This window comes from Durio zibethinus, chromosome 9, assembly GCF_047325235.1.
Source record: "Durio zibethinus cultivar Kanyao isolate XHJ-2024 chromosome 9, ASM4732523v1, whole genome shotgun sequence".
Taxonomy (NCBI): domain Eukaryota; kingdom Viridiplantae; phylum Streptophyta; class Magnoliopsida; order Malvales; family Malvaceae; genus Durio; species Durio zibethinus.
The window spans coordinates 23,147,158-23,219,246 of record NC_143170.1 but is presented as its reverse complement, the minus strand read 5'-3'; the positions used below and the strand labels follow the sequence as shown (position 1 = coordinate 23,219,246).

General features: G+C 29.0%; 2 protein-coding genes across 2 annotated transcripts; one reads left to right on the top strand and one right to left on the bottom strand.

Annotated features, from left to right (window-relative positions):
- The first annotated feature begins 27,256 nt into the window (after window positions 1-27,256).
- On the top strand, window positions 27,257-30,195 carry LOC111317164 (dof zinc finger protein DOF5.6-like). The gene is made up of 2 exons (XM_022919556.2): window positions 27,257-27,821; window positions 28,511-30,195. Exons 1-2 carry the CDS (start codon window positions 27,771-27,773, stop codon window positions 29,366-29,368), a joined length of 909 nt encoding a protein of 302 aa, XP_022775291.2. The 5' UTR covers window positions 27,257-27,770; the 3' UTR covers window positions 29,369-30,195.
- A 29,765-nt stretch (window positions 30,196-59,960) lies between these two features.
- On the bottom strand, window positions 59,961-67,738 carry LOC111311708 (protein argonaute 1-like). The gene is given in 22 exon segments (XM_089765899.1): window positions 59,961-60,361; window positions 60,527-60,558; window positions 61,015-61,078; window positions 61,081-61,140; window positions 61,220-61,355; window positions 61,473-61,536; window positions 61,627-61,689; window positions 61,791-61,933; window positions 62,041-62,300; window positions 62,376-62,541; window positions 62,668-62,790; window positions 63,458-63,529; window positions 63,621-63,728; window positions 64,127-64,243; window positions 64,323-64,461; window positions 64,759-64,865; window positions 65,174-65,283; window positions 65,428-65,561; window positions 65,639-65,788; window positions 66,177-66,385; window positions 66,470-67,128; window positions 67,687-67,738. Coding segments are annotated over 21 exon segments (3,132 nt in total). The 5' UTR covers window positions 67,121-67,128; window positions 67,687-67,738; the 3' UTR covers window positions 59,961-60,137.
- Between the last annotated feature and the right edge of the window lie 4,351 nt (window positions 67,739-72,089).

The following is a 72,089-nucleotide window of genomic DNA, read 5'->3' as shown; positions in this document are numbered from 1 at the left end:
TTTTAGAATAAAAAGAAGTTGGTCAAGGAAAAAAAACCTAAATTTATTTTTAAATAGTGTAAAGTGTAAATTAAAATTTAAAAAGTTAAATTAAGTTTTCTTCTAATTCACATGATGACAAACCAATTAATTTTAAGCATTTATGAATAATGATTGGTAGGTAAAATATATAGATAAATTTTAATTTTTTAACTTAGGGAGGTAATTTAAATTTATTTAGTATATATAATATATAAATATAAAAGTGTAAAAGGGATTTTGAAAAATCTTGTAGGGCCTTACCCACTACCCTTATTTCCAAGTTTACTCTAGACTACCTTTTTGTAAGGTTTTTATCCTAGAGTCACATTTATTTTTCCTTTATCTCTAGGGTGATTAAACCCTTTTAGAAGTTTTTCACCTTAGAGTCATATTCATTTCTTTTTATTTTATTTTGTTCTTTTTACTTTTTTTTATTGTATATACCCCTACCATCATTTGAAAAAGGTGTTTTATTTTGAAAAACCACCCTAATGCAAGTTAATGTGAAAAAATAAGTCATGTGGAACAAACTTGCTTAAGGTGTCAAATAGTTTATGTCATTCCATAAGAAGAACAAATTGATCATAATATAAGTTATCTTAAGGGCAATAAGGTCTTTCTTTTTGGTCAATGTGCACCAAGACACTATACAAGGATAAATTTAGGGTAGAGAATTAGGTGGCAGTTATGTTTAGGGTCTTTTTAAATGATTTGGGTGGTTTTGATTTTTTAAAAATTTTTTAGAGCTATAGCATAGCCTTGACACCTTAAATTATTACATCTAAATTCTTAAAAAAAATTGTGTTTGCCTAATTTTTTAAGAATCCTAATTTTTTTTATTTGTTTTGAAATTGGTTGTCTCATTGTTTATTGCCTAAGAAAAGAATATCACCATTTTATATCATAATATTATTAAACGAAGGTTAGGTTTGCAATTTTCAGTTAATGTCTTTTAGGGGGTTATGTTGATGATTGGAATCATTTGAGTTATTGAAAAATGATGTGAAGGCATTTGGCGACTTTATTTCTAGTAAAGATCACTAACTTTTTCAAGACTCTTTCTATCTTTTATTACGAAAGAGAAATTTTTTGCTTTTTTTTTCTTTTTATTTTTTCTTTCATTTTTCTTTTCAAGGCATTTCTCTTTTTACAAGTTTGGAAATTAATTATATAGGGTTTTATTTTTCAATTGAAACATTTTTATTTTTGTTGAAAAATAATAGGAGTTAAAAGTTCATACTTAAGTGAATGGAAAAAATTTAGATCACAATTCTATAAAGTAGCATGTGAAAGTTTATCCATTTAAAATATCCTAGCCAAACCAAATTTGATATTATCAAATTGAGACTACAAATTACTTTTAAACTACAGGTCACCTTTTGTAACCTAAAAGCCAATCATTTTTTAAAATTTTTAGATAGCTATTAGTCTTGGATCTTATAAAACCTCATCAATTCAGATAGATTCTTCATCTGACTCTTTGTTCACCCTAAAGTCTAATAATCTAGCTTTGATAAGATATTTGACTTTGTATTTCAGCTTAAGGTAATTTTTCGTTAAATGTAATTGATTATTGTTATAGTAACATAATGCACATTAGCGTCATACCATTTTGGTAAAGAGGCTTGAAAGGTTTTAGTTTCATAGGTTTCAAAAGGTTTCTTTAGGCAGTTGAGGTAACAATTCAGTATAAGTTATGAGAATCAGTTTAATCCAACTTTTTTACTTTTTTACTTTCTTATTTCTTGTTTTTTTTTGGATTATTTATCTTTTAGCTGAGCTTTGCAACTGGTTTGATAGTGGATGTAGTGAGGTGAAGTGTTTGAGGAATAGTCATGGGCTAAAAAATTGTTGTTGGTGTTAGCTGATAAGGATAATGTGTTGATGCTACATGGGCTTAATGCATTGGGTAATTATAAAATAAAGTGAAATCTCCAAATTGTTACCCTTTATGGCCCACAACTTAAGCTACATTTTTAACATTCTTTTTTGTATTAGTGCTTTTCCATCCCCCAAGCTTACCACTCATAATAGCATTTTTTATTATCTCTACGGTAAGCATCACATTAGCAAAGTTTTTCATGACTTGAATGATAAGCTTATCAAAGTATGGGGCTCGAAAGGTATTGACAAACAAGATAGTTATTTCTCTTTTGGTTAGTAGTGGTTGTACTTGGGTCACAAGATCCCTTTATCTATCGGTATACACTTTGAAAGTCTCAATAGCCCTTTTCTCTATATTTTATAGGGTTAACCTATCTAATGCCATGTCTGACACATGTTTATATTATACTATAAAAGCCCTGACCAAATCTTTTCGATAAGGAATCTTACTTTAGTCCAACTAAATACTACAGATCTCATGAGATTATCCTTGAAGCAATGGATTAGTAACTTATCATTATGAGTATAGCTTGTTATTTTTTAGCGGTACATAGTGATGTGTGTTGAAAGGCTTTTTGTTTTGTCATATTTCTTGAAATCTAGGATCTTAAACTTTGACAGAACAAGCACCAAGCTTAATTCACTAGCATTGACACTACTATACACGTCATGCCTTTCTGTTTAGTTTAACCTCTTTTTCAACAAGTTGTACTTATCTCTGTATTTTTTATCGATTTTGACAACCTTTTCAAATTTTCCTTTTCGTTAAGCTCATTCAAGTTAGGTGTAATACTAGGGTCAAAAGAAGTGGTCTAAAAATTGAGATTTATCTGAACCAGTAATGGCTTGGCAGAAGCACTAGCATGTTATTGATAAATTACAGGTGGTGCTTAAGAAACATAAGGATTCTGAACATAGGGATATGTGAACCCCTTATATATTGGTTTTTTAATAGTTGTTTCCTGCCTTGCCACATGTGTTTTAATAATCTTTTTTTCTTTCACAAGTCCTACCAGTATCTATTTCAATTTTATGAACTACCTATCCAAGTTTTGCTATATCTCTTCAACTATTTCCTTTTTTATGCCCCTTTTACCCTTCCAATCTGGTTAGCATTCTCATTTATTTTTAATATGTGCTATCCTTGAACCTTTTATTAATTACCCAAAGTTAGAAGTGCATGGTGTAAATTTTATTATTGACTTAAGAGATAATTTAAAAATCCTTTAATATTTAGGTTAGATTTTTAAAGATATCTATTTATTTCTAAGGTTTGATGAAAGTATACTTACAGTCACCACTCTTTGTCTTTAGGTGGCATGAAAAATGTGTTCAAACAAATGATGTATGTTATGCATGTCAAGTTTTATTATTGTTGTTGAAAAATAGCTTAAATTCCCTTCCTTTATGCAAGCGAGTTTTTTAAAGACATTCCTTTCAACTTAAAAATTTGATGAAAGAATATTTACAATCATCATTCTTTTTCATAAACACCTTTAAGCATATTATTAAATATAAACAAGGGTATTCATTTCTTAGATAATTTAAATTAAAAGAAAATTTTATTTATTGCAAAAACTCCAAGTCTATACATCATTCACCATCCTAGAACTAAGATCGTAAAAGTGTCAAACTTGCTCATTTGCCTCTTCACCCCATTTAAGAAATCCAAAAGAGGTTGATTTAGACTGCTAATAGGGGTGGCTCTGTACCTTAGAGCTTTTAGTTTTTTATTAATTACTTGGCTGGCTTGATTGTCTTACAGATATGAGATTTAGGGGTCAATGTATGCCTGTGTTTATTAGCTCTTAGCTTTCCCTTGCTTGTGGGCTTTTATTAACCAAAGGGCCCGTTTGTAACTCATGAATGCCTTGAAAATTTCTCTTGATAAATTGTGTAAAATGGATATTTCGAATGCCTTATGTCAAATAATAATGCATGAAACAAATAAAACAAAATGAAACATAGAAAATGGAAAAACTAGTAAAAGGGTATGAAATGTAATGCAAGTTTTAAAACATAACCACTCATGAATCTATATGCATAAAATGCAATGACATATTGTACGAGTGCAAGAAATATAAAGTCTTGTTATATGGGTGGTGAGATATGTTCACATGAAGTGCAATTTAGACAATGTATGCTTTAAAGATCCCACTATTCATGAATCTATATACATGAAATGTAATGGGATACTATATTAGTAAATAGATGTATACCTATGACTGATGCAACATATTTATATAAAATACACTAACATATTATATGTATGAGATATGTCTATATGAAATGCAATGCTTGTGTTATGCAAATATAATGAGGTTGACATTACCATTAAGATGTGTATGAGATGGAATGCATGTATTATTTTATTAAAATGTGTATGAAATGAAATGTATATACTATCTTATTATTTCTAACTCCAAAAATATGAGAAGTACGCAAACAAGATCAAATGAAATGCAACGAATGAAACAACATTGACACTCTTTTTTTTTTCTAGAAAGGGAAAATTTCAAGAACACATATTTTTTTACTCCATGCAAGATAACTAAGATTCAAAGGTTTTTTTTTTTCATTTTTTCATTTTTATTTTTTGTCGGCCAACAAAGAATTTAAGAAAAACTTTTTTTGAAATTTTTCTGAAAAATTTTGTTTGTTTGTTTTTTTTAAATTTTTTTGGATTTTTTGGAATTATTATTTTGTTTTGTTGGATGCTAAAAAAATTTATTTTAAAATATTTCTTGAAGATGCACATTTTGAACAAATATCAAACGAATCAAATAATATGTCAAAATTCTTTTGAAAGAATTTTTTTTTCAAAATTTTAGTTTTATTCACACCATTATTACCTCTCAATATAAAAATGTTCCTTTATGTGACTTATTTAGGGTAATTACTATAGATGAGGTGGACCTGGCTTTACCTAAGGCTAGCGCCCTAAAGTTCACTATATACTGGGTTGAAAATTGACACGTCTAAAGGTTACTAACACATTATCATCAATTACAGGTTAGTATGGCACTCTGATCCTCACCCATTCATGCTATGAGCAAAAAATGTTCAATTTGAGTAGGAGTGTTTCATTAGCCATTATCACTATAAAACATTTTCTATATATTGATGCTTGGTCACACTAATGGTCAAATTCCATTAGTATAAGAGACTTTTATTGACAGATTTTTTATACTATTAGAATATACCATACTTATACTAACACTTTATTTAACCGTCAGTATAAATAAACTTTTTTTGATGGTATATGACTGCCCATCAATATAAATATATTATATTGACAGTTATTAACGTAACCATCAATATAGGCTTAAAACAAAAAAACTATTAGCTTACAAAAAATTGAATAGGATTATTGAAGGTATTTTTGGCCAAAATCGCCTTCAATAATCCATTCAAAGGCATTTTTGGTAAAAAACGCCTTCAATAATCCATTTAAAAAATTTTGGAGAGGGATTATTAAAGGCGTTTTCAATCAAAAATACCTTTAATAATCTATACAAAAAAATTTTAAGAGATTATTGAAAGTGTTTTTGAAAATAAATGCCTTGAATAATCTTTTACGAAAAATTGAATAGGATTATTCAAGGCATTTTTGCCTAAAAATACCTTGAATAATCCCAAAAACACCTTCAATAATCCTTTGAAAAACCTTCAAATGCAAGAGAGAGGGATCGAACCTACGGCCTTATGGTAATAGCCATACACTTTAATGCCTTGAATAATCCCAAAAACACCTTCAATAATCCTTTGGAAAACCTTCAAATGCAAGAGAGAGGGATCGAACCTACGGCCTTATGGTAATAGCCATACACTTTAATAACTGAATTACTCTAGTGTTTTTGATAAAGAATTATTCAAGGCATTTTTGGCCAAAAAAGCCTTGAATAATCCTATTCAATTTTTTGTAAAGGATTATTCAAGGTTTTTTTTGGCAAAAAATACTTTGAATAATCTCCTCATAAAAATTAAATGGGGCACCTTATAAAAATTAAATGGGATTATTTAAGGCGTTTTTAGCCAAAAATGCCTTGAATAATCTTAAAAAAAATGGTGGGGGATTATTCAAGGTGTTTTTTTGCTAGAAACGCCTTAAATAACCTCATTAAATTTTTTTGTAAAGGATTCTTGAAGCCGTTTTCTAGCCAAAAACATCTTGAATAATCTAAAAAAAAATAGACCTATGAAATTAAATCATTTTTTTTACCTTTACCTCCCACGAACTCTACATACCTAATCTCCACCTTCCACCAACTCTTTCCACCCATCAGTACCCATAGCTTAATCTTGACCTTCCACTAACTCTACAAACTTAAACCCATTGGCACTCATTTTGTTTTAGATCTAAATTAAAATTGAAGCATCAAGACTTTCATTATTTCTCAAAGGTATTTTTCATTTTCTGCATTTCAATTTTGTGTCATCAACCATGCTTTTTTTTTTTTTTTGTATTTTTGGCTATATTGGATGAATTTGGCTTAAAATATATATAGAGGATTTCAAGTTCAATCATTAGTAATAGCATCAGGAGGATTCTTTGATACAACTGGTTCATACAATTTGTACAAAAAACACCAAAATCTCTACAAGTAGTGACTTAACACATTTACAACCTTTGTGAAGTACAATAAAATAGTAAATTGCATTGTTTAAAAAATATTTCCTGGAATTCAATTATTAAATTACATATTTTTCTTATATGTAGGTAATGATAAACAACTTAAGAACAAAATCCTAGATCCATCTTGTCTAGATGGTGGGCAGTAGCCTTTTAGAGACCCTCAAATAATTTTAAAGAATTCAACAACTTTAGCAGTTGCTTAGGTTGTTGAAGTAGGGAAAGTCTATAACAATAGACAAAATCTTGTCAGCAATTCATTTGTTTATAGTTTTTGGTATGCTTAACTTGACCTTGGGAACATCTCCTATGTTAATTGACTGGTAAAAACTTAATTTGACATGGAATTCTTTATTGGGTTTTACTAATTAAACAAGTATTCAGACCAACTTGGGATGGCAAATCTTACTTTAGGGAGTTGTTTTTTTACTTCGAGCCCCATGTTTATAGACATTCAAGTATAGATATTAATGTTTTTTTTTTTGGATTTGGTACAATGATGTTAGTTCTTGACTTATTTTAAATTTGTGGATTATAAAACAATTTGGTTGTTGTTTTATTTTATATGTTATAAATATTTTTACTTTATATGGAACTATATCATATTATAATTATAAATAAATTAATATTAATAATTGAAAATATAATTAAAAAAAAGTTTTTACCAACACCTTAATATTTATACCAATACGTTTTACTATTAAAATATTTTAGGCTATGCTGACAGGCATTGACCGTTGGTAAAAGATATACTAACGAAGACATCATCAGTGTAAGTTGAAAAAATTAAAACATACGGTCTATATTGATGAGATAATCGTCGATAAAAGATATAATGTGAAACACACAATAGTTGTTATACCAATAGCTATACATATTGTGACGAATTAAAACTATCAATATATCTCTATTACATATTCCGACAGCTTAAAAACCATTAGTATAGGTCTATATCGACAAGTGATATATTGACGGTTATAAATTTATCGAAATAAATATTTTGACCGTCAGTAAAGGGTTTATTGTGCTATACCGATAGATTTTAAGTTTTACTAATGATTTTTAAATGTCAATATAAAACAGTTTTCTTGTAATGAGTGAAGATTTATACCTCACAAGAGCGTAGTTACTTTACTTCCTCATAAAAAGGGTTAAAGGCCAGGTATAAAGTTTATACATGCAACGCAATATGTATGTGTCTGAAGGAATATACAAACCTTTCACATTTTCCTAAAATACCCCTATTTTAAATGCCTCACAATTATTAATAACAAAATAAATAAAAGCAAAAATAAATGACATAATTAAAATATACATGAAATGTAATGCATATACACACACATTTTTTTTCTTTTTTCTTGAATTTTTTTGAAAACAAGGAAATAGAAACATTTTTTCATTTTTTTCAAATTTTAATATTTTTTTTTTAGTTTTTTTCATTTTTTTTGGGAAAACAAGAAAATCAAAATCAAGGAATTAAGATTAAACACTAATTAGGACTATTAAACCAAAATTTAGGATAATATACAATCAATCTTTTGCCTGACTCTCTAAAAATGTGTCTTTAATGCAGTCCCCAAACTGTCACAACTTTTCAGGATTGCCACCTGAGCACCGAACGAATTGGGAATGATAAAAAAAAAGGGGGTTGAAAAAAACATTTTCGAAAAAAACCAAAATTAAGAGTCATTACAAATATTTTTTAAGGTGTGATTGGCTGACATAATGTTTTAGGACCGGGGATAGAACCCGAGCATCAACAATAAGGGATTTGAAAAGCAGGGGGCTAAAATGTATTTTTGATAAAAACAAAAAAAAAAGTTACCACCAATATTTTTTATGATATGATTGACCACAAAAAAATTATCTTTTTTTAAAAAATGTTTAAAATATTTAAAGGTTTTATAAAAAAAATCAATTGAGATCTACAAAATCAGATCGACCTCTACAGCACCCATCGAAGATGATACCAATTAATTGCAAGTCATCTTCAAATTTTGATAAATATGATTTTTTTTAATGTTTAAAATTGATTCTTTTTTTAAAACAAATCAAAATTTAAAAACATGACATTTTTATTTTTGGATCAAAGTGAAAACATGTTAAGTATTGAAACACTTCTTTCACTTTGCTATAATTAGGTAGAGCTTAAAAAATATTTCTAATTTAAGGGTTTTCAAATTGTCCCACAAAAACTAGATAACATCTCGCATAAATATTAATCACCGAGAGTCCCTTTATATTTAAGCTAAATCTTAATGACTATATTTACTTGAGATATTATCTTATTTAAAAATATTTTATTTTTAAAAAATTGATTTTGAAAAAATATATGTGATATGCATGGACATAATAACATGAATGAATGCATGAATGATATGATATGAATGCATGTCAATTTAAAAATGCATGTAACAATGTAAAATGTGATGTAAATGCATGAGTGAGGTTAAATGTTGGTTTTCGGGTTTGGAGTATGTTTTAGGATTTAGATTTTAGGGTTTAAGATTTAGGGTTTAGGTTGTAGACATCTTATTTAGTTAGAGGCTTCAACCAGTTAGACTCAAACTTAATTCAAACCCCATTTGTTGAGTTTTGGTTTTTTATTCTTTTATTTTTATTGTTTATTTGTGTACATATATAATTCTTTAAAATTTTATTTATCCTTTATTTTTCTTTTTTATTTTACTTCGTTATCATTTTTTTTTATCTATTTTGCTTATCCCATGGTTCAAGCATTTATCTAATTATTTTGAAAAAAAAAAGAGAATGGAAAAGGTTATCTCAGTGTTGATTTTCATCAAAATTTGGAATCACAATTCAGGATAATCTTTCCTTTTGTTTAAAACGAATCTAGATTGAGTTGGGACTTTGCCAATCTCCCCTATAAATAAACTTGAATTCACAGTACGTCAATGCACAGTAATAAGGAGAAAAGCTCAGAGAAATCAAAGGAAAAACATAAAAAACACAAGAATAAATAGAGAAAAAACCTAGTAAAACCTAACAACTTCTGGCAATTCTCGATCAACACCTTTACCCTATCATAGCTCAACCATATCCTCACCATCCCATGGCCATCTCACCACATTTGCCAAAACACCATTTTGCCACCTCCATCACCATTCATTTGCCAAAACACAATCGTAGTATTGAATTCAACTTGAGCTACAATCTCAATTCAATCGAGAGCACAGTGCCAACACATAAAATCTTGAACCTAAAAAATTTAAAACTTAACACAATTAATCCAACATATATCATAATGAATAGGAAACCATTCCTTCCTAGAACAATTATCCACAATTGAGACTGATAAGCAGCACCCAAATTCTTTTTACCACCATTATCAACTTTCCACCAGTCATCCATTGTTAATAAACTGCACACAAAGAAAAAGCAAAGTCAAAAGCAAAAGAAAACCAAAATCAAAAAGATTTTTTTTCTTTCCTTCCTTTTAGGTTTCAATTTGGGCTTTCTTCAGAGGGTTTCAAGTCCCCAAATTTGGTGAAATAATAGCTAATAGCAAGAAAGGAAAAGAACATACCTTAGAATAGTAGCCATAAGCGTAGTAGAAAAAAGAATCCTAGAGTTTGAATTCATGGCCTTTAGGGTTTGATCTATGAATTTAGAGACATTTTCATGGAAAACTAATGGCACCACATGAAAGAAGAGGCTAAAAAAAGGCTCTAGGTGAAATTTTGGTGTTAATGAAGGATGGACAATAATGGTTGACGATGACCAGCGATAGCAATAGCGATGGGCAGTCACCAGTTTCCGGGTCACACAGAGGCTATTTATCCTATTGTAGAGAGAAAACAAAGAATCATAAAGTGAAGAAAAAGAAAAATGAAGTGGAAATAGGACAAAAACAATAGAAATGGGGTTTTATACAATATCTAAAATGGTATTGTTTTAGGATAAAGGAATGGAGTTCCTTTTGACCTAGTTCAAGGCTTCGTGTGTTGACCCATGGGTGACCCATTCCAGCCTTCAAGTTGGTTTTATTCATTTCAAACTTTTGGGACTTTGGTATTTTTAAGTATTTTAAAAGGTCTTGGTTGTCTTTGGTCAGTATCAAAAATGGCTTTAAGGGTTTCAAGATTTGCTTCACATTGTCCTTTTAGAAATTTTCACCCCAGAGTCACATTTATCATCTTTCTTTTTTTTTCCTTTTTGTCTTCTTTTTTTTTTATTATACCATACATTCAAGAATTCAAACTTATACATAATGAGATAATAATCCAAATGAATACATAAGGAATAAAGGAAGATAAAAAGGGTTCATAGGTTTTATAGCCATTTTTCAAAGATAAACTCTTCAATTTTAGGTAGCCATGCTTAATCCAATATGGACTTTCCTAAAGACGTAACGTAGGCTAATGTTTGGGGTTTTAAAAGAAAGAGATAGATAGGCCTAAAACAAGTGTTTGTGGGATTAAACTAAGGATTTTTTTTCATTTAAAGATTCACCTTAGGGTATTTTTTTAATTTTTCCATGCTTCATACTAAATCATTCATTTCATTTCTTTTCCTTTTCTTTCTTTCTTTTCTTTTGTCCTTCTTTTCATTTTTGTTTTTTCTTTCATTTTTTTCCCTTTTCTTATTTTCTCCATTCCTTCACCCTATTTTTTTCTTTTCTTTTGAATGGATTCAAAACTTCAAAACCTTTTATTGAACATTTTGCCCCCTAACATATAAGGTTCATTCTTGGACATTAACATATTTAACCCTTTAAATGCATTTTTTTTTACCCCCTAGTGTGGATGGTAATCTTTAGTTAGATTTGTTTTGAAAGAATTTTATCAAGCTCAAAGGAATAGTAAGGGATAAATTTCTATATTTGTAAAGGGATGATGAAAGATGGCCATTTATCATCTGAAGCATAATTACTAAAATTTGAAGAACAATTCTTTTCGCAAGAAAATATTTGAAGAATTTTTTTTTTTTTTTTTGGGATTTCTTTAGACTTGAACTCTCTTTAAACACTTTGGTTTTCTCTCTTTAGTTTTTTTCATAAATTTATTGAGATCTTTTAATTTTTGGATTCATTGAAAGCCTCGAGTGCATGATATCATAATCAAAATTTTAATTTTATTTCTTTTTGTTCTTTTTTTTTTATGACCCTTACCACAATCCGAGAAAGATGCTTAATTTTAACAAAACCATTCCTAATGAAAGTTAATGTGAAAAAATAGGTCATGTGGAACAAACTTGCTTAAGGTGTCAAATGGTTTATGTAATTCCACAAAAAGAATAGATTAATCATAGCTCGAGTTGTCTAAAAGGCAATGGGATCTTTCTTTTTTGATCAATATGCCCTAAGACACTGGATAAAGACAATTTTATGATGGAGAATTAGGAGGCTGGAATGTTTATGATCATTTAAAAGGATTTGAATGGCTTTGATTTTGGAAACTTTTGGAGTTACAGTATAGCCTTTCACACATTGAATTACCACATTCAAATTCTTTAAAAAGATGTCACATTTGCTTGATTTTCTAGGAATCCTAAAGAATATTTTTTTGAAATTAGCTGTCTCATTTTTCATTACATAAGAAAAGAATACCACTATTTTATATCACAATATTATTAGGCAAAGGCAAGTTCATGAATTCAAGTTCATGCCTCTTAAACGGTTATGGTTGATGAGTTAAACAAGATGATTTGAAAAAGGTGTTGAGGTATATGATAAGTTTGTTTCTAATAGTGATCACAAACTTTTTCTTTTCCTCTCTTTTATTCTTTTTTTATTTGCTTTTCTTATATTCTTTTTTCTTTCTCCCCATTTTTCAATGTGCTTTCTTTTCTTTTTATTATTTTGGAAATTAATTATGTGGGGCTTTATTCTCCAATAATCAAAATCTTCTAAGAATTAATTAAACCATTTAATCATTTGAAAAGGAATACAAAGATAATATTCAAAGGGGTGAATGTAACGAAAATAACTATTCAAGTGGATGAAAATGGAAATATCATGAAAATGCAACATGTAAAAAGAAATCAAGTAACCTTCAACAGAAATTCAAAAAAGTCATTTCCAACCAACTTTGGCCTATCTCATCACTTTAAGAATTACACCTCTATACAATTCAATTTGACATCCAACCTCCATTGCCTATCAAAATTTATTGACCCTGCTCTAATTAGACTTTAAACCTTGTGCTTGAACATAGGGCAACTCTCTATGGAATGACCCATGTTTCCATTATAGTAATCACATGTAGCATTAGCATCACACCATTTGGGATAAAGAGGTTTCAATGGTTCCAAATGAACAAATGATACCAAATGATTCTAAAAAAGTTTCAAAAATAACTCAGCATATGACATAGGAATTGGGTCAATGTGACTTTTTATTTGATGAAATCGCATTTTCTTAAAACCATTTGTTTCGTTATTGGGCCTTAAGACTGGTGTAGTGATGGGTGGAGTAATAAGGCCTTGAGACATAGGATGAAAAGTCTGAGTGAAAGGCTTCCAACAATAACTACATGGGTCTTTAACTCTTTTTTTTTTTTTGTTTTTTTGGGATTGGGGTTTCCTTGGCACTAGAGGCCTCTTGCCCGTCAATCTTGCCATTCTTGATTGCGTTTCCAATAATCTTCATGATATCACCATACTGGCAAAATTCTTGGTTGTATTGCTATTGCTACCCATTAGAAGTACTGCAAATGTATAGATCGCAAAAGTAATAAATATTATAAGTATTTCAGATTATCATCTCCTCAAGGATTAGGAATTCTAAACCTAGGGGTAAGTATCAATTTTGATACTTCGAATATATTTGGTCAAACTAAAAATCTTGCCTTTTTTTTTATTAATTAACCTACATGAAAATTAAACCTTACTAAATATTTAAAATCTAATTGTTACAAATTATAAAAAAGGTAACTACTTAAGAACTAAAGCTTACTAAATATAGAAAATACTAAAAAATGGAAAGTTGCTAAAAATAGAAAATTAAACAATTAAGAATAAATTAACTAAGGCATGAAAAATAATTTAAACACATTTAAACATAAAAGCTTAATAATTTAAATGCAGAAAATTAAACTAAAAATAGAAAATAAAACTTGCAAGTGAGCTAATCGAAATTTTTATATGACTTATGTGAGTAATTACCACCTAAACATGCATTAAATGTAAATAAAAAAAAAACTATTTTACATGGTTAATCTAGACCTAAAATGGAACCAAAAACCTATTAGAACCTTATGCAAAAACCAAACACAAATGGAAATAAAAATTTATGCAAACCTATATGCTAGAATGCATGAAAACTAAGACCTATGAATTGAAATGCTAGGAATATGCAACCCTAGCTAAGGAATCTGTAAAAACTATTTTACTAGCTTAAAATAGACATGAAAACAAGCCAAAAAGTTATGGGAAACCTTTGTCTAAAACTGACCAAAAATGCTTAAATAAAAATACACAAGTTGGAGAATAAAATATAACATAAACAATGGATCTAATGAGCTAAATGCATTAAATCTTAAAATAACTACATGATAACTAGAAATTAATGACACAATATCAAAATAGACTAAAAAATGAACAAAACATGTGTAGGAGACCTTGGGCAAAGTCAAATGAAACATGCTAAAAAAATTAAATTGAAAACCGGACATGGAAATGAAAGAAAAATGGCATGAATTGAAACATTTGTAATTAAACATTGCATCATACATGTAAGAAACTTTTAAGTGTGAAATAAGAACAATAATAAAAAATAAAAATAGTAAATAAACAAAAAAAAATGTATAGACTTGAAATAAAAAAATATGGGCTGAAACTTAAATTACATAACCATAAGGAACTAGAAACTATAGCACACAAAAATCAAGCTTTTAGAGCCTTATGATGTAATTATCACATTAGCATCTGAAGCCATCATTTCCAAGATTCAAAGAGTTCCAATTTTATACAAGGATTGTTGTAAAATAGATAAGACATAGAACTAAAATCTGGAAATAAAAATTGGTAGAATCAAATGTAAACTGAATTTGAAATCAAGGAAATACAAGAAAGTTTCAATGTTTGCAAGGAATGGAAATTAAACAAACTAAAAAAGAACTTAAAGGGTAACAAAAGTACTATAAAGTAAACTAGAAATAAGAAGAAAATTGTGTTACAATGAAGATCTGTTTGGCAAGCAAGTGTGCTGATAATAACCTTGGGAGAGATACCTAAACTAAAATAAAAAAATAAAAATTGAACAAACCTCCTACAATTGTCCTCCCCAAGCATAAGTCAAGCATTTATTAAATACATGCAAACAAGATGAAATCATTTCCCAAAAGTCATGATAAAATCAACAAAGGCTACTTGCTAGTCTTGTCGATGTAGAAAAATGTAAGAAAAAAAATCATGCTCCAAGTAATCAAGTTTGGCTCTCCCTTTTTGTCCTTTCAAATGTCCTATTATTCAAGCCATATCCTAGGTCTTTCTCAACCCATAAATGGTTTATTGAGGCATGCAAACTAGCAACCATGCTTGACTTTTATTTTTATTATGTTCCCACTTGTAATTTGACTTGCAATTTGTTCCCCCTGCTATCTCCTTCTTTGTCAATTCTTCGTAGTCAAATTGCTTGATTTTTTAGCTTTCTTTTTATCTCATTTCAGCTCTAAACTCATCTTGAAGCTCCTCCAAATTAGCTTGTACAGTAGCTTCTTCCAAGCAAGCCATTTTATGCAATAAAAGAAAGCTCTACATGCCTTTATTGGTAGCTCACGGCTTAGGGCTTCATGTTCATTGCTTGGCAAGTTTTTCTTCTTCTTCATGGCGTAATTTGAAGGAAATCAACTCTTCTCATCTTCTAAAGGCCCTTGAATTTCCTTGGAAAATTTTCCATTAAATTTGGCAGTTGCTTGCATGATGACATTAGGTGCAGGCATGGTGTTTTGATTTTTCTTACATATGAAATTTGGAGAATTTAGGTGGATAATGAAGCAAAATTAAATCAAGTAAGTTAAAATTTAACCAATTACATACATGATAATTCTAAAAAAATAGAATTATCAATTGCCTACTAACTTGTCATAATAAGGGGCTCTCAAAGTTCTAACGAAGTGTAACGTGGTCTCTTTTTCTATAAGTGGTGGTCAGACCTGTATAGCCATATCTCTTCATCTATAAGTGTATTCTTTGAAGGTTTTGGTGGCCTTTTTTTCCATGTTTTGTAAAGACAACCTAGTCGATGCTATATCTTTTACATGTTTGTACTATGTTATAAAGGCCCTAGCCAAATCCTTTCATAAGTGTATTTTATTATGATCTAGTTTGCATACCATATTGTATTTGACTTAGTGAAACTATCTTAAAAGCAGTGAATTAGCAACTTGTCATTATGTGTATGGCCCTTTATCTTTTGGTCGTACATGGTGATATGTCGATGGGTATTTTATTCTATCATACTTCTTAAAATTTGAGACTTTAAATTTAAATGGAATAACAAGATCAGTCACTAGGCTTAGCTCTTGGGCATCAACATTTCCATACAAATCATGCCTTTCTATTGCTTTCAACCTTTCTTTTAACATATCATAGCTGTATTTGATTTCATACTTTTTGTAGAATCAGACACATTAAATTACCACATCTATCTTTGGCATGATGTGATTTTTTATTATTGGCCTTAGAGATAATTTAAAAGGCCTCCAATATTTTGGTAAGACTTTTAACGATATCTCTTTGCTTCGAAGGTTTTATGATAGTGTATCTACAATAATCATTCCTTATCTTTAGCTGGCATGAAACATATGTTCAAAGAAATAATGCATGACATGCAAGTAAGATTTTATTATTTTTGTTTAAAAGGAAACCCTTTAAATTTTTTCCTATATTTAGTTAGGGTTATTTAAAGGTATTCCCTTGAGTGATCCATAGCTTCATCTCTTGAAACTTATGCCTAAACTCTTCTTGATTTAATTATAATGCGTTGATCCTTACCTCCAATTGATCTCCCATTTTTGCTTTTCTGATGTCTATTTCAAGATATTTTATTTTAAAGGCTTTGGTCATAAGTCTATGGTTTTATTCTTATAAATGAATATCACAAATCAATTTCCTACTTGACACACCAAATATTTTTATGAATGCATGAATATGACAATGATGCAAGAGGATGTTATGAAATGTAAAGATATCTAAGATAAATGAATTTTTATATGTACGAGGCCCTAAATGATAAAAATTTCATCATCGCTGAATGTGTCTGCAAGAAAGGTAATGCTCTATTGCAAGGGTGGTGGGATATGTTTTCATGAAATATAATTCATGTTTTATAAAACCCTATCATTCATGAATCCACATGCATTAAATGTAATGGCATACTTTATGAGTAATAAGATGTATGCCTATGACTGATGCAACATATTTATATGAGGTGCACTGACATATTATATGCATGAGATATGTCTACATGAAACATAATGCGTGTGTTATGCAAACATAATGAGGTCAACATTACCATTAAGATATACATGAGATGCAATATATATACTATCTATTAAGATGTGCATGAAATAAAATGTATGTATTATCTATTGAGATATGTATGAGATGAAATGCATGTACTATCTACTAAGAAGTGCATGAGATTAAATACATGCACTTTTCTACTAAAATGTGCATAAGATAGAATGCTACACTATTTTATTACTTTCAACTTCAAAATCATGATAAAAATGCATGTAAGAAGGATTAAATGAAATGCAAAGGATAAAACAATATTTAGACTTAAAACTTCTCTTTTTCTTTTTCTAAAGGGAGGAAAAATATTCAAAGACACATTTTTATTAGTAAAAAAGAATGACTAGGATTCAAAGATTTTTTTATTATTATTACTTAGCCAATAAACAAAGAATCTAGGCAAAACTATTTTTGCTTTTTTTGTGGTTTTTTTTTTTTTTCATTTTTGGTTTTGTTAGATAGTAAAAACAATTTTATTTTAAAAAATTTCTTGAAAATGCATATTTTGAACAGGCAACAAATGAATCAAATGTATGTCAAAAGAAAGAAAATTTTTTTTTAAAGAATGTTTTCTTTTTTTATTGTTATTTTTTTTCTTTTTCAAAATTTTAGTCGTATTCACACCAGTATTACTCCTAAATACAGAGTGTTCTTTAATGTGTCCTAATTTAGGTTAATTTTTACAAAGGATGTGGCATGACTCTACCTACGACTATTTTTCTAAAGTTTATTATATGTTGGGCTGGGAACTGAGTATCTAAAGATTCTTAAATTGTTCATCACATCATCATTCATCATAGACTAATGAAGTACTTTGATTCTCACCCATTATAGGTTTCGAGTAAAAAAAGTTCAATTTGAGTGGGAGTATTTCACTAATTATTACAAAAAGGTTTATACCTAATGAGAGAATAACTACTTTACTTCTTCCTAAATAGGGTTAGAATCCAAGTATAGAGCTTATACAATGTAATGTGAATATGTGCAATGAAACATACAAACCTTTCACACTTTCCTAAAATAAACCTATTCTAAATGCTTATAATTATTAAAAACAAACAAATAACAAACAAATGATATAATTAAAATATGTATGAAATGTAAAACACACCTCTTTTTTTTAATTTTTTTATAAACAAGGAAATTAAAATCAAAACTTTTTTATTTTTTTTAAATTTTTTAAATTTTGTTTTTTTTTTCAAAATTTTTATTTTTTAAGAAAACAAAAAAATTAAAATCAAGAAATTAAGATTAAACACTAATTGGGACCATTAAACTAAAATTTAGATAACATGTAATCAATTTTTGGCCTAACTCTTTAAAAATGTGTCTCCAATGGAGTCATTAAGTTGTTGCAACATTTTGGGACTGAAGGTGAAACTCAAGCATTGGACGAATTAAGAATTTGAAAAGTGGGGCTTTAAAAAGCATTTTCGATAAAAATAAAAACAAGAGTCACCACCAATCTTTTTTAGGGTGTAATTGACCACAAAAAAAATTGTCCTTTTTGATAAAACATTTAAAAAATTTAAAGGTTTTATAAAAAGAACCAATTGAGGTCTACAAAATCATATTTAAGTTTGAGAATCAATTACGCATGAAGAAGGATTAAAACCCTTACAACATCCGTTGAAGATAATACTAATAGATTACAAGTCATCCTTAAATTTTGATAAAAATTTTCCTATATGTTTTTAATGTTTAAAATCAATTCCCTTTTTTCTTTCTTGGAAACAAATCAAAATTTAAAAATAAAACATTTTATTTTTAGATCAAAATGAACACACCTTAAGTATTGAAACATTTCTTTCACTCTTCTATAATTAGGTAGAGCTTAAAAAATATCTCTAATTTAAGGGTTTTCAAATTATCCCAAAAAAATGAGATAACACTTTGGATTAATATTAATCACTAAGAGTCCCCCTCTATTTAGGCCAGATCTAGATAAAATATATTTATTTGAGATATTATTTTATTTAAAAAAATTTTACTTCTAAAAAATTTATTTTGAAAACATACATCTAATATGCACAAACATAATAAAATGAATGAATGCATGAATGACATAATATGAATGCATGGCAATTTTAAAATGTACGTAACAAAGTAAAATGTGATGTAAATGCATGAATAGGGTCAAGGGTTGGTTTTAGGATTTGGGGTATATTTTGGGGTTTACGATTTAAGGTTTAGGTTTTTAAAGTTTAGGGTTTACGGTTTTAAGGTTTAGGGTTTAAAGTTTAATGAGAAATGTATATGGCTAGAGCAAATTATAAAAATGCCATTGAAAATGCATGTGACAAATGCATGACATGAGGATAAACTAATTTCAAACCTAGGTATTACAAAACTAAATACAAACAAGTTGTGCATGAGAAATCAAGAGAAAAATGGATCAAACACAACAATTTTTTTCAAACTTTAAAAAGATGTTCCACCATTTTTTTTTTGTTATTTAAAAACCAACTAAACAACATCAATATCATCCAAACAATTTACTAAAATAGACATTTTTTTTAATTGAAAATTTGATGCAACACCTTAAACACAAGAGAATCATAACAAAACATAATTATTTACTTGGAAATAAAGCAAAGTTTGTCACAAACTAAAGAACACTATTCAGCCAACATGAAACCCACCATGGCTGAATGGCCTATGGTACCTCCAACCAATATTCATCCTTTCATTTAAGCAACACATGCATTATTTACTTACCAAATCATCATGTAAGGGCATCTAAATCATAAAAAGAATTTTACCAAACATAAAGTAAACTATAAATAACAAAAAAACCACGAACAATTAGAACATGATCCAAACATAACCATGTGTCACTAACTAATAAAAAAAATGTAAAACATCAATAAATTCATCATATAACCATCATAAACCACATTTTTGAAGTAACAAATCATCAAGAAAGTAAAAAAGAGGTTCAACCATAGTAAAGTAGTGTTTGGCTTAACCTTTAACCTAATTAACGGTGGATTTTTTGTTTTTGACACTTCATTCTTTTGTTTTCAAATCTAACTATAATTTAGTTGGTTAAGTTTTGAATCAAGATTGAATAAAAAGGAATTGGAAACTTAAAAAAATAGAAAAATAAAAAACTAATATGAAAATGTCATGGATTATTAGATGCGAATGTGATTAAATGCAAGAAAAATGATAGAGATTCTACCTTTTTTTAAGCTTCCTTCAACTTTCTCTTTTCTTTTCTTTTTTTTTCATGTTTTCTTTCTTTTTTTTCCTCTTTTTTTTGAATTTCTTCCCAATAGCTCCCCTTTTTTCTTCAACATCTAAACAATCCCCAAATGATAATTAAAATATCCCCTTAAGATTGAATACTAGCCCTTAGATTATAAATGTATCCAACGGTCCAAAATTCACCCTTATTTTGTTTGAAAGAAGCTAGCTTTTACCATTGGATGAAGTTCTTTAAGGTGATCTAATGGTCTAGAATGCACATTGCCAAAGATGAAAATTTAATACTATTGGGTTCAAGTGAAAAGATCATTTCACCCTTTATTAAAAAGTTTTTGATTTTTAGGCCATTTTATTAGAAAATAATGCTCCATTGTTCATTTTTGTGATTTTAAAGCACAAAAAAATCATGAAATAATATGAAATCAAGATCTAAAAATTTTTATGAAAATCTGACCTCAAAAAGGTCAATTTACGAAATTACCCCTAAGAGGTATTTTAGTAATTTTACACTTTTCGAGGTGCTACCAAGGTTTTCAATGCACCAAAAACATTAAATATTATAAAAACATGATATAGAAAGTTTCATAAAAAAACAACCTTAGAAAGGTCAAATTTTGAAAATACCCATAATAGTATTTTGGTGATTTCACACCTTTCGATGTACGATTAAAATTTTCAATATTTCAAAATTCATTAAATAATATAAAATTATAATATGGAGTTTTTTGCAAAATTACAACCTCGATAAGGTCATTTTATGAAAATACTCTTAAAAAGTATTTTTGTAATTTCACACCTTTCAAGGTGTGATCTGAATTTTAAATGCTTAAAAAATCATTAAAAAATACTCAATTATGATCTGAAAGTTTTAACAAAAATTTAACTTTGAAAATGTCGAATTATGAAAATATCTCTAAAGGTATTTTGATAAATTTATACTTTGTGAAGTGTGATTAAACTTTTTAATACTTTAAAACAATCACAAATTTCAATTTAAACCTCATTGATTTCAATTAGTTACGACCATTTTGACCATTTTTTTATCAATTTTGATCAAATTTGACTTTATTTGACAAAATTTGACCTTAGGGCATATAGGTCAAACTAGTCCCAATTTTAAATTCTAAAGCATGCCAAAATTAAAGAAATGTTAGATTTGAATCGAGTTGGATTTCAAAAGCTTCACAGATAGCCGAAAATTGCTCGAACAAAATTAAGTGTCTGCATTGGCCATAACAAAATTTTTATCCTTTTAATAAAACAATTAAAATGGGTTTAAAGTTTTATAATAGAACAATTTATGGTTTGTGAAAATAAAGTTTAAGTCCAAGAGTTAGTTACGTGTGAAAAAAGATTAGTATCTTTACAGCACCCGTCGAATACGGTAGCAATTGATTACATATTATCCTTAAACTTTGGTTAAAAATGGTCATATCCTAATGATTAAAATTAAATCCTCTTTCTTTTTTTTTTTTTTTAAAGAAAATCTTTTCCTTTTTTTTTTTTGAAAGACAAAATATTTTTAATACTTTTAATATTTTTAAAAAATAAAACAATTTATTTGGATCAATATGAAAATTTTCTAAGTATCGACATGCCTTTTTCACTTTTCTATATTTAGAGATTTTCAAATTGTCCGACAAAATCGAGATAATATCTCGTATAAATAATAATTAATGAGACTTTCCCTATATTTGAGCCAATTTTCTATGGCTATATTTAATTGAGACGTTATCTTATTTAAAAATATTTTACTTTGAAAATTCATTTTGAAAGCAATTGCATGATATCATGGACATAATAAAATCAATGAATGCATGAATGACATAATATGAATGTATGGCAATCTAAAAATGTATGTAACAAAGTAAAATGTGATGTAAATGCATGAATAGGGTTAATGGTTGGTTTTAGGGTTTAGTGTTTTAGGTTTAGGGTTTCATAGAATCATGCATGTGACCAAAAAAAATATAATAATATTATTGGTAAAAATGCAAATTTTTTATGCATGTGACATGTGCATGATAAGAGAATAAACTAATTACAAATCTAGGCATTTATAAAACTAAATTACAAACAAGATGTGCATATAAAAACATGTGAAAAATGGTTCAAACACAAAAATTTTTCAAACTTTGAAAACATGTTCCATTATTGTTCTTCCTTGAAAACTAACCAAACAATCACCAAAAATCAATAAAACAACCTACTAAACTAACATTTTTTTGCATATAAATTAAATCTAACACATTGAAAACTTGATAAACCAACCAAAAACAAACACATATGAAACAAACATTATTTGGCCATGAACAAGGTTGAAAGTTTCGGCCAAGCATAAGAATGCCTTGGTTGAATGCTTTATTGGCTATTCCCAAATCATACAATCATTTACTAAGGCAAGTCATGTATCAATTCATCATTTAAAGACATTTACATCATGAGAAAAATTTTATCAAACATGTAATGAACTAAAATGGTGAGGATACCATTGAACCAAACATTCAAAGCCAAACAACATACCTACATCACAAACTAGCTAAAATTCATGCAAATAACAAATGAACTTACAATTTAATCACCAAAAACAACATTTAAAGGCAAGAAAGCATCAATGGAAGACCAAAAAAGGTTCGACCATGGTGAAGCAACGTTGGCCAATCCTCCAAAGGTCAAAAATGGTGGATTAGTGTTTTTTTGTTTCTTGACTTTCTAATTTCAATCCAAACTATAAGCTAGTTGAACAAAATTTGATCTAAGCTTTGAATAAAAAATTATAAATTTCTCAAAAGAAAAATAAAAAAATGAATGAAGAACCAATGTAAAAATGTTCTAAACATATGATGAAAAATGCAAGAAATCAAGTAGTAAAATTATACCTCCAAGCTAGCAAACTTTAAAGATTTTTTTTTCTTTTTTCATCTCTTTTCACATTTTATTTTCTCCCTCTATTTTGTGGTTTTTCCTATCTTTTTCTTTGTTCTTCCACATCTTCAATTCCCACCCTAGAAGAAGATGAAAATATCCCCTTACAATTGATTTTAGCCTTTAGATCATAAATGCATCCAATGCCTTTAGATCATAAATGCATCCAATAGTCCAAGTTTCTCTCTTGTTTTTTTTTTTTTGCAAAAAGCAAACGTTCACCATTAGATCAAGCTTGCTAATGTCATCCTATGATTCAGAATGCACAATGCCAAAGATGGGTTAGTGATGGTATTGGAGCCAAGTGATAAGACTATTTCACCTCTATTACAAAGATTTTGGTTTCTACTCTATTTTTTTAGAAAATAATGCTCCCTTCTTCAATTTTTTGATTTTAAAGCACCAAAAATCCTCAAATAATATGAAATTAAAATCCAAAAATTTTTGTGAAAATCGAACCTCGAGAAAGTCAAATTGAGAAATTACCTCTAAGGGATATTTTTGTAATTTCACACCTCTCGAGGTGTTGTCAAGGTTTTCAATACACTAAAAATTATCAAATATTATAAAACATGATCTAAAAAATTTTACAAAAAATCAACCTTGAAAAGATCAAATTACAAAAATACCCTTAAAGGGTATTTTTGTGGTTTCGCACCTTTCAAGATACAATCAAAGTTTTCAATATTTCAAAATAATTAAATATTATAAAATTATAATTTGAACCTTTTTAAGAAATTCCAACATCAGGAAGGTTAATTTATGAAAACACCCCTAAATGGTATTTTTGTAATTTTACACCTCTCAAAGTGTGATATGTGGTTTTAATACATAAAAAATTATTAAAAAATTCAATTATGATATGAAAATTTTCACAAAAATTCAACTTTAAAAAGGTCAAATTACAAAAATATTTTAAAGGTATTTTGATAATTTTACACTTTCCAAAATGCAATCGGGTTTTTCAATACTTTAAAAATTACAAATTTCAATTTAAAATCACATTGATTTGAATTGGTTGTGAATTTTGAAAGTTGATTAGAATTCTATTTATTTTGAGCAATTTTGATCAAGTTTGACTTTATTTAATCAAGTTTGATCAAGTTTGACCTTGAGGTATTTTAGTTAAATTGGCCCTAAATTTAAATTTTAAAAACTTTCCAAAATTGATAAAAAATTATATTTGAACCAGATCAGATTTGAAGAACTTCAAAAATGGTTTAATTTTATCTAAATAAATTTAAGTATCTACAATTGCAACTTTTAAATTGTATTTGCATAAGCTAAGAGGAAGCAAAACTACAAATCCTTGCCTTCAATTTTTTTGTTTTGGTGAATAGGAAATAGACAATGAACCAAAGCCACTCTCATTTCATAAGGGTTAATTTGACAATAAGTCATCTTACAAAAGAAGCAACTACCATCCTGATCCAAGTCCAAAACTATGAATTCACATTGAGTTTTGTCACCATCAAGTAATTAAGATAACTCACATAAGATATACTAAATGTTACATGTCCACAATCACTAATTTATACATAAGATGACTACTATTGGCCAATTTTCTCAAATGGTTGAAATCAATTTTTGAATTCTTTTGTTAGTATATTTCAAAAAGGGATAAAGTCTCATTTGGCCCTTAAATTATTACATTTTTTATAATGTAATACCTAAACAAAAAAGTTTTTTAATCAAGTACATAAACTATATTTTCGCGTGTTAATTTGCCCCAACCGTTAACACTATTAATCTTAAATGTTGATGTATTATTAACATCTAATAAGATATTAACACGTGTCAAAAATTCAGTTAATACCACATTGTCAATGCCATGTCAATATTAAAAGAAAATTTTTTTAAAATCTAAACAAATTTTAAAAATTTTTGAAAATTTCTAAAAAATTTAAAAAATTCTAAAAAAATTCTAAATTTTTTTTTAAAGTTCTAAATATTTAAAAAATTCAAAACTTATAAATGCTAAACCTTTTTTTTAAAATTTCATTTCTTCTTCCCACTCCACAAAAAGTCCTTTCTTTCTTAAACAACAAACATCCGACCCTTCTTTTTTAAAAATTATAAAAAATTCAAAAAAAGTCTAAAATAATTCTAAAAATTTCTAAAATTTTCTAAAAATTTTTAAAATATTCAAAATTTTTTTATAAATTTTAAAAATTTTAAAAATTTTTTATGAATTTTTCAAAAAATTTTAGAATTTTTTAGATTCTTGGGATAATGTCCTTTTTTATATTTTTTTATATTTTAAAAATTTTAAAAATTTTTGAATTTTTTATAACTTTTAAAAATTTTATAATTTTTTTATAATTTTTCAAAAAGAAGGGCCAAATTATTTGTTATTTGAGGGAGAAATGATTTTTTTTTTTTTGGAAAGTGGGAGGAAGAAATGAAATAAAAAAAGGTTTAGCTTTTATAAGTTTTGAATTTTTTAAAGAATATTTTTATATTTTTAATTTTTAAAATTTTGTTTTGAAATTTTGAAATTTTTTAAAATTTTAAAATAATTTTAGAATTTTTTTATAATTGTTAAAATTTAAAAAAATTTATAATTTAAAAAAAAATTATAATTTTTTAAAATTTTTTAAAAATGCTAACATAATATTAATAATATAGCGTTAATTAAACTTTTTGATACGTGTCAGTATCACATTAGATATTATTGATACATCAATGTTTAGGTTAATAATATTAACGATTGAGATAAATTAACACATGAAAAAATTATTTAAATACTTGATTAAAAATTTTTTTATTTTGATACCATATTAAAGAAAATACAATAATTTAAGAGTCAAATGGGATATTATCCCTTTAGCTAACCTAAATCTTCTTTCACATTAGTCATACTTAGCAAATATGATCTAAGATTTCAATAAGCATAATCAATTGAGCTATTTAATGAATTAGCAAAAGATTAGTTACTGTGCCTCCAAAAAACAATGCTTTCCTTTTCGGGAATTAAGGGGTAGAAGAGAAAAGGGGCACTGGGTTATTATTGAGAGATCATTATTTCCTGAACAAAAACAATTTAAAACCTAAAGGAAAATTAATGATCGATTTTACTGTGTGGACCACGGTGAACTGATCCACAGCCCTTACTCCAAGGAACTAAACGTGGGCATAGGGCACTTTAGTCACCTCACATTTTGTACTTTTGGGCCCTCTTGCCGAAATGTGATCCTGAAGCTAGTTACTGAAATTGGCTGCCCAAAGCATCTCATGTTGTAGCTAGACATCAAGTGTTCTATTCAATATTTTTCTGGTTTTTGAATCCGAGAACCAAAGCCGCCTAGCTGGAGGAATTTTCGTTTGAACTGGTTATCTTGATAAAGGTATTCGCTCTCTCTGTCTATCTTTTTGTAGGTTTCACTAAATTTTCAGAGACAGGGAAGAAAGGTTTAGCTTGGTGATGAATTTAGTTGCTAACGTTGAAGCAATCATTCGAGACAGCTCAAAACAATAAAATTTTTACCCCAAAAATAATAATAATAAAATTCATACGTTTGGGTATATGACCAGGTAGTTTGTTTTGATAGACAAGACAACGATAATTTAATCCTGAGATTATATCAACCAATTGCTCAACAAAAACTTGATGGGATTTTATCTCAAATTTATTTATTTATTTTATTTCCTTCACATTTCAATGCTCAAAATTCGTTGAAATCATGTAGACACGGCATGCATATATAATGTCTGTAGAGAATATCGACCAATGAAAGGAATTGAATTATGTTTAGACAAATTCAAACGACCGGATAAAGCCATGAATCTGACCAGGTTATACAAAATACTGTAGTTAGTTGAAGTAGAGGAAGCAAATGAAATAGGGAAAGAGATTAGTCGCGAAGGAGAAATGTAGAGGGACTATAGTATTAGCCATTAGGGGGAGGCACGTGACAAGGTGCGGGGGGGGGGGGGGGGGGGTGACAGAATCGATCCTTTGCTTGTAGGAGTAAACTGAGAGGGTCCCCCACTCGCTGATTGGGCCCGTAAGTGGAGTACTCTTTCGGTATGCCCTTCCCTTCTTTATCGAAAAACCCACAAAAAATTTTTTATTCTCTCTTCTCCTGTTGTGGGTCGGTCACGTAAAAATTAAAACACGAGTCTGAGTTTATAGTATGACGCCTTCGCCGATATTTCTGACGTATTCTAACCATTGATCCAACGGCTCAGGTTGTCCCAACAGGACAACCAAGGTGACATCACGGCCCTTAATTTGCTAGATGAATGTTAGTCAAGTAGCCAATAGGTGGGCCCTGTGTCTTTAGATTGCATTGCATTGTGGGGGCCCATAAAATATATTTTTTTAGCCCACTGACGACTACGAATGGAATGGACTGTAGCTATTCTCTCTCCCTGTACTCTACAAGGACCTTTTTCTTCCTTCTTATTCACAGCCTCCTCCCCTAACCTGAAACACCATTCCATTTCTGATTTCCCTTACTCACTCTGTCTTCTTCTACCCCGTTCTCTATAGTGTTAGGTGTCATATTTAGAACTGAATGAAGTGTTAGTTAATAGAAAGAGCGACGGCAGAGATTAATTGTTTTCTTTGCATATTTGGTTTTCTGTCTTTGTTGGGTATAATATTTTTTGTTGAATGGGTCTTACTTCTATGCAAGGTTGCATGGATTCATCTCACTGGCTTCAGGTATGCCTATTTCATGCATTTGAAATCTATATTAACTCATATATTATCTCTCCTTCCTTTTCTTCACCATCGGCCAACTTAGACGCTGTCTTGGTGCTTGAAGTGCCTCGTTATGCTTAGGGTGACATTTAGCTTTAATGAGCATGACCCCATCCATATGAAACAAAATTAATTAGAAGAACATTTTTCTTTTTTGAACTTTGAATAGCATTGAAATGGGATGAATGATTTTGGAGTCCTAGCTAGTATGACAGAAAGAAGAAGCAAGAAGAATGTACGGAGAAGTTTGGACAAATGAAAACGCATTAGTTGTCATTTGCTCTGAAGTTCAAACAACAGTAAATTTGTGCATTACGTTATTCGGCCACTGACAGAAGGCAAACTAGCTACCAGAACTGTTAACCGTTTATACTAGATTCGGTAGCTTAAACTGCGGAATTTTCTTTTCGGGTCGCGTTTAGTAATTATTGTACTACTCTGGTCTAGTAGTATAGTTAGTACTTTTTTTCTTTTTCTTTTTCATTCAGACAATCTAGTTGGATATGTGAAAAGGATAAAGGAGTATCTAGTCATCGCATTATCTGCCGCCTGAAAAGGACAAAGAATGTCTAGTGCTAACATTATAGATTACCGGTTTGAATAAAAAATTCTGACACATTTTCCACTATTTCCTTGTTCTCCATGTTTAGGGAACGATACACGAGGAGTATGGAATGGATTCTTCATCGCCATCTGGGGATATGCTCACATGCTCAAGGCCCTTGATAGAAAGGAGGCTAATACCCCGGCATGGCCAAGCCCTCAAGTGCCCAAGATGCGACTCCACGCACACCAAATTTTGCTACTACAACAATTACAGCCTCTCCCAGCCGAGGTACTTTTGCAAGAGTTGTAGGAGGTACTGGACCAAGGGAGGGACGCTAAGGAACATTCCTGTTGGTGGAGGCTGTAGAAAGAACAAGAAAGTTGCTATTAAAAAATCAAATGATCAATCAGCCAACAACAACCCCGGATTATCTAATTTTTATAATCCCACTAATCTTAACCTTTCATTTCCTGAAGTGCACCTTTCTAACCTTAATATACTTAGTACTCATGGTACTAATACAAACTTCATGGAGAGTAAATATAATGCACTGCTTGAAAATCCAAGGCCGATTGATTTCGTGGAGAGTAAGCTTGAAGCCATAGTTGGGAGCTCTAGGAACTATAATTTTATGGGGAATGGTGGTGAGTTGGGTATGGCTGGTGAACTTGGGGAGCAAGCACCAAATCTCCATGGCCTTTGCTTTCCATATGGGATTTTCCTTGATGACAATGGTGGTAGTTTCATGGACACCAGCCAGAGGATAAAGCTTCCTTATGATGCAAATGAAGATCAACATGCTAGCGATGTGAAGTCAGACACCAAGCTCTTGTCCCTTGACTGGCAAGACCAAGGATGTTCTGACGCCGGGCAAGACAATTACAGATACTTGAACAATATGGGATCATGGACTGGAATGATAAATAATTATGGACCCTCCACAACAAATCCATTAGTCTGAAGCAATCTGTAATAAACTCTACAACTTAGAATCCTGGTGGCAGCCTGGCACGTTGTTTAAAAATTAAAATGACTGTGGACTGCATTATGCAGAGTCTAGCTTTTCCATCTCCAAGTAAATGCCTTTGTTAGTTTGTAGAAATGTCCTCAATTAGTTTTCTAATATATATCTGGTATTTTTTCTGTTGGATGGCCTTCAATTTTTATTAAGTTTAACTAGGAGAAACTTTTGTGAATGAGAAACTTCATGGAGTTCCCATAATGGCCACCCTATATTAGTGCATTCGTGTTAGTTTCTTTTTTTTTTTTCCCTTTTCTTTGTGATTGGGTTGCTTCGGCGAAAGACATTCAAAGCTCTAGGATTTTGTTGTTATACCGAGGAGGATATAGAGTGCGTTTTCCGGTTTTTTTTTTTTTTTTTTCAGTTAAATTTACGCTACTTGTTTTATCTTTTACATGGATGATGTCTGCATTATGATATAATGCAAGCACTATTGATAAATGGATGGGGAGTTTTTCTAACATCAAGGCAGGGGAAACTGAAAGCACAAAATGCCCTTTCGAATTGCGTGCTGTTTGCATATGACCCTTCTATCCTTCGATAGCTCCTGCCTTCTCTGTTATATGGACTCCGTACTTTAGGGTGCCAATTCCATACCCGTGTCTACACGACCCGACAAGGATACCGACACGAAATATGTGTCTGACTCGTTACCGTAAATTACGACTCGGCTTCTCCACACAAAGGCGCTTCGAAAACCAGTGCAGAGCTAAGGAAAGAAGATGGAAATCACTGATGTTGATACTAGCTGGGTTTCTCAGCTTCTGCAACATTGTAGCTTAGGAACATAAATGGCAAATAGAAACTTTTCTATAGCCCTGGTATTTTAAAGAGAGAAAAGGGAGGGATGACAAGATTTTAATTTTGAAATGCAGGAGGAGCACTGCAGTGAGGTTTCCCTCCGGCTAGAAGAAGAAGAAATGAAGAAATGATGGAATGGTGATAGACAAGGGCTTTCTTGCAGAGTACTTCTAAATACACTCTATTGTTTTTTATACACCAAACTCTAAACACACCTCAAATTCAAAATTTTGAAAACAAATTTTTATTGATAACATCCCATACCCCAAACCCTCATTTCTCATAAAACCCTCTCATTCCTAAACCCATTTTAAATTCTAAAACCTCATCTCTCAGTTTGTAACCCAAAAATCACTAAGATTTGGAGTTGATCAAGTCATAAAACTTCAATTTAGAAGTAATTTTCTTCGACATTTTTTGATTTTGCACATTTGATTTTGATATTTAGGTTAGATTCATGCTAGAATACCTAGCTTTTGGATTTACATTTCTGGGAGTGCCTCCAAACTTTTGGATTTACATTTCTAAAAACTTTTAAAAGTTTTTGATTTGTAAATCCAAAAATTTTAAAAGGTTTCCAAATTTACAAATCCTGAAGTTTTAATAAATTGTCGGATTTGCATATTCGAAAAGCTTTAAAAGCTTTCTGATTTTTATTTCCAGTTGCGTTTAATTTGCATATTTGCTTTGAGAGATAAAGTATTGATCATTTATTATAAATAACAACATATATGACATGAATAAGAGAAAGAGGCATTGGTAAAGGTGGGGAATATGCTTGTAGACATCGAATTTTGTTTGAAATATTTTAACATGATTGATCCGAGCTTATTTGTGAACATGGACTAGAGCTATTAATATAGGACCATTACGTAAACTATTTAGAGGCCCAAAATCAACTTGGGTCAAATTTGATCAAACTTAGTCAATAATGTTATAATTAGTCAAACAAAGTCAAAATTGTACAAATTTAGTCAAAATGGATAGAATCTTGGTTAATTTTCAAAATTTACAACCTAATTGGAATCAATGTGGTTTAGAGTCAAAGATGGTGATTTTTAAAACACTAAAAATTTTTATGACACTTAGCGAATTATAAAATTACTAAAATATCCTTTAGAGATATTTTCATATTTTAGCCTTCCTTAGCTCAGATTTTCATGAAACTTTTCAGATCTTAATTTTATAATGTTTCATAATTTTTGGTGCATTTGAAATCATAGTAGTACCTCATAAGTGTGAAATTACCAAAATACTCCTATAGTGGTATTTTCATAATTTGATATTTTTGAGATCGAATTTTCATGAAACTTTTCATATCCTACTTTCATAATATTTCATGATTTTTTATGCATTTGAAATCACAGCAATACCCCTATAAATGTAACATTACTAAAAAATACCATTTTAGGGGTATTTTTATAATTTGACCTTTTGAGTTCAAATTTTCATGAAACTTTTTATATCTTAATTTTATAATATTTCATGATTTTTTATTTTTAAATTCGTAAAAATGAGCATGGAAACATTGATTTCTAAAAAAAATAGCCTAAATACTAAAAACTTTGTACTAGAGGTAAAATGGTCTTCATGTGGTTAAAAGCTATAAAAATCCAACCTTTGTAGTGAATAACGTGGACTATTAGATCTTCTATTAAATCTTGATCCAATAGCTAAAGATTTCTCATTGAAAAAAAAAAAGAAGAAACTTTAGCCCTTGGATGAGATTTGATTTAAGGGCCTATACTCACCAAGAAAAAGATTTTTTTAAAGGGTATTCTTCTTTACAAGAGAGGTCTATTGAGGAAAAAGGGAGGGGGCTTTCTTGAAAAAAAACCAGAAAAAATCACAGAGGAAGAAGGAAAGCTTGGTTGAAAAAGTCAAAAGAAAAAATCTCTCGAAGAAAACGGGAGGGAAAGTAGTCTTCCTGAACTTTTTGGATATTCATGTTCTTCCGTTTGAGATTAAGATAAATGGTCCTTTCCTCTTCATGTTTGTTTCAGTATAGGGTTTGTATGAAAATTGAAAGCTTGTTGGTTCTTATGTGTTCTTTTGTTTACTGTTTTGGGATGGGTCCATGGAAGTTCCAAGTTTTATCATCTCATGTAAGTTGTTTTAGGTTTCATATTCATAGAAGCTTATGGCTTCAGTCCAACTAAGGTCCCACTATGAATGAATGAAATTTTCCATGTCTATTTTATTTGTAATCTAGTTGCTTGTTTATTGGACAAAGTTGGGACCTTTTCATGATTATCTCTTTTGCATGATGATTATTAACCAAATATCAAGCTAGGATTACTATTGTTGAAAGAGTCTCCACTGTGAACACCCTGGAAAGTTTAAAGCTTTCAAAGCATTTTCTTGTCTTGCTTCCTATGTACTTACTTCATGCCTATTATTACAAGTTCTTAAGTGATCATTCATGAGAAAAAAAGTCTAAAGGCTAAGCGTTTATCCTAAGGCCTACCATGGATTGTTGATTTTAAATTTAATAAAGGATGATGACCAGACATTCCTCTTTCACAAAAAAGAATACCAATAGTTTATTCCAAAAAGCAAGTACTATTGTTCCTTTTTAAAGGTATAATGCATGTTCATGTATTCTTTATTATTTGTCTTTTGTTGATTTGTTAACTTTGTTCATGTGCAATGCTTGTTGCTATAAGATCCATTTATATTTCATTTGTCATGACATTTTTTGTTTGTGTAGACCTTTTGATATTCTAGTCATATCCTTTCTATCCTCTTTTATTCATTTATTTATCCATTATTCTATCCATTATCATCATATCTCTTTTAAATTGTTCATTAGTAATATTTCGCATACACATATATATTATTCTTGAATATTTATTAAATAAATATTTTTACATGATAATTATATGATGTAATAATATGAAGATTACAAAAAAAGATTATCTTTTTCTAAAAAAAAGAAAAAAAATTATAAAAACGAGCTTATTCCGAAAGTCTATTTAAATGTTGGATGCTTTTAAAGAGGTACATAAAATCTTAAAATTCAAACCTGAACCTACCCAAATCCTCAAACCCATTTTAAATTTTTAAATATTTGCATGAAAACCTTTTATAAAATAATATGTTCCCGAATGTCGAGGAGATGTTGGGGTATTTAGAAAATTTTATTTCAGTAAGAATTTTCATACATTTTCACAACTCAAAATAACTTCATTTTGTTAAAACCATGATTATAAAAATACAAAATAATAAAAATAGTAGGACGAAATTTTAAATATGAAAATTTGCACTCAAACTTTGCCTAAATGTTGGAGAGTTCAAGTGATCTCTTTATATTTGAAAACCTGATTCTTAAATTTGAATTTGATAATCATATGCATACGTTTCATTTTTCAATTAATGTAGTCATTTATAATGCATGTATATATGTTTTTAAAAGGTTTGTAAATTCTTAAAATTTGAACCCAAACCTACTTAAAATCTCAAACTTGTTTTAAATTTCTAAGGAGATGTATGAAAACCTTTTATGAAATAATATGTTCTTGAATGCCACCTAGATGTTTGGGTATTTAAAAAATTTTATTTCATTAAGAATTTTTATATATTTTCACAACTTAAAATAAATTTGTTTTGACCACAATTATAAAAATACAAAATAATAAAAATAATAGGACGAGATTTTAAATATAAAAATTTGCATCGAAACTCTACTTAAATTTTTTACATGTAATTCATTCATTTTTGTGGTTATCAAAAATTTGCATTTTCAAAAAATGTTTTAAAATAAAATGAAGAAAATTTTTAGCATTATCCATAACTAAAAAAAAAAAAAGAAAAAAACAAACAAAATTTTTCAAAAATAAAGGTTTTTTTTTCAATTTTTTGTTTATTGGCCAGATAAAAATTAATGAAAAAGAGAAAAATCTTCGAATTAGTAATTTTGTGTAACAAAAAATGTGTGTTCTTGAATTTTTCCTTATCTTAAAAAATAGAGAAAAAAAAACTTTCAGTCTAAATGTTATTTCATTTTTCGTATTTTCATACAGTTTTTATCATTTTTTTAAAAAAAGAAATAATAGGATAGCATGTCACCACATCACATGCATCTTAATAGATAGTACATGCATCACGTTTCGAGCATCTTAATAGGTAGTACATGCATCATATCTCATGCATATCATAATGAGAAAATACATGTATTCTGTCTTATCCACATCAATGGATAGTACATATATTTCATTTCATGTATAAGGATTCATAAACGGTAAGGGTAGAACAGGCATTGCATTTCATATCCCACCATCTTTGTAACATAACATTAAATTCTTTGCATACAAATTTATGGATGAAATTTTTATCATTTAGGGCCTGTACATATAAAAATCTATTTGCATTAGGCATATATACATTTCATGACATTCTTTAGTCATCATATTTATGTTTTCATAAACATGCCCTATTGTCATATAAGTTAAAAATTGTTTATGTAGCATTCATTCAATAAGGGTAATAATATAAAATTTATGGCCTAAGTCTCAGAATAAAGTGTTTTTCTTGGTGAAAATTAGAATGAAAAAAATGGAAGATGTATTGGAAGTAATGATTAGTGTGTTGGAGTTGAATCAAGAGAAATTTTGGATCGGCTTCAAAAGATGAAACAACATATTGCTCAATTGATAGAAATGGTTAAAGTTAGTGGTGTGGTTGAGTTTGTTACTCCTTAAGGATTGTTGTCACTTCTGATTCTATCAAATCAAAATTGACCAGCTCCTATTGGTTCTAGCACTTTTTTTAGCATACTAAGGTATTGGGTGATTCAAACAGTGACCAAAATTTGGGCGAGCTCAAGAAATGAATGGGTGAATTGGCCATACAAATGATTGAACTCAAAAGTTTGATTTCGAAGATAGAATCACCTGGCTTCAAACAACCCTTGCCAACTATCCCAAGTCCAAATCCGTGCCTGAATTCTTCTCATAATTGTTTTCTATCTCCTTTTCAAGCACCTAGGATTAGGCTCCCAAATTTCATGCAACCTCCGAGAATTCCACACTTGAATTTATGTTTACCACCTCACATTTCACAACTACTTGTTCAACATGTTATCTTGTCACCATTTTCTCAACCAAATTTTTGACCTAGAGTTTCCCATTTCATTCCAAAACTAACTATACCACCATTTTACCAGTAAAGAAAACCAACCATAGAACGGAAAAACTCTCACAACACCAAAAAAAAAAAATCCTATTGATCCAATACCCATATCCTACATGAAGTTATACCTATTACTCTGAGAAAACTACCTCATTGCCTATGTCTCTATTAAACCCGGTAAACCACCTTTTCCCACATGGTATGACTCCAATGCTGATGTGAATACCATCTTGGCGTTATGGGTCATTCTTTGGAAGACTGCACGACTTTGAAACATAGGGTATAAGGATTGATAAAAGTTGGATATTTAGGTTTTTGATGCCAAAATGAAGCTAGTTATTTATAGGAATCCTTCATTGATCCATGTTAAGATAGCAAGTTGTGCTGTAGGTGGCAATCAAACTAGTCAATATGATGAATAAAAAGAAAAAGCCTTAAAGTAAATGATCATTCTTACCAGCAATCATAGTTTACTTCTTTTGGATTTTTTAGGTGAGGCAAAGGAGAGTTAGAGCTAGTCTAGCACTTTTTAGCCCTTGTCCTAGGATGGTTCTTAATGTATAAACTTGAAACTTTTAGAAATGAAGAAAAAATTTTGAATTTTCTATGAATGAACGTCTCTGTTTACATTTCATTTTTAATAATGGTGTGCCTAAAGGAGTCTATGAAAAAGAATGTTGGTTACAAATACATTTTCACTAAACTTTGGAGGCTAAAAAAATGTTTTTAAATAACCTAACTTGAATATATGAGAGAATTTGAGCTTATTCAATAATAATAAAATTTGACTTGCATATCATGCATCATTTGTGTGAATTTATTGTTTTTAATTTTAGCTAAGGACAAGGAATGGTGATTGTAAATATACTGTTGTTAAACCTTTAAAGCAAAAAAATATTTTTGAAAGTTTTAATAATAGAATTCATGTCATGCATTTTTTACTTTTGGTAATTAATAAAATGTTCAAGGATAGTGCATCATAGAAAACAAGATCAATTAAATTTGTGCACTTACAACATTTGAGCTTTATCAGAATCATGAAAAAATGAAAATACAAGTTGGATGGATAGAATGGAAAGAGCCTAAGGAGAGATTAGGGAAACAATTACGAAAATACAACAAAATATGAATAGACAGTTGGCAAAATTAAGACAGATGTTAGCAGGTTGGATAGAAGAAAAAGGAATAGTCGAAACAAATTGTCGACCTGTCATATATCCATATGTTTAAGACCCTAATACGTTACAAGTACTTCCAGCAACTCATCAACCTTATATTGATACTTCTGTCAAGTTGCTTCTAATTAAGATAAATGTCAATCTTGGGTCTATTCCTTACAATTCCATTGATGTGCCTAATTTGGATGATCCAAAAGAATGAGAGCCACAAAAAAGGTGTTAGGTCCATCAAGAGATATGGTGATAAAAGATAAATATGATATGTTAGAAAAAAGACTAAAGGCAGTTGAGAGCCATGATATATATAGGAGTGTTGATGCTAATAAGCTTAGTCTAATGCCTGATCTTGTCAGTTTTGTCAAAATTTAAAGTCTCAAATTTCGATAAGTATGATAGAACAAAATGTCCTTCAACACACATCATCATGTACTATCAAAAGATGACAAGCTACACTCATGATGATAAGTGATTGATCCATTGCTTTTAAGATAATCTCATTAGGTTTATAACAAAGTGGTATGCCTAACTAGACCAAAGTAGGATTTGCTACTAAAATGATTAAGCTAGGGCCTTCCTAGCATAATACAAGTATGTTAAAGACATGGCACTAGATAGATTGTCCCTACAAAATATGAAAAAAAAAGCAATTGAAACTTTCAAAGAATATGCATATAGATGGAGAGACGTGGCAACCCAAGTATAACTACCTTTGTCAGAGAAAAAACTCACTATTCTATTTGTCAATTCCCTGAATACTCCTTATTATGAAAGAATGATTGAGAATATCTCCAAAGATTTTATTGACATGGTGATTACTAGAGAAATGATTAAAAATGCAATCAAGAATGGTAGGATTAAGTTGAATGATGCAACTGATGTTGATAAGGAAAATACATCAAAAAAAATGAAAGAGAGATGCAAGTAGTCACACTTGAAGGGTATCTGCCTAAGAACTTCATCTCATGCAATTTTTATCCTTTTCATCAACCTCACTTCTCAGTCATAAGCAATATATCTCAAAGCCCATATTTTTGCCAACCAAGCAAGTATCTAAGTTTTCCAAGAAGTCTCCATCCCCAAATGACCTTTCACAATCTTGTCCCTACATTTGAACCTATCATCCGACCAATAAAAAATGAAAAAAGAAAAAGAAATAACCAAGAGAAACTTTCAATCCCTATTTTTCACATTTGGCCTTTACTAATAAAAAGTTGATACCTCACTCTTATGCCTCTGAAAACAATACCTAATCCATCGACAAGGAGTTATGATCCTAATGGCAAATGTGATTATTATATAGGGGCAATTGGCTATTCAACTAAAAAATATAGATAGCTAAAAAAAAAGGTTGAGAACCTTATCAAGATTGGTATTCTGACTCCAGAACTAATGGAACAATGAAAATCGACTCTGTCCAGTTGTAAAATGTGAAGAGTTGAAATATGAAAAAAGGTTTCAAGTGTTGAAAGATCAAGATAGGATGGTTTTCTTTTGAACCTTTAACCTTTTGTGTATGACAAGTGTATGTTGTCTTTAAGGGTTATTTAAATTAATCTTGTTAAACTTTATTTTGAAAGAAATGAATGCTTTCAATTTTTCTATGAAATTTTATCTCTACGCATTTTTTTGAATAAAAGTCTTACATAATTAATTTCCAAATCATAAAATGAAAAGCACTTTGCCAAAAAAAATAAAAGAAAAGCAAAAAAAAAAAAATGATTCACAATAAAGTCCCAAATAAGCGATTTTCGAAAGCCTCAAATGTTTTTTGGAAATAAAAAAAATATGCCTTTCCAAAGGGAAATATATGAATTTTTTTAATGGCGAGAATCTTGAAGTAATTAGTGATTACCATAAAAAAAAAAAAAAACTTATCCAATAGCTTTACACTTTTCCTTGACCACTCATATGTTTCAATGCTTTTAAATAATTTTACTCACCAGTCATAATCCTTAAAAGGACATGAATTTCCATTTGCAAGCCTTGTCATCATTTGATATATTGAAACCATAATCTTTTCTTGGGCAATGAACAAAAGAGGTCAATTTTGAAATTTCATTTTGAATTTCAAAAACCAAGCAAGATACACTTTCAAATTTTTAATTGATAATTCAATGTGTGTCAAATTTTGCCAATAAACAATTTGGTAAAATCTTACCAACTAGTATATACAATTTTTTAAGGACTTAGCTCTTTAATTCAAGTGTCCACATTTGATCAAAATGGACTTTTCAAGGTATGTAATAAAGGCCAAGGTTAAAGGTTCTGAAAGAATGGATAAATAGGCTTAAACTATATTATTTAGGGTAACTAGGCCAAAGATCTTATGGAGCATTTTTTGGATGAAAAGTCATGTGTTTTTCTTTCTTTGCCCATTTTTTTTCTTTTTCTTTTAGAAACATCTGATTTCAACTTCAGCATTCTTCTTTTTTTTTTTTATCTTCTTTTTACTTGAGATTATAACTATGGCTTCATTTACTTTTTACCCCAAGCTCTTATCTTCGAGGAGTATGTCTTCCTTTATTTGCTTTTCTTTCTTTCTTTCTTTCTTTTTTGAAACCATATGATTTTAACTTAAGCATTCTATTTTCTTAAAGTTTTACTTAGGATTTTGACCAAAACTTTATTCACTTTTTGCCCTGAATTCTCATATCTGAGGTATATGTCTTTCTTGTCTTTGCTTAGTTTTTTGATTCTAATCGAAGCATTATTCATTTTTTGCCTTAGATTCTCATTTCTGAGGTATATGTATTCCTTTCTTTGTTTTTTCATTTTCATTCATTCTTTTTTTTTTTTTCATTTTTTTGTGTGGAATCATCTAATTTCAACTTTAGCATTCTTCTTTCTTGAATTCTTGGGATTATAACTGAAACCTCTTCACTTTCTACCCGAACTCTCATTTTTGAGATGCATATTAGATGCTCTCAATATCAAATACTTTTCTTGAAGTTGATCTCTTGAAGATATCTTTATTTTACCCCATAGTATGAAACATGATTTTTGGTCAGGGTTTATTTTGGAGCATGCATTTGTGATTTTAAATTTAATAAAGGTTGTTGACCTAACATTCCTTCTTCGTAATAAATAATTCCATTAGTTTATTCTAGAAAGCAAGTAGGATTGTTCCTTTTTAAACGTGTAATGCATGTTAACGTGTTCTTTATTATTTGTCTTTTGTTGATTTGTTAACTTTGTCCATGTCCAATGCTTGTTGCTATATGATCCATTTATACTTCATTTTTCATCCCATTTTATGTTTGTGTAGACTCTTTTATCTTCTAGTCATATCTTTTCTATCCTATTTTATTCATTTATTTATCCATTATTCTATCCATTATCATCATATCCCTTTTAAATTGTTCATTAATAATACTTCGCATACACATATATATTATTCTTGAATATTTATTAAATATATATTCTTACATGATAATTATATGATGTAATAATATGAAAATTACAAAAAAAGATTTTTTTCTAAAAAAAGAAAAAGAAAATTATAAAAACGAGCTTGCTCTAAAAGTCTACCTAGATGTTGGAGACTTTTAGAGTGGTTCATGAATTCTTAAAATTCAAATCTGAACCTACCCAAATCCCCAAACTCATTTTAAATTTTTAAGGATTTACATGAAAACCTTTTATGAAATAATATGTTCTTGAATGCAACATAGATGTTAGGGTATTTAGAAAATTTTATTTCATTAAGAATTTTCATATATTTTCACAACTTAAAATAACTTCGTTTTGTTAAAACCATAAGTATAAAAATACAAAATAATAAAAATAGTAGGATGGGATTTTAAATATAAAAATTCGCATCCAAAGTCTGCCTAAATGTTAAAGAGTTCAGGTGGTCTCTTTAAATTTGAAAACCAATTCTTAAATTTGTATTTGATCATCATTTGCATACGTTTCATTTTTAAACTAATGTTGTCATTTATAATGCATGATACATGTTTTTAAATGGTTCATAAATTCTTAAAATTTGAACCCAAACCTACCCAAAATCTCAAACTCATTTTAAATTTCTATGGAGTTGCATGAAAACCTTTTATAAAATAATCTATTTTCAAATGCCGCCTAGATATTTGGTTATTTAAGAAATTTTATTTCATTAAGAATTTTCATACATTTTCAACTCAAAATAAATTTGTTTTGACCATAATTATAAAAATACAAAATAATAAAAATAATAGAATGAGATTTTAAATATAAAAATTCACACCCAAACTCTGTCTAGATGTTGGAGAGTCCATGTGGTCTCTTTATATTTGAAAACATTGTTCTTAAATTCACATTTGTTCATCATTTGCATATGCTTCATTTTTAGATTAATGTCTTCATTTATAATGCATATATATATATATGTGTTTGCTCTAGTAATGGATGTTTAATATTAATCATATTTTTTTTATTATATAAAAAGTTTTCTGAAAATTTTTTAGTTTTAAACAAATAAAATTAAAATAATTTCTATGAAATATAATTGTTGGTACTTTGCTTAGATGTCAGAAAGTCATTAATGATTATTATTTACAAAGAGTGTTATTTTATTATTTTAGAAGGAATAGTATGATAAATCTTAAATGAAAAGATTATCTTCAAATTCTGCCTTTATGTCAGAGACTTTGAAGGTATTTCCTTTAATTTGAAGATTTTTATAATATCCTTAAGTAAAAGGATTCTTTTAAACTAATTTTATTTCTTACAAACAAAGGGAATTTTAATTAAATTTTATATAATAAATTATTTTTATCCAGAATTACAAATAGCAAATGATTAATTAGTACTAATTTATGGGCAGTGTAAGAGTGCTAATCTTTTCCTATACGTAATCGCATCCCAAACCCAATCTATTTTCGTAGTCCAAAATTATATTTTTAATAAAGCTTTAAACCTGTTTTATTGTTTTATTAAAAGATAAAATTTTTAGGTGACCAATTGCACCTTAAAAAATATTGGTAGTGACTCTTCATATTTTGTTTATGATTTAAATTTTTTACATCTAACGATCGAGTCTCCAAACCGATACGTTACAACAATGTTGTAATAGACAATCAAACACATCTGACTACCTTTGTGAAGAGATGGTGAGTCCAACAACATAGAGATAAGCAACTTGTTGACCATTTAAAGTCAATTATTAAGGAAAGACATCTCATCTAGTAGTGTAATGATAGGGGTAGATATGATTTGTAAGAGGTGGTTGAGCATCTTCTTGGGAAGTTGATGGATATTTCTATCATTAAGAGGTTCAAGACACATGTTGTGACAAGTATATGGAATAATCAAGTAATAAATTCAGTCATAATAATACTTATGATTTATTCTTATTACTTAATGTATGTAAAGTTAACAACTAGTTTTTATTTGTTATTGTTGTTATAAATGAGAGCTAGGTTAAAATAGATCAACCATAAGGTAAAGTTATAGATGTGGCCTTTAGATGCTTCTTGGTAGCATATCTATAGGAACGTTATTAGGTCATGATTGCATTCATTGATCGATTTCACGTATTGTATGTCCAATAATACAATAGAACCCATATTTGTTGAAAGATGGTAGCTTGAAACAAACACATTTCACCTACAATTCGACGAAATGAGTATCATGTTAGATGATGTGTACAAAATTCTCTACATACCCATCAAGGATTTATGATATCATTTTAGTACTTGACGGTTGATGAGGTGAATAAGATATTAGTATAGTTACTTGGAGTGTTAGACGCTTAAGTAACAAGACCAAAGTTTGTTGTGATCCATCATTAGGTTGCAGTGGTTGCGAGATACATTTAACAATGTTATGTATAAAGCTTTTACATGAGATGTAGAGTGTGCTAGTAGAGTTTTTTTAACTCCATCTTTTAGGGTACATGCTATTTGTTGGCAAAAATGGAGATAAAAATACTAGTAGTGTTCTTAACCTCTTTAAGTGACTTGAACACCCGATGGATATACTTGAAGACAACTTACCTAATATCTTTATATAGGTAACTTGGTATAACGAGCCGGGCTAACATTAATAAAAAATTGGTTATATCACATTTCTTTAAGTATGTATATTAAAATAGTTAAATGATTTCATGGATTAATTATGTCTATTTATTTAATGGAAACCAACATATGAATGACAATGTTTCATGTATTTAACATAGGCATGGATTTATAAGCACTTTCTAGCTCGGTAGTTAACATGACATATTCTAATATTGAAACTTGTGCTTAATAATGGATGCCCTGTATGTATATAAATCCATTGCAATGATTATGGGAGCAACTGTAATTGGATGACTTACTTCTATATCATGTGTGTTAGGACCCTTATGTGAAACAACAACATGAGCACCCATTACCTAAGATTACTTTTTTTTGTCTAGGTATATGAAATGCAAGTTTATCACAGAGTCATATCATCTGGAGAGGGTTATACAACATTTTGGTTTTGTACAAACCATTCATTTAACCCTTTTGATATTATCTTAAGTCGATCAAGATTCGTCTTCTAGCACGTATGATGTTGCTTATAACTTTTTAAACCAATATTAAGAGACATGGGATATGTATGTTGTGCCTACTGAATGTCAAAGGCAAGAAAGTAAAACACTGAGTGAGTGTTCACTATAATATGATGCTTGGTATGCATCAATTTCACATTAGCACATTCAAAATCCAAAATTTATATTTAAATTTTTGTTTCAATTGGTCAATAGTAGGTCTATTGTGATAATGTAGGTTATGATTTATTAGTTGTTGTTAATGTAATATTAATTAAAATATGTTTTCGATATTGATTATCTTGTTAACGTTTGTAGTCAAGCTCGATGATATTGTATGTTATTCAAGATGCTCTATTTAGTGGATTAAATTAGGAAGCTTATGTACGAAAATGAGCAATTATTAGAGCACATGTCATATTGTCTAAATCACCAACTGTAGCTAGTAGTAGTTAGTTTAGACAAGCAACATTGCCTCTGTATTAACCTCCAACATTGCCTTACTGCCTACCCCAGCATTGATGAGACCACGATCCTTAGCACCACTCCCACCAACACCCATAACAAACCACGCATGCCTACTTTTTTCCCACCTACAATAGCACTAGCACCAAAAGCCCACTTTCTACCGTAACTCAGGCTCTACCTAAATGTTTATTTGTGAAACAAGATGAGTAGGGATTAAGACTGGTTGATATAAGTTTATGCATATATGGCATATATATTTGTACATAATGTCTAACTTTGAAATATTAGACAATTTTTTTATATTTGTGAAACAAGATGAGCAGGGATTAGGACTAGTAGATATAAGTTTATGCATATAGGGCATATATATTTATACATAATGTCTAACTTTGAAATATGAAACTTTTTTTATATTTGTACATCATGTTATATTTGTAAATGTTAAACACTTTACATACATTTTCATCATATAATACATATATGTAACCTTTTATCCATGCAACCTCCCGTTTGTGAAAAAGATGAAATACTCAATTAATTCATTCAAAAGAATTCAACAATTTAACACTTTTGCATATAACAAAATAGTTTGGGAATTAGATACAGTGTTTAGGGTTTGGGAATTGAAGTTTACAAGTCTTTAGGATTTGCATTTTCAAAAAGTTTAAAGACATTTTAGAAATTTATAGCCAAACAATTTAAAAACTTTTTGAATATGTATTTATGAAAGTTTAGAATAAGTGGAGTTAAAGGGTAAATTATCAAAGATTAATTAAGTAATTTTATTTAGAGGTATTTTCATAATAAAAAAATTTTGGATGTAGAGAAAAAAAATAAGGGTGCATTTAATGCTCCCTCATTTTATTCTAACATGGGCTTCAAAGTGTCGTGCCTACAACAACAATTCATTTTCTTAAACAAAATGAAGTATTCTAATCTAGCTGAAAAAAAAATATAAAGTGTTGTAGGCCTTTTTATATTTTGAGCTCTTACTTGATCGTATAAAGTACAATTTCAAAATTTGTAAGATTTAAGGTTATTAAACAAAAAATTTTAAATATTTAAAAATTAACATTAATAATAAGAAATTTTGAATATAAGTATTTAAAGAAAATTTTCTTGGTGATAATAGAAAGAAAATTATTCATACAAGGTATTATTTTTAAAAACTGAATCCATATATTCATATTTTATTTTAAAAAACTTATATGATTTTGTGCATCCAAAATTATAAGCACAAGTTTGACCTTTATATGCTTATTTGTATTGGATACCAGAACCTAAGTCCATGTTACATAGCTTACCTCCTTGCTTGTTGGTATGACTAAGATAGGAACATGGCAATTAGCCAAGTATGCTCTTGAGTATCGACTGTATCCTTAGACCTTGTGCTCTATATTAGTATATAGGTGTTGGTATAAATTAAAATAACTTAGAAAATGGATTATAAGTATGATCATATAAGTCTAATTTAATGAAAACAAATTCAATCAAAACCAATTATTATAAATCAATTTGAAGGCTATATTAGGATACAATTGGTTAAGATTAATATGGGAAGAATAAAAAGGTCTAAAAACTGACTCAAGAATTGCAACAAGGCAGATGGAAGACAGTTACTTAGGATAACAAGGCAATTACTTTGCAGAGGGTGGTTATCATCCATGATCTGCAACCATGAAGGCAAATCGATTAGTGTTATAGTTGAGATTGAGAAATCTATTAAGGGCTAGTTTGGTATTGTTGTTGTGGTTACAAAAACTTTAGTTGAAAAAAATGCATTTAAACAATGTGATAAGAAAAATATGATTAAAAAATTTAAGTGTTTAATATTGCTGGTAAAAAATGCTGTGAATAATTAAAACATTTAAAATATATTCATAAAATAATAAGATATTAAAAATATAGGATAATATAGATATTTTATATCCCAAAAATAATTTTTCACCACAAAATCCCTAAGGTGTAGCCTTGTGGTTTGGGTTGCAAAACCAAACTTTTTAACTAAAAAACCATATTTTTGGATTAAACACTAATTTGACCCGTATACTATATATTTTTTGTAAGTTAGTAACAAAAGAAATAACATTTGCAATTAAATACTTAAATTTTTATTCTGTCGTTCATTTTGATATTTTTAATTAACTTCATTAATCAATTTTCTACCGTGACATGAACATCCAATAACATTCTGACACATGAAAAAAGTCTTATTGTCAAATTATTAATTGTCACGTCAGTATTATAAGAAAATTAAAAAAATCAAAAATAAAAAAAATAGCCAAATATTTCATAAAAATTTTCAAAATTTTTAAAAAATATAAAAAACCCTAATAATTTAAAAAAACCTAAAAAAAGAATTCTAAAAAAAATTAAAAATTAAAAAAAATCTATTGAAATAAAAAATTATTTAATAAAATGCAATAAATTAAAAAAATCCAAGAAATTAAAAAAATTTAGAAATTAAAAAATTCTGAAAAAAATTGAAAATTTTAAAACATAAAAATTATATGAAAAAATTCAAAGAATAAAAAAATATAAAAATTCTAAAATTTTAAAATTTTAAAATTTTAAAATTTTAAAATTTTAAAAAAACAAAAATTAAAAAAAAAACCAAAATAATTTAAAAATAAAAAAAACTGAAAATTCCAAATTAGCTTTTCAATTTTATGGAGAAATTTTAACTTTTAGGTTTTTTTTTTTTTAATTTTTGGATCTTTCATTTTTTAGATATTTTCATATTTTTTTATTATTTCATATTTTTCTTCTTTATTTGAAATTTTGGAAATTTTCATTTTTAAGATTTTTTTTTCTTTTTTTAAAATTTTTTTGGTATTTGGGTTTTTTCTAATTTTTAGAATTTTTCATAATTTTTTAGATTTTTTTATTTTTCATATTTTTTGAATCTTTTAAATTTTAATAGTTTTGCATAAAATTTTAGATTTCTTTTTAAAATTTGAAAATTTTTATGGTTTTGTAATTTTTGTCAAATCTAAGAAATTTTTTTTATTAAAATTTTCATATTTTTGAAGAATTTTTTTTTTGGAATTTTTTATTAAATGTTTTTAGATTTTTAATTTTTTAATTCTTCATAATATTTTTATATATTTTGAAAATTTTTAGAATTTTTTAAAACCTTTTGAAAATTTTTATAATTTTTTTAAATTTTTGTTAATGATGACATGACAATTGATAATGTGGTAGTGATTGAACTTTTTTAACACGTGTTAGTATTTTATTGAATGTTTATGCCATGTTAGCAAGTTGATTGACAACATTAGTTCGAAGTACTAGTAGATGATATAATGAAAGTTAGAGTAACTAATTATGAATTTTATTTTTTTAAGTGCCAAATTGATATGAACTGTATAGTATATGTGCGAAATGAGTATTTAGCCTTATTTTTTTTATTTTTTGTTGTTTAACATTGACACCTGGTCAAAAATAGTTTTTAAATGAAAAAACTACATTCAACAATAATACTAAATTAAGCTTGTGTCTTTGTTCGATAAAGAGTTGTGGTATGGATTCATTCCCTTCACCATAGTAGCCATGTTTAGGGTCAAAATATTATTGGCACATTGTACCAATGCCTTGTTGGCCTAAACATGGCTCCAATGCTATCATAATGAATCTCCATCATGTTGGTGGTGAACACCATTTGGGATCTAAAAGTTATTTCTTATCTTTGTGATGTTAATAGAAGTTTGTAGTTAACTTTACAGTGATCTTTATATTTTCACCATTATGCTTATCTTTCACACTTATTTTTGTTGTATATATTTCCTAATCATGAATGATTTTTAAGTTCTTAAGTGGTTTTTATGAAACAAAGATTAGAAAAAATATAAATTTCACAAGTGTTAAAAAAAAAGGTTTTTTAGGCAAAAAAAATAAGTTATGGATTGAAATGAGCAAAGTAATCAACATTCATTAAAGATTGATCAATTACCCAAATAAAATTTATTAGACCAATAAAACATGTTACTATAAAAAGCTTGCCAAAATGATAGGGTTTAATTTGCCACAGGTTAACGCACATATTAAATTAAAATGTTGAGGCAAAATGATTCCATGGAGCTTTTTACAAAGCTCCATTAGAGCACATTTAGATGATGAACGAGGCATGGCTATAATGGCTTTAACCATATATGGACTGGTAGTTTTCCCAAAGGTTCTAAGGTATGTTAAAATTGCTATGGTAGGCGTTGTAGATCAAGCTGAAGATCAAATCTATATGATGAAAAAGGACGTTTTATTGGATGTGTACAACTACTTTATATTTGGAAGAAGAGCCATTTTGAGTGCAAAGAAAGCGAGCTTTGCAAGTCGTACCTCAATTCCAATTATCCCATTAGAGGATTTTGCAATAGCAAATAACTGAATGCAAGGTCAAAAAAAGATTAGGTCTCTTACTTGCAAAAGCTCACTAGTAAAGACATGGAATGGAAAGTACCATGGATGCAACATATTTCTATGATGTACAATTGTAGGAGTTAGCCTTAGGTTTCCCTTTTAGGCTTGTAAAGAGCTATTAGTTACTATCTAATAATGGTACAAAGACAGTTTAGGTATGAGCAATTTATTCTAATGACTCATGGACCTAATGAGTTAAAATTCTCATTCACAGAAAATCAGAGTCTTAGAAAGGTAGAAGAAATTACCGCGGCCTAAAAGAAAACTATCAGGGTTGGTTAAGGGAAGCTTGCCTACGACGTTACTCTAGAATACTTTGTATGGCACACTAGGAGGGCCAAAGATATGATGATTCCCTAAGAGTGCAAGTCTGATTGCCTTACGGAACCCATCATACAAAAACCATTGCTTAAAGTAAAGATTGTTAAAAGAAAATTACACGAAGAGAAATAAGCTTGAACAAGAAAATAAAAGGTTGATGAGAGAAATGAAAGATAACTTGAAGATGCAAAAAAAGAATATTCAAGTATTTAGTGCAGAAAAAGATCAATAGAAGACTTTCTTTGCCAATTTAGACAAACGCACTCATCAATCACCTTTAAACTTGCTCGACTTTTGAAGGAAAATGAGCCATTACAAGTAAGGGTAAAAGAAGGGGCAAAAGGTTATTGCTAGAGTTCAGAGGCAAAATCAAATGCTTCAAGAGATGGTTTATCAATGTACAATGTAAGTGGGCATCCTGACCAACAAATGCCAAATGTATGCTAATAGTAATGAAAAATTGAAAAACGCATGAGTGGCAAAGTAGAAGCATTTGAGGCACTTGTCTAATCAGATTTGCATGGTTACTCATAAGTTATCCGAAATGGAAGAAAGGGTTATAGGATTGAAGATAAGGGTGCAACCATTTGGAACTTATGGACAACAATTGGTTAATTTTTTAAATGAGGAACAGGGCCACTACCAACAAATCAAGAAGTTCATTAAGATATGATAGATTTTATAGTTTTAGAATTTTGTTATTTGGCATTTATGGTTGTACCCTTGGAACTTTGTTAAAACAAATTTTCAATTTTCAATTTCTTTTATTAATAATTGTTATATGGTAAAAACTCAATAGTACATCCATTCATTTATTCATTCATGCATACGTGATTGAAATACCATGTGTGTATCATTCTAATTCTTAATTATGGTAATTTCACTTCAAAATAGCTTAATCATTAAAAACTTTATGCAATCTATTCATCGCTAGTACAACACTCATGAAGCAAAAGCAAAAATTTTCAAGTGCATTTGAAATATCTCAAGAAATTTGGTAATTGCTATTAAGAATGAACATCCAAAGCCATTTCATTGAACATTTCATTCTACATTGGAATCTTGAAAACCCTTAGATACAAAAATGTCACAAACCTTACCCCCATTTGACTAATCTTAAAAGCTATTGGTTTTCATTTAGGCTATAAGTAATGAGATGGTTGATAAAGCACTCTCTTAAACTTTCTGGATTTTGGGGATTTGATAAATATCAAGGCTATTTCAAAAACTTCACCATCCAAATTCCTTTGTAAATCTTATACTCATATTTTCTTAATTTATTCAATATCTTGACTTGCGTAACATTCTTCTCTTTTGCAGTCTTTTACCAAGTGATCCTCTATCTCATATTAGGGTAAATTTATTAAAAAAAGTCAAATTTACTTGATGTCCCAAATAGCCCGTTTTGACTAGTCTAACTGATGAACATCTGAATAGGTTACGAAAAGGAAGATTGTTATGTTAAGCTTCACTTGAGTAGAAAGTTGAGAAAATGCATTATGAATATGAGTTACAAAAAAAAAATGCAAAAAAAAAAAGTTGATTGTGACATCATACATGTTAGACACTTAATTAAATCTAAAATTAATAAGAAAAAAAGGTCATCTCCTAAGAATTGCTTTTCAATGGAAGTATCCATACTTGAAATGAAAAATGATTATTTTTCAAATTCTTTTCATGAAAGAAAAAAAATTCAATTATTACCCTTTTTGAACCTGTTAATTTTTCTTTCTGGATGAATCTTAACCAATGATCACCTTTCAAATTTGGGGGTAAGTTTTCTCTAAAAAAAAGGGGATTTTATGAAGATAGCATTAGATCTTATGTTGAAGGCTAATAAATAATGCCTTTTGTTAAATGGCAAGTTTGAAGTAAGCTGAGTTCTAAAAATTTTGAACTCATGCAAGAAAAAAAAAATGAAAAAGATGAAAAGTTATGTTTGGAGGGAAATAAGTTGTCCCTACAGAAAAGAAATGATCCTTAGTTCAATTATCCTTAAACACATATTTTGAGCCTGTTTATCATTTCTTTCAAAACCTCAAACCCTAGCCTACGTTACATCCTTCAAAAAGTTTATTTTGATCATGTATGGATACCTAAGTTGGAAGGATTGTTCCTTAGGAAATCATTAATTTGGTTTTAGATGAATTTTGAGTATTCAAATTCATGGTGGAATAATCATGAAAAAGGTGAGAAAAAGAAAAAAAATAAGGCTCTAGGGTAAAAACCCAAAAGGGTGGTTTAGAGTAAAAGTGAAAATCTAAAAACAAATCATGAAATTTTATGATTGGTGCAAAAAGAATTAGATAAAAGCATTTTCAAATGAACCTTGATGCATTGGAACTTTTGAGAAATTTAAGATCAATCCCATTTCAATGAATTGTTTTAAATATAAGCCTTCTTTTGATTTCCTAAAACTTTGAGCCTTTCATAACTAATCCTAACATTTGCTAAAATGAACCTTTGCCAGAAACTAAGGGAGTGCCAAAATGTATCTTTTTGCAAGAAATTTATGCTTTCATTTATAAGCCTAGATGAGAAGACATTAATATTCCCTTTCTCATTCAATGGCCAAATATCTTTGATAACTAAGATCATGATGTGCCAAACCATTGCATCATTTTAGAAAGACCAAGTTATGATTCATCACTTTCATTCTATGTAGTAATCACCAGTTTTTAAAAGATTTGATCACATGTGAAAAATTGGTTATAGTTGTGTGAGGTAATTTTCACGGCTATTTTTGAAAATTTTGAGGAATGTTCAAAAAATATTTTTGAATTTCAATGCTCATTGTGAGAAATATGTGAATGCTATGATAAAAGTTATCTTTTTGGGGTAAGGAGAAATGCCAAATGTAAAGGACTTCCAGTTAAGAAGACTCGTAGACAAGAAGAATGGTTTTCAAGAATGAAGATGCTTGATCCAAGAAAAAAATGAGAATGTTTGCTTCAATTCATGAAAAAACTTGTTAGCTCATTAAAAAATTGTATGGTGTAAGTTTGGAAAAGGGATATGGTTTCCAGAATCGTATTACCACATTAAGGACATTTGGTATTGATTCATGCATTGCATTCATCGCATGCATTTTATGCATTATAAACATCACATTCATTTCCATGTATTGCATTCATTGCTTATTTTGGCAGATAAAAAAGAAAGATTCAAGCTTAAAATTTTTATTGGGAACTTTTTAAGATAAGATCTTCTTGTTTTAGATGAAAAACATCTGATAAAGAAATCAAATAAGATTTTACCTCAAGGTATTTTTATTAAAACTTCTTAATATTAATTTTAAAAATCTCTAATATCATTTTCTTAAGACCTTAGTCACAAGATAAAAATAATCTGTAAGACCTTTAGGTATAATCTCCAGATTCTCTAAGCATATTCTATAAGACCTCAAAGTATGATCTTTCAAAACCTATAGGAACTTTTCTAAATTTTTGAAATTGTGGAGCTTTTGTTTTAAAAAAGCAATTTTCAAAGTTAAAAATGATTTGTAAGATCTTTGGGTATGATTTTTTGAAACATCCGAATACCTTTTTTTAAATTTTAAAATTTAAAGATTTTATTTTAAAAGAACATTTTTCAAAGTTAAAAATAATTTGTAAAACCTCTGAGCATAATCTCCAAATCCTTTGAGCATGATCCATAAGACCTCCGGGTATGATCTTTCAAAACCTCCAAGCATAATCTCCAACTCCTCTAGGTATGATTTATAAAACTTCTAGGCATGATTTTTTGAAACCTCTAAGTATCTTTTTAAAATTTTTAAAATTATAAAGCCTTTGTTCTAAAAGAACATTTTTCAATGTTAAAAATGATTTGTGAGACTTCCAGACATAATCTCCTAGTTCTTCAGACATGATTTATAAAAATTTCGGCATGATTGTCAAAACCTTCAAGTATCATTTTTAATTTTTAAAGTTATATGCCTTCATGTTGAATAAATCCCCTTTTATTTAAAGTTGTGTGCCTTCGTGTTAAAAAAGCTCTTTTTTTTTTTTTTAAGTTATGCCTTTGTGTTGAAACAACTTTTATTTTTTAAAGTTGTGCCTTCACATTGAAAGAAACCTCTTTTTTTTAAATTGTGTGCTTTTATGTTGAAAAAACAATTAATTTTTAAAGTTGTGTGCCTTTGTTTTAAGTTAGTATTTGATTTTTAAGTAATAAACCTCTATTTTTTAGGAATCTTTCAAAAAACATCTTTGAAATAAATTGAACCTTATCATAATGGATATTTATATTTTTACATTTTTAATTTCATAAAAAATGTCCAAAAAAAAACGACTATAAACAATTCATTTTATTCAAAGTCTTTTAAAGTTTTTAAGCTTTATTTGTCTTATGGGGCTTGAAATTTGATTTAGATGACAAATCCAACATTAATCTTATCCTTTTTCATTATTTTTATTTTATTTTATTTTATTTCCTCTTTTTATTTTTCATTTCTATTCTTTTATTATTTATTTTATTTTATTTTAATCTTTATTTGAAAATCAAAAAATAAAAAAATAAAAAAGAAAAAGAAAAAAGAAGTTTTAATAAGAATTTAAAAGTGATTTAGATTTTTTTTTTTTTTTAAGATTGAATTCACCTTTAACTGAATCTCAGATTGAATCTCTTAAGATAAACATTTTAAAAAAGAGATTTTAGAAATCAAAATGGAAATCGAGATTGATAAAACTCTTTCTCAAATTGGATGGATTCTCTATTTAAACGGGCATTAGTCGAGCAGTCAGGGGCAGCAAGCAATAGGAACCAAAACTTGGCAATCAACAGTGGAAGTTTAACCTATTGCCTTTCCAACCTTCCCTTACACATGCCTCTCAATTTACCAATTAAACCCGATCACAATCCTTGCCTCAATCACAATAGAAACCTCAATCAGCTAACTGCCGACATGTATCAGCTACCAACAATCATATACCAGAACTGCCAGCATTGACAGCCCAGTATAGAATATCATTCACTGAGATCGCAGACCCGAAAACCTTACACCACTGTGAACTACCCAATTTCAGCCATCAAACCGACATACACAGTAACCGAAACTCATAGTGCCGGAATACCACCTGCAAACCCATCATCTTAGGACCAAGTCCCTCACACTACCATTGCCATAATCAAAAACCGACAGAATCAATTTCATGAATAATCAAGGTTACGACAATCCCAAAAAATAGAAGACGACAATCTCAGTGTAGAACCAATCACAATTCGGCAATCAAAAGAGGCAACACAGTTTGAAACTCAAGACCCACAATTCACCATTAACACAGAAACCTCTTTAGCAAAAAAAAAAAAAAATCCTAATTTTCAAAAGCAATTGCTTCTGAAAACATCATCCCATCAGCACAGGCCATCAGTTTGACCGTAAATTCCAAAAGAAAAATCAAGATATGCCATTTCGGCAACAACAAATCTGGTTGGGTTGTACCAAACAAAAAAGAACCTGCCACAACTGTTAGGGAAGCTCGGGGTATCTATGGTGGTTGGATAAAGGAAGTAAGCCAAGGTTTATTTAGGGCTGTTGACGACAGGAACGGCGGCATAGTGTGGTGACCGGTGCACGAGAGGACGAAGGTATTGAAGAATACCGAAAGAAATTTCTGCAGACCAAGGTCGACGGTCTCCGAGCTGCGGCCGGAGCACATGCGGCGGCGGCGGCATCGGTGGCTCTTGTTCATCTGGGGTTTAGAAAGAGGCTAGAGAACTGGCTGTCACAGAGAGAAGGCTTGAAGCAGAGCTAAAGCAGCCCCGTTTCGACAGGAAAGAAGCTAGGCCTTGAACCCGAACCCACGTGATCGACCTCGCCCATCAGGGTTTGACCCGCGTTAGCCTTTTGTTTTAAATTTGTCACTTTTTTATGTTTTATTTATGATCTATATTGTTTTATTTACATTTAAATTTCTAAAGTAGAATAATTCTGGGTAGACGTAAAATTCAACTAAAATATATTTGTAAAATAAACTTCTTCGATTTACATCATGAGAATTTAGGAGAATTAATAACTGAGGATGAAATTCCGAAAGGTTAGGAATGGTTGAACTTTTAAAATTTCTTAAGTGGGAAGTTTTTTCTTAAATTCTCTAAAATGATGAAATTTTTAAGTGAAAATTTTGGTAACAGTATACAATATATTATATTTATTTTCAAGCATAATAAGAATATAAAAAAACCAAATTGAGAGGTTTTTAGAAACAATTGAATAAATTTTGGAATTAAATTTTTTATGATGAAATTCTAAAAAGTAGGAATGGGTGATTTTTTAGAAATTTTTAAGTAAGAAATTTGTTTCTAAATTTTGCTAGAATTGTGATAAAATTAGATAAAATTTCAATAATTATATTTTTAAGCATAATAAACAATAAGGATATAAATGATAAATTTTAGAGATAAAAAAATAAAATTTTGAAACAAGAATAAAGTAAATTTGGTGATGAAATTCTAAGAACTCGAGAATGATTGATTTTTTTAAAAATTACTAGGAGACAAAATGTTTTTAAATACTTTCAAAAAGGTAAAAAATTTAGATGAAAATTTCAAATATAAAAATAATTTATGGAAATTAAGAACAAAAGTAATCAGAATGTGTTTCTTAAAAATAAATAAAAATTAGCCAAATGATGAAAATTTAAAAATGAATGATGGTTGATTTTCTAGAAATTTGTAAATGAGAATTTTTATTTTGCCCAAATGGTGGCAAGGTTAAATAAGTTTTAATAACATTATTTTCAAGCATAATAAAAATAGGAATGATAAATTAAAAAAGTAATCAAGTGAATCTAATGGAACTCTAAGAGAATGAGAAGTTTATTTGTAAATTTTGTCAAAATGGTGGTAAAATTAGATAAATTTCAATAATAATATTTTTAAGCATAGTAAACACTAAAAATAGAAATGATACAAATAACCAAGATAAATCATAGAAAAAAAATGGTAAATTCGATTCTAGGAAATCAAGAATGGTTGATTTTCTTAAATATTTTTAGGTGAAAGATATTTTTAAATAATTTTTGAATGGTGCAAAAATTATAAATATTTTAATAAAATAAAGAAATCAAAATAAAAATTTGAATAAAAGAAACTAAAAAATTATTAAATGAAAAATAAATTCGACAAAAAAGCTTTTTTAGATGAACAAATACATTCTTTGAATACTCTTAAGGTGATAAAAATTTTAGGAATTTCGCATAATGTTGAGGAAATGATAACTTTATAAAATAAAGTTATTTAGACTCGTTTTTAGTGCTTAAAAATTTGATTTTTGCTTAGTTCTTGGTAAAATAAGGATCTTTTTAATCCTAATGATTCGATTTTTTATTTTGTAGGAAATCTTTAAGAAAAGAATGAATCTTGTTGAATTTTGAAAAATCTTGAAAGTTATTGATCAATCTTGGATGATTCTTGATGCTTCTTGATGCATTGGAATGATTCTTGGAATGCTTTTGATGTGTTTTTGGTGATTCTTGAAATTCTTGAAAAGAAAAAGTGCAAAGATGTTCAAAATTTGTTTTGGTGAATTTAAAGGAGTTGGAATTGCTCAATCTTTATGAAAAATGAAAAAAATTCATTCAAGAATCAAGTTAGGAAATTTCGACTCTAATGAAGGGTAGAATTGTAATTTCAAATGAATACAAGTCCATGATAATTTATGTAGGTGCACATACATGATATTACTAATGAATGACATGGCTAAGTCTTTTCTTATTAGTTAAGAAAGATGACTTAGATGTTTATGTGTTATGATAAGGTGGCAATTCTGTTACATTGAAAAAGATTAAAAAGCCCTTGACTTTTCCTAATTGGATTTGGAATTCCTATTCTTAATAGGATTGTATTCCTATTTCTACTTGGAGTATGATTTGCATGAGTTATGAAAGGAACATTGATGTGAGGCAAAACAATGATTTTTTGTTGAAGGAAAATATTAATTTTCTCCTAGAAGAGAGCTTAAGTCATGGAATACAATAAGAGGCAAGATGATGCAATTTTAAGATCTTTTTAAAATGTTAGTAGAGTTTACAATTGAACTAAGTTTTTATTTTTAAAGATTTGGTTTTTGTTTTCTTTTCTTATATTCTAGTAGGTTCCAGAAGATTGTTATGATTTAGAAGACAATAATTGATTTAGAAGAGTTCTTTGAAGAGTTTCACTTTCATTCAACTTCAAAAAGCTTTCTTGGATTAAACAGATTCATTTTTATCGAACTTGTGGGCTGCAATTAAAGTTCAAGCTTGGCAGAATGCTTTTAGGTTTTTTTGTACCTATAAATACTTCTTTTAGGTCTTAGAAAAGAAGAAGAGGTTGGGGTAGTGGACCAATCTTAGGGTTTTATTGTTCTTAAGTTTTCTTATTTTTAAACTTTCAGTTTTTAAAGCTTTTTTGTTCTTTTAATTTTTTGTTCTTTTAAATTCATTTTATGCACATTTCTTTCAAGTTATTGCTTTAATTAAATTCTATTTTAAGTTCTTCTATTTGATTTCACTTAATTCTATTGCAATTAGTTTAATATTTGGTTCTTTCCATTTGGTTTACCTAATCTTGCTTAACATCCATTACAATCTTGCTTTATCTTTGTGCAATTGCTTCGATTTAGCTACTATTTTCATCTTAATCTTTCAATTGCATATTATATTCATATTAAAGCTCTTGATTTGTGTTTTTAGGGTTAGATTGGATTCGATTATTGCTTAGGTTGCATGGTGTGCATGATTAAGGTTTTTATAGTGTTGGGTTTACATGATTTATTCGGCTTACATGTTTTTAAGTTTAAAATAGTTTCTGTTTTAGTTATTAGGTTGATGTTAAGTTAATTTCTTGCATCTTTAATTTTGATTTCATTGGGCTATTGTTAGTTTAGGTTTATTGTATATTCGGTTTGTACTTATTGATTAGTGTTGCATGGTTGTGTGTGATTAGGGTTTAATTCAAGTAAATAGGATTCGGTTCCTGCTTATTTGTTTAATTTCGATTATGTTTTGATTTGTTTAGATTCAATTACATGATAGTAGGTTAATTTAAGTTTATTGCATGTTTTAAAAGTTAATTAGGGTTAATTAAAGTTTAATTCAGCTCGGAGTGGTTAGTTTAATTTTCATTACTTTCATGTTAATTGGTTTAGGTTACATTTGGTCATTGCATAATTGATTTATATTGGTTTCGATTTTGTTTTATTGCTTAGTATTACATGTTATTTGTTTAATTACATTCGATTCATGTTCATTAGTGTTGCATCACTTTTGGTTTTGTTAATTGCATGTTGATTTGCTATTTAGTGGTTTCGGTTTTGATTAGTTGTTGCTATATTAGTTTTGGTTCAATCTTATTCCTAGCTTTTAGTTTCGGTTTTGCTTAATTACATATTGTTTCTTTTATTCACTTGCTATTTAGGTTTAATTTCATATTAGTTTATAATTTTGCATAATTTATATTCTGTTTTCCATATTTGTTTTGATTGTTCAAGTATAAGCTTGAGTGAGATAATTTTAGTACTTGTACTCTCATATATACAATCTCTATAGAAATGAACCTTATCATTTTATTGCTTGGTACAGATTCTTAATTAGGAAAACCTAAAATTCTTTCTAATATGTAAATAAAATAAAAACCATAAATAAAAGACCATCTAGCCAAGATTTAAGATAATTTAAAATTAATTGGAAACATTTTAGAATGGGCATTGTGGGGTATTATAACCTACTCCTATGTAATCGAACTCTTAAATTTAATTTTGAAATGTAGATAAAAAAACTTATTCTTTTAGGAGCCTTAGTCAAGTATATGACATCTTTAAATAGATAGATTCGTTAGGTGACTAATCAAACCTACATAAAAATAATTGGTAGCGACTTCTTAAGATTGTGTCTAGCAATAGGTTTACAAACCTATATGTTATGATAATAAAATAAGGCTAAAAGGAAATGATTATGGATATATGTGTAAATATGTATATATGTATACATATGTGTATATATATATATTAGGGTTTGCTTGAAAGACTTGATAGATGATTAAATAAATTCTAAAATATAAGCACAACTTTGTAAATGAATGCAATTCTTATGATCTTATAAACATTCATGATGCAAATTGATTATCAGAACATATACTCACAAATGAAGATTTGCAATCAAATATCAACAAATTCTAAGAGTCATCTCATGTTTTACACAATATTTATTCTTTTCCATATGTTATAGTCAAAGTCAATCATGATTTCTATCATGTAATCATGAAAAATCAACCAAGAGAATGCAAAATCATTTTAAGCACAAATTCATCAATTTTTTTTAAAAATTTTTGAAAATTTGAAAAAAAATTTGGTTCAAATTTTCTCTACTCTCAAACTTGAATTGCACATTATTCTTAATGTACAGACAAACAAGAATTTAATAAGAAAGTGTGAAGAATACTCTTTTGACTTCTATTAATACATTCCTTGAAACACCATGATTGACTTTATTTTTACTTACTAAGTAAAGAAAGCAAACTAACATGAATATAAATAAAAACAAAAAATAAGTGAACATATAAAGAAAGGAAATTTTGGGTTACTTTTAAAATAACATTGAATTTAAAGTTAATTAAGTTAACTTTTTTTTCATTATCAATTTGAATAGGCTACAGTCATAACTAATAAGATCTCATCCGAAAACAAAATTAAAGGGTTTTGTTTTATTGTTACACATCCATTTATGACTTCAAAAAAAATTATTTCTCTTATCAATTTTAAAATTTCAATGACTTAAGAAGAATTATTGTTGACATAAAAAGAGCATTTTTCCTAAGTTGCACTTTAATAGCCGATAACTTACAATCTAAAGATTATTACTTATTGACTTTGTTGATATGAATATTAACTTTGTTAATTTTTAAATTTAATTTAATATTTAAAAAATTTGAAAATCTTTTTAAAAATTACAAAATTTTAACTTTTTAAAATTAAAACCTAATTTTTAAAAAAATTCAAAAAAATATATGATTTAAAAAAATTAAAATATTAGAAAAATAGAATTAATATTTTAAAAAATCTAAAAGAATTTTAAAATATCATATTTTTTTTAATTTTATGTTTTTTTTTTTTTAAACTGCAACCTTTTTTTGCATTTTTTTACTTTTCTGATGTTTTTCTAAAAAATCAATGCTCACGTGAACATAATTAATGGAGTAACCGATCACATTAATAATTAGATTAACATTATCGAATTTAATTTAAATAAAAATTTTTATGAATTATACTACAACTAAAACTTAAATACATAGATCAATTACATAATTTAAAAACTAATTTCATTCATTCAAGTTGCTATATCAACATCATAAAATTAATATTCATGTCATCAAATCTATGATTTCGTTAGCATTTTTAATAATAAAAATATGACAATTAATAATTAAATTAAAACTATCAAATCAAAATATCACAAACTAAACGTCAAAACTGTTGACGCAATTAAAAGAGTCAGATCCAACGGTTTTGAAGAAAGATCACCGCCAAATAATTGGGCTTTGTCTCGTACAAGATGGATGAAACCCATGCCGACTTGTATCTCTATGCATCGTTCCAATCAACAGAGAGGTAAAAGAGAATTGCCAGTCAATTTTGTAACAAAGGAACAACAAATCCAATCAGTTGCTCTCATAGTCAAATGTCAAGCTAGCTACGTTATCATAACCAGACCAAAAAAGCTAATGACTCAAAGAGGAGACATGGTTAATGTTAAACTAATGGATCACATATCTGTAAGTTAACATAGTTAACCAGTAAACAAAAGTGTTTACAACAAAGCTGAATGGTCCAATACTCTTAAGGAAAACCCGAGATGGTAGAAATTGTACAAAATACACCATGAAATAATATCAAATAGGTCATAATTATATCAAGCATCCACTAACAGTAAAACATAACCCGCTTGACATTTTCCTTCAGGGCGGGCAGAGGTCTAACAAAAGCACTAGCACCAGGTCCTCTTGTGCTTCGTGCACCTGCACCTCCACTCGTGCCTCCACGCCCTGCAGCTGTGCCACTTGTCATTGATCCGCTATCTGAAGTCTCTGGTTCCATATAAAAACGAGCTCGGAATGCAGCAAGATGAGCATAATATGCAGGGGGAACTGCACGTTTATTAGTTCCTAGGTTGTTAATGACAATAAAAGTAAAACAAATATATATATATATATATTTACATTTATATATCAGAGGGCAAAGGCGAGAATCTTGTTGACAGCACTCAGACGCATTTGTATGTGGAAGAGAGTAAACAAGTAAAGAGAACTAACCTATGGACACGGATCGCGTGCACCTTGCATATCTGCTACAATAAGCGAAAATAAGTAGATATACAATTGATATTACTGCCTCCATCTTGGAAGGCAGTGTTCATAAGAAACGTGTTCTAATTATATTAAATAAATTTCATAAAAGAGATTTGCTTCTAACATAATTTTAAAATCGTTAAAAGAATTAATTTATCATCACTTTTTTTTTATAAGTAATAGTTTATATTTTGATAAGAACATTATTATTTATATTGAATTGCTGTAGTTGATAAATTTTTCAATTAAATACTAAATTACTTCTAAATTAAAATTTTCAATTATTTATGCTTAAAACTTTACATTTTAGAAACACTTGTATTTATATATAAAAAATTATTTTTTAAAAACATTTAAATTGATTAAATATTTGCGTGCAATGCCACTATAACACTCGTCAAGCAAACATAGCAACATAGACTGAATTCATTAAGATCAAGGCAAGAACATACGTATAGCAAAGGTTGTTTGTAAGAGACTGTAATGCATCAGCTGTAAACTTGTTCTCATCCCAGCATGGCTGCATAAGTAGAAATCAAACTCCGTAGGATGACAGATTTTCGAGTCCACCACTGTGCCTGCAAAATACATATAGGAAGAATGCAATAGATTGTAATTTGAGGGTAAAATCATGGTAAATCATGACTTAGTTCTTACCAGGCAAAATATTCCCACTCCTGTCAACAGCATTGTTATCATTATGGTTGTTAGCAAACAACCTTGTATGATGACGCTTTTGTACTACAACAAAGGTAACAGTAGGCTGATAATTTGGCTCCAAAGAGGCACATGCCTGAAATTAAATGACTAAAACATTAAATTGAAAAGTGAATGAATGAGTTGCAGAGCTTCAAAACTACGAACTGATGTGCAAATTATTGGTAGTATGTAGTCAACAGACCAGCCTTACCTTACGAATAGCATCGAGTTCATACAGCAAAACTTGATAAAACTGTCCTTCACTAACACCATCTCTGCATATAGAAAATAGAAAATAAATCACTAAAACTAAGGGGTGGAGGAGGGGGGGGAGGAGAATAAAACGGTCAGCAGCTTCACTATGCCTGTAGAATATGATGCGCTGTGGCTTCAGCCCAGTGGCTCTTCGGAAAGATATTAGAAGCTCCCTGCATTAAAGAAAATAAAAAATGTTTTCAGACAAGCTACAGTTAATACCTGCCAAAGGCTAAACAGAGTTCAAACAAGAAGCACATGGAGGAAACCATACTTAACCATGCCACCAGACACAGTCCCCCTTACTGGATCCTGCCATGTCCTGTATAAATCTTGAATGAGCTCCTGGTGATGAGCTTGAGCACAAACCAGACCAGCATACTTTGTAACCTCTGGCCAATCTTGGGAGGCAACAACCTGAATGTTTAATTACGTAGTATATTAATGGCTAAAATTTCAAAAAAGCCAATTAAGAAGACCATGAAATGCATGCAACAAAAACAGAGATGTACTAAAAAACATACAGCTGCAATAGAAGGGCTTGAATCCTCCCCAGGGTGAGGATGGGTAACATCAGCACCAAAAATTATAGTCGGCTGGTCACTGACTAGAGGTATTCGTCGTGATATCGCATCAACAAGAACCATATTCCTTCCTCCAACCTTGACATTAATCTTCAATGCCAGATTGGCCAAATATTGTTTTCTCATTTTAAATACATGTTTAGTCAAACAGCACTGAGAAACAATTCCAAGATCTGTCTCACAAATCCTTTTCAAATCACCTGCAAGGGAAATATAACATTTCAAAGAATTGCATGAACTCTTTTTCAAGAAATTTCAAACTACAAAATTTATACCATAAAGAGAGCCATTATTATCTGGAAGAATAACAATAAGTAGGTCAAGCTCTTTGTTCTGGGGCCGGAGTTTAGTCATGGCATCATGATACCGTGTTTTCAAGACCATCTCCACATGCTCAGGACGAGCACTAATTGGAGGAAGCACTGGTTCACAAGTAAAAGCCTGCAAATGGCACAAATATTAATATTGAATGTTCTCGGAAATCCTTTTCAAAATAAGAATTGTTCAACAATAACCAAACTGAGATCACAAAGACATACTAATATCAGATTACTGCAACTCCCTTACCATGCCAGAGATAGTACACATTTGTGCAAGTTCATAACAAAATCCTCTTGCCACACTATCTTGGACTTGCCAAGAAAAATTTATGCAGATCCAGTTGTTTACGATCCCACCATTAATCATTTTCTGCAACAAGATAATCAGAAAACGTACCAAGAAAAATTTCACATTCAACATTCCAAGCTTAGATATTAACTTCATGCACCTTCCAGTATATCATTCATTTAAATGCATGTGCTACGGAACAAAGCAATCATTTACAAGGATGGAAAACGTAATCAAGCGTTCATGGCAATGGATTGTGGACAAACATTTAAGAATAGACACAAAAATTATAGATAACACAACTTGATAGATAGCATTCATTGAAAAACCATTATAAATTATAAAATTTTACGGCAGGCTTCTGAGTTGGGGTCTATGGCTTTAAAATGAGAATTATAAATTATAAAATTTTATGAGGCCATTAGTTATTTACTTTTCATTTAAAGTAGGGTAAGGTTCCATATTTTGGAACCCACTTTTGTGACTACTTCTCAATTCTAAAAATCTGTACATGCAGTTACACCAACTTCTTCGACATTTTAGGATAACTATTAATTTTTTTCTTTTCATATTTATCTAGATAATTAAATTATTTATCTATTCTACCCATATAGTGGCTTTGTGTAAGACTAATTTGATTAGACCAAATATATGTTAAGAGCTCAAATACAGATATATTGAAGAAATCCTGCTCAACATCACACAATGTATGCTCTAGCATTAAAACAGTATTGAGAACAAGGGATACCTTATTTATCATATTCCATTGCCCAACTTGAGGCAGGCAATCCTTCTCTCTACCTGTCTCATGATATTTAAGCTACAAGCAAAACAGAAATTACAATCACAAATCAAAATCCAGAAGGAATCACAAAATTGCAGAAAAAAGAATATGATAATTAATAACTTACCCAAGGTGCAGGCAGAATGCGTGCTTCAACTGAAGCAAGCTTCTCACTAATTTTAATTCCAAATTCCTTTGCATAAGGGTCCTCATGATAAGCATTATGTTGTACTGTCTATAGTGGAAATATAAGCAATTAGTCAACAGTAAAAAACCAGCAACTCACAGGACAATTTTTTCTTGATTAAAAGAAATCACGGCAAATGGCCACAGCAAGAGCCACAAATATGTTGCAGACTTTTTAGATTGAATGGAACTTTTGAGACATATCAAATCAGTTGGCATGCACAATTAATACCATCTTTAAGGCAATTTGTACATGTGCGAATCGTAAAGAAGAAAAACGGAAAACATTTTACATAGCTTTGAGGCAAAAGTAGAGAATACTAATACATCATATCAACCCATCAAAAGAAACAAAAAAACATTGTGCAATATCAATTTAAAAAATGTGACTCATGTGAATAGCAAAACAATGTTAGTAACAAAAAAGGAAAGGTAAAAATACCAGACCTTCATAATATCATACTCCCTTTCCTGAGGAAGCTGGCAGGCGACCTTCAGCAAAGCAGTGATCTGCCTCTCATTCAGTCTCTTGGAGTACCTCTGACCCTCAACAATCTTGCATACCTATGAGAACCACTACTCATTAGCATGCATATCCATATGTCAATTACCTATCAATTGAAAGGACTAGAGTGTACTTTACCTCCATTGGCAAATAATTTGATCTCTGCTGGTTTCCAACTTGTAGACAAGGCCACTGAGTGTGTTGAATGATGAAACCATAAGTTCCATAAAAGTATTCCACAACAGATTTCATTGTACCTGTTTTATCTACCGGAAAACTATGAGACAATAATGTCTGTTAGAAAAGCAAGTTTCATGCCACATCACGATGTAACCAGGAAACCTAACACAGATCATATGCCCTAATATTATTGGACTATGTTTAAAAAGCCCAAAGATCAAAAAAGTTAATCTTCAATAACATTTATATGACTATCATTGGTCTTTTGTCTTTTTAAAAGATAATTTATTCACTTGAAACAAATAAAACATGTTTCCCGTACTTCTAGTGAAACAAATAAGAGGATAGAGATTCTCAAAAAGCTATTACATCACAGAATAATAGCAAAACTCACGTTAGCTCTCTAGTTGCTTGTGATGTTAAACCAGATATACGATATTTTCTTCGCATGTTTCCACGGTGTGTAACTTCCACCTTGACTCCTCTTAGAGCCTTTTTGATCTATTTATACAAAAGCAAATACAATGACAACGGTGACATAAATTACTACATGTAACATTCAAGGAATACAAAATATACAAGAAAAAAAGTTAAGCTAAGACGGGGAAAAATAATAGCTTAAATAATTGAAAGAGAGCACACATTATTGCTAGCAAACTTTTTCACTTGCTGACACGAGTAATTGTGCTCATTTCCTATAAACAAGAAATATAACTTCAAATATAACAATAAAAATGAATAAACATCCAGGATGACATAGTGCTTGTTAAATATAACTTCAAATCAGAAGGAAATTTCAGAAAATATACCTTCACACGATCAGCATCAGATAGTGGTCTAGAAGAAACATCCCGATTTAGCAATTGTGTTACAAAATCAATAACTGGCAATGGCTCAATGAAAGCAGTTGAAGACATATCTGTCCAACAGATAATTGTCAGCATAAGAAGATGTTAGATGAACACACAGAGATCAAATGCAGGCGCAACCACACATGAATGAGCCATCTAGGCATGCAAAATAGACCAACACAAGGAAAATGGTAGCCTAATAAACACAATACCAATATTCAGTGACAGTCCCATCTGTGTAGGACGAATGCTTTGGTAGAAACCACGCCAACTTTCTAATCCCTCACCCAAAGGCTGCTTTCTCCCTAGGTCAGGGGAGTAAAATGAACGGCCAACAGGACAGTACCTATAATCAATTACCGTTAGTCTCTCACACATCAAATTTGGAAAGAGGAAGCAAAGGGAAGAACTAAATAGCAGTACCTAGTAGCAGGTAATTCACGGAGAACAATGTCAAGAACCTGAAGAGCTTCCTGAGGAGCATCAGCTTGCTTCCCTTGAAGAAATAGTCCAAGATGATGCAGATCAGCACAAGCAGCCAATTTGATCACAACTCTAAATTCACGCTCTCTTCTGCATTAAAAGTACAATTAATGGAATATAGACGACAAAAGAAAAAAAGTCAGAGACCCATTTCATGTCAGAGCCCCATTTCATTCGAACTTTTTCTTTTTATATTTTACTTCTACGTCAATAAAATTTACAAGGAAGATTAAAAAAAATTGCCACTCAGCAAGCATTGGAGAACCTGTTTAAATCATAGAGAAAGCAGAATTTAGCATTTCAAAGCCAGAACAAACTTTTCCAGTTTCTAGACTTGGATCCTATGACTGAGATGAAAATGATATAAATTTTTATCCCTTTTTTAAATTTCTAGCCAAAAAAACAGAAGTTACACAACAAAAAGTAAACACATCAGTGCATAAGAATATTGAATGGAAACAAGAAGGCAAGCAACAACCTTTGCATTCCAGACCCATCATCATCATCAATAAGGGTGATCTTAAACTCCTTTGACACAAAGGGGAGAGGACCAGCAGTGTAAAGACTCTTGCGGCCATCATAAGCAGGAAGGCGCTTTCCAAGATGTGATTCTCTGTAAAATTTCACCAGCTGCTCCATCACAGCCCGGTTCACTCCTCGTGATGTGGCCTCCGGTGTTATAGTAACCTGTTTCCATTGACAATAGCAATCAAGAAGTAGCAAATAAAGGCAAAAACAAACGTAGAAAACACTGATGACGAAAGAACTCACATCATACTGGTGCAAATCTTTATCTGGCAGTTCAGCAAAGAAATGATTAGCCTTGACTATACACTTTTTGCCAGTGCAGCCCTTTCCAGGCCGAAGAGGAAACCTCACCGACTTGCTTGAGGAAGGGACGGGCTGAATTGCTTGGCCAGTTTCTTGTTGGATGGAAAGCTGCTGAAGCTGCTGTGCCAATGGTGCATGTTCAGGTGGCCTGGATGACGAACCTGCCTGAGACGGATAAGGCTGGGGAGTCACCCCAGCTTGAAAAGGATTTGTTGCTTGGTGCAGCTCGGGAACAAATGGTCGGGATGGTCCACCATGGAAAGGTTCTCCACAGCCAACACCGCCTCGACCACTGCCATAGCTCCCACGACCTCCTTGTTGAGGAGGCCCTCCCCTTCCTCTACCTTGGTATTCAGGGGATCCTACAGCATACTGTTGTTGTGACATACACCAGACCCGACCACCAAAACCAACATCATAACCTCCCCTACCTGCTTGCTGAGACTGTGGAACCCAACTTCTTCCACCTGAGTATCCTCCTCCTCCACCTCCTCGTTGTTGGAGAGGAGGTTGGGGACCGCGACCAGTATCATGGGACTGAGAGCTCTCACCTCCAGCAGAAGGAACATCAGTACTCTTCTTCCTAACCATGATTGCAACTGTAACAGGATAGAAAAGTAACAAGGAGATTTATCAAAGTAAAGTGCAAATGTTTTCGATCAAAACTAAAAAGGTTTTACTCCAATGAAACTTTAAAAAGCGTTTTCCAGCAAAATAAAATAACTAAACTAAGACATTGAGTAATTATAATTTTCAGAGAGTAAAAAAACAGACATATATCAAATCAAAGGAAGAAATGAGAAGCCTTTGTATCAACAACCCAACATAGCATAATAAACTGAAACGGAGAAATAGAAACCCTAACACATATAACAATAATAGCATGAAAAATTGGCGAGATCCCGTGAAAACCTAGTGAACGAAAGCAGAAAACGAAGATCTAAGAAATTGTAGTGAAAATACAAGCTAGTAAAGAAAGATCCGTAGAAAACGAGAGCAAAGCAACAGAAGCTCAGCCAAAGAAAACAGATCCATCAACAATAAGAAGAACATCAAAAGGCAAAAGAGTTTCCCCCGAAAAAAGCGTCGGAAAACCGCTTGTTAATAATAATGTATACAATTTGCTAAAATAAAAGAGAGGAAGGCTGTACGACTACCACTCAGGACTTCACACCTCCAGTATCTTCCTTACACGGTAAAGAAAGACTTGAAGAGCACCCGCATTGCTATCTATATATATAGAGTGAGAAAGCGCCGTAAAATGCGCACAGGTACATGGCTCAATACTTACTTGATAAGTAACGCCTTTTTGCTTAATAAATACTTAGTAGTACTTTCTTTTTTATTTTTACGTACGAAGCATCGTGAATGGAGAATTTTATTTTTTATTTGAACGGATCTGAAGGAGCGAAGAGATATAATTTTAAATTTTTATTTAATAAAGGGGTTGAGAGAGTTATATAGTATTTATTTTGTATTCATATTTTATATATATTTATATATGTAGTATATAAATTTTTATTAAATAATATAAATTATTATTTTAAATTAATTAAAATTAATATTTTTTATTAAAATTATATTTATTTTTATTTATAAAAAATATCTAAATATATAAGATAAAAATTAAAAACAAATTATAAATATACGGATCACTCATGCTCATTAAATACTTATAAAAATAAGAATATGAATAAATTTAAAATATTTGTTGGATATAAAAATAAGTATAATATAAAAATTTTAGGAAAAAAACTCTATCCATACTTTACCTATCAACCTTTTTAATTCTTAACTTAAAACTAAAACTTTTATATCCTTTTAATGCCTCTTTGGCCATTAGTTCTAATGGCCAAGAAGTGAAGGACACTTTAATGAATGTAATAAATAATTTTTTAATAAAAATATTTTATAAAGTTTATTCATACTAAAAAAAATTCAACATTATTATAAATAAAAAGTTTCTATTTTATCATCTCTATTTATCATATATTTTTTTATAAAATTTATCTAAATAAAAGAAAAGAAAGATAAAAAAAAAACAAAAATGACATGCGCAATTATTAATTGATTTTTTTCATAAAATTTATCTAATAAAAAGAATAAATATAAAAATAAAAAAAATGAAAAATGGAGAAAATGAAAAAAATAGAAAAATGAAAAAAAAACTTATAGAATGTTCTACATTGACACTTATATTGAGTTTAAAATATTAACTTTTTAAATTAAGATAAAAATAACTTTATTAATACAATACATAAATGTATAAAATTAAATAAATAATAAAAAATAAATTTTTATATATCCCTCAAAATGAATAAAAGCAAAGTACCCTAAATACATTTTTGACCCAAATACTATTTTTTAGAGAACTCTATGTCTCAAGTTAATCTATTTTAAAAATCGTTTCTTATTAGATCAAGATGAATCAAAATTCATTAGATAACAATTGTTTTACTATCTTTATCAATTGACATATTTAGTTGCAAATTTTATATAATTAAAAAATATGAAAAAATACGAAAGAAAAAAAAACCAATTGAGGTTTAATGTCGACATCTCCGTTAGGTTTTTTCACAAAATTACTTTAATAAAAAAGATAAAAACACATAAAAAGGAAAAGGAAAAACAAAAAAAGAAAAAAAGAAAAAGAAAACTCATTGAGATATTAAGTAGAATCCTAATTGAGTATGGACCTATTAGTGATGAACTATTTTACTATTTTTATCCATCAACTCCTTTTGTTTCAAAATTTATTTAATTAAAAAAAAAAAAAAGAAAAAAAAAAAGCAAATTAGGATGCCACGTGGATGGTTACATATTTTTTTTCACAAAATTTATTTAAATTAAAAATACAAAATAAAGATAAAAAAAAGCTAAAAATGAGCGAAAAAAATAAAATAGCACGTTGAGACCTTAATGAGGGTTAAACAAAAATCAAAATGAATCAAGTTTATATAATGGATGTATTACATCTTAATTATATATAAATATAATATTTTTATTAAATTAAGTTATTAAATAATAATTTTATTAGTATAAAACATATATATAAATAAACTTAAATAAAATATATATAATTTAATATATAGAGAGAGTTAAGGCAAGACAGAATACTATAAATTCGTCTTTGACTCGATCTTGAATTTCAAAAAAAAATATCGATTCAATCGCAAATAAAAAGCTCACCTATTGAATCTAGATAAATCCAAACCTAAAGAAATTGGTTGTTTTGTTATCTATACCTCAATTTATATTTTTTTTAAAAATTTATTTATTGATTTTTATTGTTGTAAATTATCTGATTAAAAAATTAAAAACAAAATAAAGTGTCATCACTTGTACACATCTATGGGCTTTTTTCAATAAAATAATCAAATTAAAAAATAAAGGAAGAAAAACATTTTTAAAAAGAAGAAAAAGCAAAAAATGAAGATAATCAAGTTGCCACACTACATTAGCAATAAGCCTAGCAATTCACATCATCATATTGTATAAAATATTGTATTTGTATAATTTTTTACATGAAAATCATGTGTCACAATTCGTCTCAATATAAAAACATAAAATATAATTTTTTGCTTTTATTAAACCTATCTATGATTTTTTAAAAATTTTAAACCATGTTATCTCTATATTTTTTATTTGTATCATTTTTATATTGTGTCATCATATCTTATTTCAAATTGTCTAATCAGCAATGATAAGCTTTTCCTAATAGTATTTTTCTTTAAAAATTTATCAAATTGAAAAAATGAAAAAGAATTTTTTAGTCAATAATATTAAATAGATCCCACTTAAAATTTTAAAATATTATAAAAAATATAAATATTTAAAAAGGATAAACAAGAAGAAAAAGTAAATAAAAATGATAAAAAAAAATAACTTGACAAATGGTGTACCTCTAGTATCATGTTGGAGAGACAAAAAATAATTTAAATTTTTTTAAAAATTTTATTAAATATATAAAAATTAAAAAAAAAAACACGACATTTCTTTTAAAAAAAGTTTTTAAACTTAAAAGGAAAAAAAGAAAATAGGTCAAAAAATTTTTAAAAAATATTTATTAAAATATATAAAAACAATTAAAAAAAGAAAAATATATAAATACGTGGCATACCTTTTGTGTCGTATGGATTTGACACAAAAAATTAAAATCTAAAAAAATATTTGTTAAAAATAAAAGAAAGGTATATATAAAAAGTAAAAAAAAAATTGATATAAAGTAAGTCCCACTTAAAATTTTAAATCTTAAAAAATATTTATTAAACATTAAAAAATTTTAAAAATTTTAAAAAAGTTTAGAAAGCAAAATAGGAAAAAAAAAAGAAAAACAAAAAAAAAGCAAGTAAGTATCACGGGGCACAACCTAAGGGCACTGTACAATTAGTAAAACTAATAGTAAGGACTAGAAATATATTAACACATTGTCACGAGTTAAATCTTATTATTTGTTATTAATAATTTTCATGATAAATTTAATAAATTAATAAATATAATTTTGTTGATAGTATTTTAATAAAAGTAATGTCAGTAAAAATTTATCAATTAATTTGTGTATAATGTATGCATTTCATTTTCATATCTTGTATAACAAATAAAATCTAAATCTAGTATTTAAAATTTATCTTCATAAACATAGTTAAAAAATATTAAAATGGATAATTAATTTTTTTTAAAAGCTAAAAGTAAAAAAATTTCAAGCAAATAAAGAAAAGGAAAGAGAGCCAAAGGGTGGTTATATGAACATTTTCACATAAAGATAGTAATAGATTAAGTTAGGGAGGGTTTTTACTCATCTTAACTCTAACCTGACCTTTTAATAATTCAATCCAACTTTGACTTAGACTCAATATTGGGTTATTATCTTTCATACCCTATTTTGACCAAACATATTTATGTGTAATTGTATGCAATTCATCTTGACTCAAAATGAATATAATAATTTTAATTTAACATGCTGTTAGCTTTTTAGATGATATGGTGATCCAAGAGGAGCTGAATTGGATGTCTCCAAATTCTTCCTAAACAAATGACTTCAATATAATTGAATGAAAATTAAAATAATAAGCACTTTTGATGAAAATATAATGCAAATAATAACAATTAATGAACCTAAAATCAAATATAAACAACAATAAATTGTAAAGAGATAAGGATAAAGAAATCAAACACAATGATTTATAGAGGTTCTGTCATTCTCTACAAGGCACCTACGTCCTCTCTTCTTGGTTGTCCACACCAAAGCTTCAATCCACTATTGGAGAAAAAAATTCTTACAAGATACAAACCTATCTTGCATTAAATCTCTATTTTTTTTCTCAAGGCTTAGAAAAGCAACTTCTACCCTTACAATATCAAAAAGATACCTCACTTCTTGCTTACAAGATAACCAAAATATTTTTTGTAAACTAAAATATCTCTCAAGGTTGAGTGTTTGCCTAATGAAGTACAAAGAAAATGATGAATGAAACACAACAATATTTTGGATACGAGAAATACAAAGCATATTGAATTTAAGCTCTAAAAACTCTTAATTCTAAGAGAAAATGAAAATATA

What these genes read in the sequence shown, in the direction of transcription:
- LOC111317164 (XM_022919556.2), top strand. Translation starts at nt 27,771, where the DNA reads ATGGGTCTTACTTCTATGCAAGGTTGCATGGATTCATCTCACTGGCTT. An exon ending in ATTCATCTCACTGGCTTCAG is followed by an intron (nt 27,822 to 28,510) that starts GTATGCCTATTT and finishes CTCCATGTTTAG; the next exon opens with GGAACGATACACGAGGAGTA.